The sequence below is a fragment of the Haliotis cracherodii genome, unplaced genomic scaffold, assembly GCF_022045235.1.
Source record: "Haliotis cracherodii isolate W230 unplaced genomic scaffold, xgHalCrac1.p SCAF_29, whole genome shotgun sequence".
Classification (NCBI taxonomy): Eukaryota; Metazoa; Mollusca; class Gastropoda; order Lepetellida; family Haliotidae; genus Haliotis; species Haliotis cracherodii.
The window spans coordinates 2,253,191-2,321,307 of NW_027266285.1; the positions used below are offsets into that span (position 1 = coordinate 2,253,191).

Below are 68,117 nucleotides of genomic sequence, written 5' to 3' on the forward strand. Positions count from 1 at the left end.
CATACATTCCTCTACCTCCAGTGTTACGAGTATACCTTTATCAATTCATTTCAGATTTCCAACTCAATTAAGAGCCATCCCGTCACGGTATGGCAATGATTGCGACACAGTGCTTGCATCCGTGGTTTATATTTGCATAAGGTCATGAACGCTTCTTAGAATGACAAAGATGCATCCTTTATCGCTTGTACAGAATAAAACAAACTGTTGACAGAGTCAGCTATGTTAATTCCATATGTCCAGAGGCTCTAAATATGCCTTACAAACTTAAAACCATAAGTCTGGCAAGATTCGGCAACTCTTCTAGAAAGAGGTATAACATGGGTGTAATGTACAAGCCTTTTATACATTTCGGTCAGTAGACAGTGAGATGAATCATATTGTATATGTTCTATGTGATACAGCATACTACCGTAAAGATATACGTTATTGCTACATGAATTAACGTATATCACCACAGATCTTACTGACTGTTTGTTTAATGTGCAAAAACAAAATGTGAACACATTCTAAATCACCTGTTTCGATTTGGCAACGTGATAGTTCGCGTGACGTCACCTATATTCGTGAGTTTGTTCCACGAAACAACTTCTTGTTGCATAATGGCTTAAATCAGCCTTGTATGGCTACAAAAGTGCATCTAGTTCATCTAAATGCATTGTATATTACTACATAGCCGTGACACGAAGTAAAATAACTTCTGTCACTGGTGGAGTGCAATTTCCCCACGTTCCACCGTCCGTATCCTCATGCGAGAGACTACTTCCGGTATGACGTCGCTTTGTTGACAGTTTGATCGGTTGTAGATTTTCTGATACGAGAGTGAAAGCCGGTTCGAGCCGAGATATGTTAGTTGACATTCAAGTATTTTATATTTATTGTACATCTTCCTAACTGAATGACAGGGTCAACTGCAGTATTTGGGTCCCCACTTCGGGGGTTTCCGTAAGGCAACCGCTGCCTTCGGCAGTTTCAGTACGGAAGCTGCCGAAGGCAGCTTCGCGTATATATAAGCGCGCACGCGCAAGCGTGCCGAAATCCGTTAGGAGGCATTTTTTTAGCAAAAAGGACCCCAAAAATGAGCTGGACGTGAAAAGGTCTCTAACTCCTCCCCTGTGGGGGTCGAGAGTTTTACGATAGAAAGTGAAGCCGAATTATTGTACTGTCAACTTCTTGTTGTTTGTGGGCGGGACATAAATGACGTAAGACGTCACGTGTCTGATCATGTGACTTTCCTTATATGGACTCGTTACTACGAAAGCAACTTCGCTCATAAATTGTAAATTCATATAGTGTGGCTTGTACAAATAAAACAGAGTCGACTTGGCGTACAGTGAAGACATCTTTGCATAGGTATTGGGCGAATGCGGGAATGTATGACAATTATTTTGTTGAAAACATTATCAGAAAAGAAATATTTCAGTTGTTCAATTGATCAGTTTCTAAGTTCACCGGCTGTGTTTACGTTTATTAAACTTACGAAGCAAACTGATCGTTTAAGAAAAGATGAAAAAGAAGCAGAAAAAGAAATTGAATCAGGTCCACATGGATCCACAGACTTAGGTCCTAGAATCTATATGACAGTCAAAACGAATTCAACGTTTCAAATGATTTGTTTGAATGAGAAAGTATCTATCGATGATCATTTTCCTATGAAAATTCACATGCTTTTATGAATGAAGTTATACCATATTGCGATTTATTTGAAGAAGGGGGATCCTCCCCCTTTACCCCCCGTATTTTTCTTTAAAAATGTCATAAAGGTGGGGTTGTACCTGCCTTGAACCCCGCTGTGTTGTCCGCCCAACAATGTATTGTTCAAGTAACAGAATGAACTTACCGTCGTGCGATTTATTTGAAAAAAGGGGGGTGTAACCCCACTTTACCTCCCATTTTTACTTTAATATTTCGACAAGGGGGGACAACCCCCCTTGTACCCCCCGTGTGTTATCTGTGTAAGAAAATACTGAACTGCAGACAGCGTTCGGTAGAAAAATGGCAACCGTAAATAACGAACTGCGCATGCGTGGAAACTTCCGTAAACACGTAAAAACGTTCCTTCCGAAGTGGGGACCCAAATACTGCAGTCTACCCGGAAAAGAATAATTATATTCTTGTAATTTAATAAATGTTATTGTGCAATTCTTAATTGTGAAATTATTCTTGAAAATTAAATAATTAAAACTGTGTGGTTGATGGTCTTGGGAGTGATCCACAATTCGCTACCCAAAGCTGTACCCCAATACCCACCCCAAGAATCGTTACAGTTTTATGGTGGCAGCGGTGGGATTCGTTGTGGATCTCATATATATAAATAAAGTAAGAATAATATTTCACAAATATTCCAAATTGAAAAGATTCCATAAGATAAAAGTTTTGTGACAATTTTTTTTTTAAAATGGAAAATAATTCATCCATCAATTCCCTGTCAAGGAGAGTGGATCATGTTAATGGTCCGGCTGGAAATTTACGCTCTCGCCAAGTGTCCAATATTTCGGAGCTAAGTTCTGGTGAAAATACTAGTACTCGGTTTCCAGATGTTGACTTTGGTCAACCTTCCAGACATGAATTGTCTGAGCAACTCAATGCTGTGAGTCCAGCAAATTCACCTGTTGTTAGTTCAGTAGGTAGGTTTCAAAATTATCTGCAGGTAACGAGACAACCAGAATATTCTGACCCTAGGGTCAGTGAATACTTGCCATCCAGGTCACACAATGAAGATCGTTTGCCAAATGTTCCTAATGTGTACCCTGAGAATCAGTTTTCACAGACTAGGTACCCAGTACTTGCTCCACCACCAATGGTGAGTTCAGACCAAAATCTAATTGGTCTCGTGTCACAATTGTCTAGTAGTGTGCTGGGTCTTGCACAAAGGATTGACACTCTGGACAGATACCCCCCAAGGGGAGATCATTCAATTGGAAGAATATCTCTCCAATTGACTAAATTTAATGGCCAAGATCATCGTGCTTTCGAAGCACAGTATAAGAATCTGGTTGCACAGTCATGCTGGGATAATACCCAGGCAGCCCAAATGTTGGGATGTGCTATGGAGGGTGTAGCTCAGCGGTTTTATGCAGGCCTTCCTGACCAGGAGTGACTGGATTACCAGTGGCTTTCACACACTCTGTGCAGGCGGTATGGAACAAGTCTTCCAGATGTTAAACGTGAAGAGTTGATGAGGCGAAGCCGTAAGTCCGGTGAGAAAATTGCCGACTTACGAGATGATCTCTGGCATCTTGCTCAAGGTGCATACCCTGATCTTCCTTATGAACTTCAGGAGAGGTTGGCTCTGGATGCACCGAAGAGGGCTGTGGATCAAGACTTGAGACTCCGGTTCATGGACCGAGGTGTACGTACCTTACAGGAGGCGGTGGATGTAGCTGAGCTGTACGAGTCAGTTGTAGGCAAACCTGGTCAACCGAGGTCGGTGCGGGCACTGAGTCCTTACCCTTCACAATGAAGGAGAGTTCATTTTGACTCAGAGTTGGATGAGAAATCTGTCAACCAGAGACTTACTACTCTGACCAGTCAGCTGGCTGATCTTCAAAAGACAGTAGAGAAGCTTGCATCAATGCAGGTACAGCCATCTCGCTCACAAAGTTGCATTGCTAGAGGAAGACCTGTTGAGAACAATAAGAGCAACACATTTCAGAAGAATGAGGGGCGACCTCAATCCTCTCAAAGTAGGAGAGAGCATTCCAATGGGCGTAGTTATTCGCGATCCCCTAGTGCTTCAAGGAGAGGAACCACTGCCTGTTTCACATGCGGTGAGAACAGTCATTGGGCTTCTGAGTGCCCTCAGAATTCCAAGACAAATAGTTGTCAGGGAAACGGTACCCCACCGACCTGGACTTAGGTCGGGCTTTGGTGGAGAGTTCTGAAATAGAAACCACAAATCCTAAGGAAGTGAGATCTAATAAAGCAAGTGGTCAGATGGAGGGAGAGATTTGTCTGGTTTCTGGTCAAGGGGAGATAACCCCTGATTCCTCCCTTAATCCATCTGACCCAGTCAAGGTGAAGGCAAATTTCCAGGCTTTTTTTAAAGTTAGATAAGGGACAATTAGTGAATGTCAAGGTTGGCAATATTTACTTCACTTTGCTTGTTGACACAGGTAGTCAGGTGACCTTAATTTCCCCAGCCGCAAGCAAGCACTTGCCGTTTTCAGTACGTGTCAACTCCATTGACATGGTTCTGGAGGCTGTTAATGGGAGCTTATTCCAAGCACATGGAATATTCAAAGCACCTGTTCACATTAGTGATTACATGAACCCCACTATGGAGGAATTCCTGGTTGCAGAGGTTGATAATTCCCATGATTGTGATGGCATTCTGGGTATAGATGTACTGGATAGACTGGAAGGTCTGATCGACATCCCTGGGTCAAGGATCCGGTTGATGGGCAGGTGGTTACCAACTGTGAGAGCTGAAACCACTGTCATCGTTGCAGATGATGTCTCTTTGCTGCCCCAGTCTGTATCTTTTATCCAAGTGAGCTTGCCTCAACTTCATCGGGAACGGTCCTCGATCCTGATAGAACCCTGCACATTCACACATGGTATAATCATGGGCAATTCAGTAGTCACAAATAGTAATAAGGCAGCTACAGTTAAGGTTATCAATGTTCTTGATACCAAATACACTTTAGCTAAGGGAAGAATTATTGGTCAGTGTCAGTGTGTCAATGTAGTACCAGATAGGCAAATAAAGAAAGTATCACGAGTTAATGTTAAAAACTCGAAGGTGCCTGATCATTTAACAGATTTATTTGATCGCAGTAAAACAAGCCTCAGCTCTGAGCAGCAGGATGAGCTGAGAGATCTCCTGTACTGATACAGAGATACATTCGCAAAAGATAATGATGATCTTGGTCGAACTAACCTTGTTAAACACCGCATCAATACTGGTGATGCGAGACCTATCAAACAGGCTCCACGTCGTCAGACGCTGGCGAGGCAAGAGGCGGAGGAGAAAGAAGTGGCTCGAATGTTAGAGCAAGGTGTAATCAGTCCCTCGAATATTCCTTGGGCTTCCCCGACAGTTCTTGTGCAACGCAAGGATGGCTGTTGGAGATATTGTTGTGATTTTAGGCTCGTAAATGAGGTTTCTCAGAAAGATTCCTACCCCCTACCTCGCATTGCAGACTGTATTGACAGTCTGGGTGGTGCCAAAATGTTTTGCACAATGGATTGCAAGCAGGATATTGGCAGGTAGAAATGGATCCTCGTGATTGAGAGAAAACAGCCTTTGTCACACGTTACGGACTGTTTGAGTGGAATGTCATGCCCTTCGGCCTATGTAACGCCCCAAGTGTGTTCGAGAGACTTATGGAAATGGTGCTTATAGGTCTCCAGTGGAATGAGTGTCTGTGTTTCCTGGATGACATCATTGTCTTCGGAACTACTTTCGAAGAAACAATGTTCCGGCTTCAATCAGTTTTCGACCGTCTGACCTCAGCTGGCCTGAAATTAAAGCCTAAAAAATGTCACCATTTTAAAGAGAGAGTTGATTTCTTAGGCCATGTTATTTCGGCTGATGGTGTTCACACCCAGCCAGAGAAAATAGAGGCAGTAAGATGTTGGCCTACCCCAAAGTCTCGAAAGGAGATACTACAGTTTTTGGGTCTGGCTAACTACTATCGGAAATTCATAAAAGATTTCTCTAAAATTGCCAGGCCACTGACCAAACTTACCAGTCCATTGGTTGATTTTCTTTGGACTAAGGAGACTGATCGAGCTTTCATCAGCCTGAAGGAAGCACTTACCTCAGCACCAGTTCTCGGGTTTCCAAGGCGTGAAGGTGAGATAACTGTTGACACAGATGCATCCGGTGAAGGTATAGGTGCAGTCCTGTCACAAAATCAAGATGGCAGAGAAGTCATTCTTGGCTACTACAGCAAAAGTCTCACACCGGCAGAAAAGAATTACTGTGTCACCCGTCGCAAATTGCTGGCAGTAGTAACTGCATGTCGCCATTGGCATCCATATGTCTTTGGTAGGCCTGTCACTATCAGAACTGACAACTCTGCAGTGGTCTGGGCAAAAAGAATTAAGAGGCCTGTCAACCAGATGGCTCACTGGCTACAAGAGCTAGGCAACTATGATTTGACCGAGGTACTGACGCACTAAGTCGCAGACCTCAGGCACCCTGTCCCCAGTGTACGAGGGAGAGTGGACCTTGCAGCATAGGGTTGGTAGAGTCGAATCCTAGTTGTTATGCCATCACCAGATCACAAACTGCCAAACAGGATAAAGATACCTCCTGCTCCAGCTCAAACCAATTGGGTAGAGTTGAGGAAAATTCCTTCAGTCCTGAGGAGATTCACGACCTGCAGCTTCAAGATCCCGATATCAGCCTAATATACAAGGCTAGAGATCAAAATACCCGACCTGAATGGGAAACTGTTTCAGGATATTCTGAGGCATGCAAAGCGCTGTGGGGTCAGTTTCATCGACTGTCGATAAGGCAGGGTGTCTTACACAGAAGATGGGAGAGTCAGGATGGAAAGGATTGGCATTGGCAGATAGTTGTACCATCCATCAAGCGGCGAATTATCCTCAAAGCATGTCATGACTCACCTTTGGGAGGCCATCTTGGGGTTTCCAAGACTTTTGCCAAGCTTGAACAGTCTTACTTCTGCATTGGTATGAAAACTGATGTGCATTGGCAGTGCATCAGTTGTGACAAGTGTGTTGCCAGGAAGAGTCCTAGGAAACAGAAAGCACCCATGAAAGAGTATACAACAGGCTCACCCATGGAGAGACTCACCACCGACATCATGGGCCCACTGGACTGTACCGCCAGTGGCAACAAGTACATTCTTGTTGTCACTGATTCATTCACTAAGTGAACCGAGGCCTATGCGATTACAAATATCGAGGCAAAAACAGTGGCAAAGAAGATTGTCGAGGAGTGGGTCTGTCGCTATGGTACCCCAGCTCTTATACATAGTGATGAAGGTAGACAGTATGAGGCTAACCTGTTCCAGGAACTATGTAAATTGCTGGGAGTTGTTAAAACTAGGACAACTTCTCTCCGACCACAGGCCCATGGCCAGGTCGAGCGGTTTAACCGAACATTAGCAGCCATGCTTAGCATTTATACTGAAGGGAGACCAAGGTCCTGGGACAAACATCTCCCCTTTGTAATGGCTGCTTATCGAAGATTAAAGCATGTGTCGACAGGTTATACACCAAACAGGTTGGTGCTCGGTAGGCAAGTGCGAATGCCTTACCATCTGGTCACAGGAAATCCTAACGAGAATCCTGTGATGAGAGATGACTATGTCGACGAGGTCAAACAACATTTTGAACAGACATTCTTCCGAAGTGTGAAAGAAACGATATGACCTGGGGAGCAAGGAATCACGACTTAAGGTCGGACAGCCAGTATGGTTGTTTAACCCCCACAAAGGCTCAAAACTGAGTTACAAATTCATTTCGAAGTGGTGTAAGGTTGGGTTGTCACTAAGCAAATTGATGACATCACATATCGTATTCAAAATGGTCCAAATAGATCCTCCAGGGTTGTTCATGTTGACCGGTTGTTACCGTACAACGGTAATGACCCACCAACATGGTGGACTCCTGAGTATAAAGATTGAGTGAATACCTCCCAGTGAGCCATCCTGAAACATTCAGAGATGAAAATTAGTTGCGTAAAAACACAAACAACTCAAATGCAGTTACAACCCAGGTAGCATGCCATCATCGGCCCTGCATCGGCCCAACGTCGGCTACACCATCGTCCCCAACGTCGGCAAACTGCATCGGGCCGATGAAGTTTTGCTCATCGGATTGACATCGGCACAACGCTGGCAAACGTCATCGGCCCAGCGTCGGCCCAGCGTCGGCAAACATCGTCGGGCCGATGAAGTTTTGCTCATCGAATCGACATTGGCCCAACGTCGGCAAACATCAACGGCCCTGCATCGGCAATGCACTGGCCCAGCATTGGCCCAGCGTCGGCAAACAATGTCGGGCCGATGAAGTTCTGCTCATCGGATCGACATCGGCCCAACGTCGTAAATAGTTATCTGGCCAGCCTCCGGCAACTGTTATGGAATCAGCATTGGATGGACATCGGCCCAACGTCGACAATAATTATCTGCGCAGCATCTGCCTTAATAGGCTGATGTCATCAGAAATCATAACTGACAACATCTCATCTTAATATTTCATGGAAATGATGCCACAATAGAACTTTTCCAAGTGTAGTGTTAGGGTACATAAAACTAAACATTTCTAAAAGCTGCAGCTAGCCGTGATGTTAAAGTTACAAAGATAAAAGGTAAAACTAAAAAATACTGAATTTTTAAAAAGATGATAATTTTTTATCATAGTTAATACTTTGAAAACCAAATGTAAGTAATACATATACAAATACTTCTAGCTGTACAAAACAATCTAAATGCTTACACTAGTTACAGTTCTATTTTTTATGTACCCTAATACATGTGTAGTTAACGTTAATACTTATAAATAAACACGAAGAGCAAAATAGAATAATAAACTTTATTATTAATTAATTATTATTTACAAGAAAACAGTGTTACTACCTGCAACAAGGCGGATGTGAAACATATATTCTCAAAACCTGTTTTAAAACACAGTCTAAACATATACCCGTCATATTGGCCTGCAAAATTTCATTTATATGGCTTCAAATTCGTTTGCGAGGCAAACTTTCCCCCCCTATATTTCATCAAGTTAAAATAGCATGAAGCAAACTCCATACAAAATAAGTTCTTATAACCATCTTCTGGAGTTTGTACCTAAGATAAGCACGGAAAGTTTCATTTATTAACTTCAGTAGTGTCCTAGAGAACCTGGTAGTATATGTACCAAGTTCAAAAACAAGGGTCATAACCCTGTGAAAAATATGTTGTCAACACAAACTTTTTGGATTTCTTTGTTCGGTTGCAATTCAGCACTTTTGTTTGCAGATTCTCTATCTACACCTTTGTTTTTCAGTACGCGTTTTCCTTGTGCCATTTCTAAGCCTTGCTCCTGGAACTCGAAGCCATTCTTTTACACAGGTCACCATGTACTTGTCAGTGGCTTGTAAGAGCCCAGCTACAGGCTTCCTCCTCAGCTTCTGTTTACAAATGATAGCAAAAAATGTCAGTGTGCATATTATAAGTCATTGCATGCACTCTCACAATTACAAGTAATGGACTTCACAAGTGTGTTAACATAATGGAATAATAGAATAAGTAATACCCTGTTCACATGCACCACCTTACATATGTGTGTATATTTTATTTTAAGTCTTGACACCTGTTAATAAATACAGGGTTCACTCAAGGGATTTTCTGCCATGGACCCTTTATGTGACAATTTCATATATTCCCTAGGTACACCCGCATTTGCCCATACAGGGCAGAAGGCCCCACCCTAGAATTATCGGAATCCCAGTAAGTAAATTGATGAGTTAATAATATGTGTAAATAAGTAAATTGAATTATGTGTAATTATATACGCAAATAACATATCAACTCCCAATATTGTATGGTAGGTCCCTAATCTGTTTCTTATGTCAATTAAAAAAGATTTTATAACTGACATATCACCCTATTAATTTAGCCCAATAAAAATCCCAAATAACCACATAACCCCCCTCCTCCAATCTTGCTGGAGAACAGTTTAAGGTGTGCAATCTCTCTTGTATGTCCATCAAAAGTAAGTCAGCATGAAATTTCATTTGGAAGATTACCATTGTAAGTGTCAGGGGCCCTTAATAGGGCAAACATGATATTAAATATATGCTTATAAATATTTCAAGCAGAAACATGTATCAGTTGGTTTGGTTTGTTGTTAAACGCCTCACTCAGCAATATTCCAGCTATATGACGGCGGTCTGTAAATAATCGAGTCTGGACAAGACAATCCAGTGATTAACATCATGAGCATCAATCCATGCAATTGGGATCGATGACATGCATCAACCAAGTCAGAGAGCCTCACCTCTCGATCCCATTAGTCGCCTCATACGACAAGCATAGTTGCCTTTTACGGCAAACATGGGTTGCTGAAGATATCTTCTACCCCGGATCTTCTATATGAATTGGAGTAAATTTCCCATACTTGATACATCTAAAGAATTCACTCACCAGTTCTCTCTCAGTTGCTCAATTTTGGAAAAGCTGCTAAGAGTTCATTCAGCTCATCCATGTTTGCCAATAGGCAATGGCTGAACATCTGATTTTCTTAAATAGAAATATAAGAATATTATATGTCAAGTTTGTGTAGCAGCAGTGAGCACTTAGCTATTATGGTGATGATGTTAAGAGGTTGAGGGGAATATTGCTCAAAACATAAAAGTAACATTTAAATAAAGCTTTGGCCATACACAGATATCAGGTCCTTTCCTTAAGTCATACATCGTATCTTGTATATTTGCACTTGTACATACAGTCCTTATCTGGAGCCATGTAGCAGAAATAATTTCCCAGGGGAAGTAGTTTCACGTTAATAGCCATAGCCATATCCATTGAAAAGCAGTGAGAAAATCCCCATATTGACATAATATTGAACAGATCCTGTGAAGTCTGGTTACCACAAAACAGATTTCATTTATTATATGATGCCAAAATATATGTAGATTACATCATGGTAAACTAAAACTGCAAATAAACGTTTATCATTAAAAGATCAGATAGAAAGGTATGTACATATTACAAACACTTGTATGCAAAAAATAGCAGGAAAGTATTGGGGACAAGTAATTTTATGCAGTTTCATTGCTTGTAAACATAGGCAAAGGGATAATGATAAACTGAAATAATATATCTTTAGTTAGAATAAATCATATTTGAAACAAGGCTGTGGGTGTTTTTCTACAATGGATAATGTCCTGAAAAATCTGTACTGAAGTATCTTCCTTAAAGGGGCACTGATCTAACGCAATTCCCCGGGACTGGTTGTTGTCTTTGTTATTGTTTTTTCCCAGTGAGTACCCGGATGTATAGCAGAAATCTAGACTAGTTCGCGACCTCCACTGCGCCATGCGTAAGCGCATTAGTCACTTTTATGGGTAGTAATAAGGACGTATGGTCACATTGATCAACAAAATGAAATACAGTTTTCAAGATAATAAGGAAATGTAGGTATCTTTGTGGGTAGCATCGGTAATGGTGACGAAGTTTTGATAAGTCACTTGCTTGGTAATGTTGCGATTTTCGTTTATACTATTTCGACTTGCAACACAAAGTAAATATTTCACCTGAGCATTGCTTTTTTTATAGTGTGTATATTTTTTTACTGTAAAAATGTGTAACAAATTTATTAAACGTCTAAATATTCAGTTATTTTACAAAGTAACTGAAAAACATTTCCATCTGTATTATTATGATAACGAATTCCAAACATTTTGATGTTTAATGTCATCACCAAGAGACTGAAAATGTTACGTTGAAAAGTATATTTCTATGTTGTTTGGCTTCTTATCCTACATAATAATCTGTTGTGATGTTTGTAGGCCCTTTTGATCGTCTTAATCAATCTGGACAGATTTTTCAGTCAAAATGACTGAAATATTTATACATTTTATAAATTGCCTGAGAGAATCATATTTTACAAATTTACGGTAATTTATGCACGCTTACAAAGGAAAAGACCTGTGAAAACAACGTCTATCGCGCATTGAAGAATTTACCAACCAAGACGTAGAGAAACAAGAACGAATCGGTTCAAATGACGGAAAACAAATGCAAATACTATAATTACAACCTACCAAATTTATGTGTATAAATTTTAGGCAGCTTCCTTGTTCGAGGAATGTATCCGTGACTATCCACACAAAGGAACAATATCCCACTCGTCTGCAGCTGTACAAAGAAACTTATTCGATGTCACGTGTTTCTGTAACAATCAAATATTTTAAAAGATATATATCGTTTCGGGATATTATAACCCGTGTTCGTTTCTCAACTGATCACTTGGATTGTTTCAGGTGTTTCACATAGGTGTCAAGTCTCAAGGGTCGGCTGAGAAAGCCCACGTGACAACTATTTTCATAAAGTCCACGGTTCCTATAAAATCCAATGAGTGATTGATAACAATGAACAATCAATCAACGTATTATCAGTTAACCCTTTGAACAAAGTATGTTGTTTTTACATCGGCACTTCACGCCATGATATGAGTGTATTCCCTTTGTTTTAGTAAACCTAGACATGTAAACACTCACTTTTGACATATCCACTGTGCAAGATAACAGTAATTAATCAATCAACCTAATTTTCTGTTAATCCTTTGATGACTAGGAACGATCTGTTGATTTATTCAAAAAAGTAAATCAACTGATCATTCATCTCTTGCTGGGCTGCCACGTGCATATTACAAAATACACTTTTCACCTCACTTCAAACCTGGATTTAGATTGAATAATTACCCCAGACACAATAAATGCCAAATGGGAACCTTTGTCAGGTAATCTAAGTGATGCTACCACTAATTGTACCTGTAATAAATTCATTAACTGAGTATCAAGTGAATGACGACAAATACACAGGTGTAGGGTTATAAGAGAAAACGTGGATGACAACAAGGGAGTAGTAATCGTATTACCGACGCAATCCGAAATCCGAAAATGCTTTCACTGCATGGATACTTTTTTTAGTATAAAATATATCTGGGGTATTTCCAAATGACGGCATCCGATGAGCTCCGCCGTTCTTTTTGTCTGTTTGTTTAAGAAGTTTGCTGAAGAAATTAATTAACATGCGCCCTTTGTCGAAATCTTTATAGATCACAGTTAACCAATCAGTGTTTATGCAAAAATGCGTAAAACGAATATTGCCTCCAGCCTCCAAGTTTATATAGCAGTCTTGCAGACGGTAGCCCAGTCTCTGGTCACGCTCAGTTGCGTTGCGTATCATCCGGGTACTCACGGGGGGAAAAACAATAACAAAGGCAACAACCAGTCCGGGGAATTGCGTTAGATCAGTGCCCCTTTAAAGTTTTACCATTAATTTGAAATTTGATTAAATAAATGACATTCTAAATTGTTTTGGATTATATATTTAGCATCATACCTTTGAAATGGTACATTTAAAAAAAATTGATTCAGTATTTCATCAAAAATGTACATCATAAATTACTTAACTAGATAAGACTACCATACCCCCCCACCCCCCCCCCCCCCCCACAAACACACACACACACACACACACACACACCCTAAAAATCCATTCTGAAATAGCCATATCTCAAAACCTCAATGTTCGATACAGATACCATACATAGGTATAAGATTTCTGATCGATTATAGGCCTAGGTCTATGTAAGGTACCCAGCAGATCTTGATAAAATTGCCCACACCTGTAATGCGCAGTGATCCGTTTACTAAAAGAGCTGTCCTTTCATTTCGCCCATTATCCAGAAAAAGTTCAAAATTCGCAAGTAACGATGACATTAAAAAACATAAATTTTATTTTTTTTATTGCAACTTTTTGGTGATCGAAAACCAAACTCGGCAGAGAAGCTCCGTTCATCAATCAGTAGGAAACATTAGCTGGATCGCATGACATGCACACGCAATGCTGAAAGTTTCCGAAAGCCTCGTTATGAATTTCATGTTCACTGCTTTTTGCGCTGACAGCAATCACAAAATTGACTTGTAAATTCGAGTTTGTAAAAATCAATTTCCTAACCTCATCCATCCCCACACTTAACAAATACGCCTGTGCAGCGTTAGAAATTGGCACTAGTCCTGTAGTCCTGTCAAAACTGCCCAATAGTTAAAGTTTCATGAGGACGAGTAGAAATTTGCCATTTTTAAGGGTTTTGCTATATGTTACCATTATAAGGACTAGTGGACTAAAAATGTTAGTTTCTACCCCTGCTGTGACAATGACAAATAAAGCAATGTACATTCAAAAATACTTATGTAAGTAAATGTTTGGCTATTCATTTGCTTGCCGCTGTAATACTCTCACCCCGAGATTGCGACTCGTTGGTTGAACATCGCTGAATCTACATGGAAATAAAACATATCTTGTCATGTTTTGTATTTGCCCTTGTCCCCGCGTTTTGCTAGAAATATGTATATGGTGTTTAAAAAATATAAATAGAGAATCTAGTGAGGATGCAGTGTCACGACATATTCCACGGATTTTGACACTGACGTAGAATTGACAGGAGTTTGTTTCTCGAACCTCCAAAACACACAGGCCTTGATTTCTCTACCCACGTTGACACTTATGAATGTACACTGTTTCTCGTTTAATCGTAAGGTTTGAAAATGAAATCAACACCTCGTAAATACAGTAATGAAGTAAACACTTACCGCAAAATAGATTTTCCCTCAGCCCTCCACGCATCATCCTTTCGTCGTCTGCTTGAAAAGACGCGCGTGAGTAACAGCGCCCTCTATAACAAGAGTAGCTTCCCTTGGAAACATGTTGTGAAAACGTTGGACCAACGTAACATAACCGCTCGCGATATTCCAAACTTTTGCCAATATCATGTAATTTGCTGAATGAATTGTAAGATGTGACGAATCCCGTCTGTATCTTCTCTGTCTGTTGTTTATGTGCAGCCAAAATGGTCAGTGAATGTGCTTGATCTATTTAATTTAAAAATTAAAAATAAAGTTAATATTTTGAGTTCGAATAGAATTATTGTATTATTCGTAAATATACTTGATCTATTATTGTCACATTGTAATCGACAAATGTGTTTTTTCTTTTATGTTATCATAACAAGATCAATTCATATATCAGGTTCAATGTCAGTGCCAGTCACCAGCATTGGCCTGACAGCGGACTGCTGCAGTTTGCCGATGCCGATATTGCCGGCGGTTGCCGATGCAAAGCCAACGTCGGCCCGATGTAGGTGTGCTAGCCGGGAATAGCCTATGCCAAGGTGTAAACATTGATGAGATATGGTATGTACTGTTAATTGGTTCTTATTGATTATTTATCCTGAATGCTATCTGGATTTAAAATTTGGGCGTATTGGACGCTTTCCGGTAGATATTCCAGAGAATGACAATTTAGAACGCATGAGACATAATGTCATATTTTACCAAATGGTAGATGTTGGATCAACTGTTAGTATTAACGAGACTTATATGACATGTTATTGTTGTAATAACATAGGAAATGGATATCTCTGATTTACACATAAGCCAAGTATATCGAAATGTAAACATTCATAATTAACTTAATAAATTCAGGCTTATAAATTCTCCCAGGGCTACCAATTTTCCAGACGAGGATATTCTTGACCTTAGTGATGAGGATATGAGCTTTGATCAAGATGCTCCGTCTCAGTCGCCAACATCCCTTTCAGGAGTGGAATGGAATGCCAGGCATGCCCTGACAAGATGTTTGTAAATGTACAGGCTTTTGACAGGCACTGGTTAATGCGCCATACTCAGCACCTGACTACATTCTTCTGCCCCGTAAGGGAGTGCCAATTAGTTTATAACAGGTTCGCTGACCTGACCCGTCACTATGGTGTGGTGCACGCCGGACGTAAAGGGAATCCGGCCAACCCCATGCAGGTCTGCAGAAGAGCTCGGACAAAGGTGATGGTGAATAGATGCTTTGTCGACCCAGGCAATCTTGTTTTTCCAACTAGCTCAGCAAAGAAGAGCGCAACGAAGAACGTAACTGGGAAGAAGATACGATCACAGGTTACCTAGGTACCTGCAACCGTGAAACCTGGAGACCATATACCCAAAGCTGAGCATAAGTTCAGCACTGCAGAGGCAGTTCCGGCCACAGAGCCGAGATCCAACCAGATGGCAGACCAGTCCATGCAGTGGGAGGTGGCTTATGACAGGGCCCAACTGGATATTCAGATGCTCAGGCAGGAAGTCGAGTATCTGCAACGACGTCTGGCCAAAACAACACCCTCATGGCCTACTGCGGCTGACATCCTGCGGTCATGACCAGCTCTGGACATCTTCATCAATTCTGGCAGTTCTTCACATGGCCAAAGACCAGAGGTTCATGGAACAGCTGAACCTGCGACATCAAGCTGATACGTATATCCTGAGCATGCAGAAGTGAGACAGTGTATCTGTTGAACTCTGGGATTGTCTCTCAGATTGTGATATTGGACTTGTAAAATGTTTTATTCTTCTGTATTTTAATTCATGGATGTTCTTGTGGAAATGTAAGTGAATGAGTAAGTATACTAGTATGTAACAGGTATATACTAAAAATTATGTTTCACTATGTCAAATAGGAAAGGTATTAGACGAATATTCCGTGATATTATATTGTTGTGTAATATCAATTGTATTAGACACATATCCACTATCATTAGATTGTTGTTTAACTCGCGGTCGAGTTACATTTTAAAACGGGGAATATTGTAATGTACAAGCCTTTTGTACATTTCGGTCAGTAGACAGTGAGATGAATCATATTGTATATGTTCTATGTGATACAGTCTGCTCTGGCTTAAATTTTCTTGGGGTCACTTGGACCCCTTCATCATAAAATTAGGGGTCCCAAACAAAAATGGAGGGGTCCAGTTTATGGCATTATAACATAACATTAACAACAGAACACAGTGATTGTGAAAAATAAGAAATCTTTTCGCAACTGCAAAATATCAACAAACAGGCAAAGTGAGAGAAAGGTTCACATCAGGGCACATCCTGCTGTCATAACCAAGAGGTTTACATTAAGGGACAAACAATTTCTTAAAAGGGACATTTGCTATTAATGAATATTATAACACAAAATTATCCATGTTAATATCTAACTTCGTATATGAAAAGGCAGTACACGGGTCAGCCATTGGTAAGGGGTCATTGTGACAGACATTTGTGAATGTTTTTACCGAGATCTACAAATGATTTGAAGTTATGGATTCAGTTAAGTTCAATAGCTGTTCTGATGCTACTGTACTGAGTATTGAGTTCATGTTGTAACTGTGACAATGATCAATGAGTCATAAAATATAATTGGCATATCGAACGTTTTTTTAGTAAGAGTATGTTCAGGATCCAGCATTTCCTTGATAAATCAAGTCAACATGTTTCAGGTGCTATAAATGTTTAAACATGTCAGTAACACCAAAAACGGTCCTGGCAAAATGTGTTTTGCAATTCTTAATATGACTCACAAGATATTGAATTATTATCAGCTTGATAAGTCTGTGGTAGAATAACTAAATATTCAGAGTCCGCTAAATAAAAACAATGCTTACATCATTGTACATTCAAGTGTTCGCATTCATTCTTTATCATATACAGTATAGCGGTATTGATAAATCTCGTAATCCACACAACCTGTCGACTGTTTACTTATGCAAATCTAAGCACGATATATTTCATCGCATGATCGAATACAGGACTCGTTGCGGTATGTCACGGCTACTTGTACACACGTTAACTTTTTTTTATGACAGTTCCTGGGATGTTTTTGAAGTGGAATTACCCCTTCCTCCATTCAAAATTGATTAGAAAAAGAACCCATTTGTTCAAACGAAGTCCCTTGACCAAACCTCCGTCGTATGCAAAATTCAAAACAGGAAGTGATATACCATATAATCCACACAGCCTTACTCACCACCCAGCAAACAATTCTACGTTGTGACAACGTTGTGACAACGTTGACTTTTCGTTGCTACAACGTTGTGATGTAACGTTGTCACAACGTCAATCTGTAGACTCCCAGAATGGTTGCTACAACGTTGTGCGTATACCAAAATACAACCAAATCAAGACGTTGTCACAACATCCATTTTTTACGTTGCTACAACGTTGTGATGTAACGTTGTCACAACGTCAATCTGTAGACTCCCAGAATGGTTGCTACAACGTTGTGCGTATACCAAAATACAACCAAATCAAGACGTTGTCACAACATCCATTTTTTACGTTGCTACAACGTTCATCCCAAACGTCGCGACAACGTAGGTATCGCATACATATGGCGACGCTACAGACTTTGCAGCACGTTGTTGCAATGTCCGTGTCTTATTCCTCAATACCTCCCAGGCAGCCTGAAATGTTTGTACCAATCTAGTTAAGACATCAGGTACCAAGCAATACATTCTGCAAACTGAATTCACTTTAACCATATCCGTGAAACAGCAAGTCAATGAAATGCACTCTTTTGGCAGAGTTTGAAATACGGCCAAGATAAAAATCTAAATGTTTTAAATTACATGATTGTACAATTTGGTTATATATTTATTTTCCCAAACAGTTTTTAAGGCTATGTGCAAATTGTTCACAAATGTTTCAACACAATTAAAAGATATTTGATTTCCCCACGAATTTGCAAATTAAAAAACCATCAAACAATAAGCCTTGCACAAATTGAAACATTTAAATTTTCTTGGCCTTACCCCATACATTCAGCATTTAGAGCAACACTGTGACAAACAGAATAGTCTATGCATCTGATGTCCTAAGATCCATTTCCCAGCAACGAAATGACAATAGAATTCTGGTTGAGGTGACCTTTATTTATTTATTAAATGACAAGTCAGAACTTGGGATGAGTGGCTGAGGAGCCTTTTCAGTCCTCAAATGAAAAGTCACAGGGATGATCTTCAACTGTATCCATAGTCTCTCCTTAAGCCTTGGTAACTGAATAAAAAATGACACAAATGTTATAAAATGGCAAGGCAAGGGACATATTTCTGACATAACAAAATAATGGTTGCATTCCCCAAATAATATTTTGATGTCTGATGTCAGTCTTTAAACAGTTAAACACTGCTGAAAGTGCGAAGGCGCTGACAGTAATGCCATGATACTCTTGGATCATACATAAGCAGAAAAGCTTTTAGCACTGAATCATTGGTGTAACTTTATACCCCCGCCCTTTAGACTTTTGGTATAATTAAATAAGAATCATCTAAATTTTAATTCTTGAAGATGTTTGTATATATTATTGCATCATACATACCTTTCTGTCAGTGATGTACTTTAAACAAATATGCTCCCACAATACTGTTTTCTCCACCTAAAAGAAAAACAGAAACCACAAAGTATCACATTTTTAAATAAACCAGTACTGTATAGATAAATCACATTTACTTAGAGTATGATGTAACTAGTGGTAGTATTGGCAAATAGTTTTATCAGTCAACAGATCAACTGTAGTTATTCAAACGCAGTCACTTTACCTCTCTGCTGTACATCACAAACTAGTGATTCAAGTGAATATGTTGGCCAAGTTTCTAAAACCTTATTTGAAAAATATATACATAAATGAAAAATATATATTGCCAAATAAAATAAATAGTTCCCATATTTGAAGCATGAATGTTGAATATGAATTATGAATAGAAGTGTTAACACTTTGGGGTATTTATCCTAATTAAAATTGTGATTATTTTTTTTAATACTAACCTTAATATTTTCCATATTAATATGCCAGGATAATGGCCAACATTCCTCAGTTTTGCCCCTTTACTACTTCGCCAATAGATGGCGCCAAACGCTACGGTCCTGCGCGTACTTCCAGTATATTATGCGGTTCATAGATATTTGCACGACCAACAACTATAACGAAGTACTTACGATGCCTTCGACGTGCTGCTGTGTCCCGGGATGCTGCAATCGAGGTGGTTTGTCGTTTCCGAGAGAACCCATGTTGCAGAAACGATGGTTGATTGCTGTTCGGAGGAGCGACGAATCAAACCAAGGCAAGATGTGGAAACCGTCACCTCACAGTGTTGTGTGTCATTCTCACTTCAGACCGTCTGATTTCATTGCTATAACTAGTTATGGTAAGATATTTGGGTAACTTGTTATGTTTCTATTCGTTGGCAGATTTAATTAACGTGCATGCCAATTATATTTGTTATATTTTCTTGCATTGAAACTACGAAGAGGGTTTTACGTGACTCAGAAATGTGTATCCAGTATGCAGAAATGTGAAGAATGGACGCAGACAAAATAGAATATGTTCCGTCCCGCGGGACACACGTATTTCCACAGATAGTTTGATTTTGTCATTGAGTTAAATTGAGTAAAGATTCTTAAAACTTCGAAGTGTGGGATTTTTTTCACAATAATTTTAGTTCAGAGTAGGCGAGTAAATTGAAGTATTGGCTAATTCTAATGAAATCCCGGTTATGTGTGTTTGCATGTGAACCTATGAGTATATTTCATTGTTTTTTTTAAACCCAGATAGAAATAATGTGTCATTTTTGCCTTACTATAGTAGCCATTTTTTTGCCAGTCAGTGCTCATGGTGATGTATAGGTTTGACCCTCATATATTTCATGCAAGGGCCTTTGAAATCAATTACTGGGGATCTAGTGCATACCCAGTTAATTGAGGTAAAACCCTGTTTACCACCATTATATTCCTGTTTATGAAGTTATTGATGTTTGACCATAACCCATCTTAGTTTTCTTCTTTAATTTGTTGAATTGATGTTTACCAGGAATGTCAACACATATTTGACGTTTTTGCCTTTAATGCATCATGTTACATTTTCCTGCAGGTGCTTGTTTTCCACAGAGATGAGGCACAGATGATTCAAGAATACAGGTTCATGTTTGTTCACTTTTGATATGTATTTGTCAGAACAGTGTCATGTGTACGTGTTAAACTTGAAGACACTTCTCTGTATCAGGCATTATATGTATGTAATGTTGAGACTATATCAGCTAAATTGTCAGCTAATTTATATCATAATTTTCCTTAATTTAAAAGTTTGTTTACTTTTCTAATGTATTGATGTGTATCACTATTATGTTCATAATGTGACAAAACATAGCGTGCCCATAGAAATTGTTTTCTTTCCCTGCAAATTAACTTAAATCTAATCATAAAAAGTTATCTCACAACTGGTAGTCAAAAGATTGCACAATATCTGTTTGGAAAATAATAATCTACTGCTGTTTTTCCCAGGGTGTACACCTCTGAGGAAACAGAGAAAACCAGATGCTGTACCATCAATCTTCCCCTGGACTGAATCAGCCAACGCACTTGAGGCCGATGGAGGCTTAAAGGGCAAGTTCACACGGAAATGAACCTTTTTTTCTTGTACTTTTTCCACATTAAAAGTGTTAACATAGAAGTGTCATAGACAAAAATATAAAAACATCATATTTAATTAACATATTTTTTGCACTAAAACGATTTATATTTTTCACATTTACCAAGTGTTCTATTTCCATAACAAAAACACCATGGCTTATGTCCCTTGCAATATGACGTCATTGGTGCCAATTGATAAACATTATGACGTCATCATGCTTTGTTAGAGCCGCTTCACGTGGTGTAGGTACAGTTTTGTGATTCTAGCATCTCAGATGCCAGCCAGAATTGTGTTATGCTGAGTCACCACTGCGCCGCAGTGTGTCGTAGACCATGTTGTTTTACCGCAAACTGGTCCTTGATATCTTTTGCGTTGAGAATAGACAGGGACCTAGTTGAATTGGCACCAATTACGTCATAATCTAAGGGGGATAACTCAGGCCTATTTCGCTCGTAAAACGAAGGCCTCATAACGGCATATCACTTTCACACTATTGTGAGCTTCCTACTTTCACTGTGAAAAAAAATGAGTGTATATTTTCAAACACAGATACTAACTACTTCTAAAATTGCGTTTTGTTTAGAAAAAGAAAGAAAGTGATTTTTGCGTGTACACTTCCCCTTTAAGGAAATCCCGCATTGAAAGGCCTGAGAACAAAAAGAGGACATTTAAAGCAATGGATACAGATTGTGATATTGAATGTGATATCAGTGAGGTAGCTGGGGAGGAAATAATTGACAATGTTGAGTTTGATGACATGAATACCGACCTAAACATTTGTTCTGCAGATAGTGCAGAGGTTGAATATGAAAGTACATCAGCTCAGACAGACAAATTTCCAATGCTTTCAATACAAAGTATTATGTTTAATGCTGCAGCAATTTTGTTTTATACAGGACTGTCAAACTATACAGACTTCACCTTTGTACTTGCAAGTTTGGGTCCGTGTGCATATCACCTAAATTATTTGTACAGCAAAGTTGACAGTATAACTATCAGTGTGGAAAATCAATTGCTTTTAACACTTATGAAACTGCGCCGACATAAGACTAACTTTGAACTTGGTCTTCATTTTGGAATTTCAGAGAAAACTGTATTAAATGTATGGATCACCTGGGTAAATTTTATGTATAGACAGTGGAGTGAGCTTGATAACTGGCCAGAACGAGACTTAGTGCACTATTTTTGTCCTTCTGATTTCAAATCCAAATTTCCATCCACACGAATTATCATTCTTCTCAAAGAAAAACCGTATGTCTGGCAAGACTGTTATGCTTGATAGGAAAATATCAAGCAAAAGAGTTCACATTGAACGTATTATTGGTCTGGCAAAAACATTCAAAATACTTACTGAACCTCTTAACAGTTCAGAAACCAAATTAGCCACAGAAATAACCACTGTTTGCTTCATGCTTTGTTCTTTCAAGAAGTGCATTGTTCCCTCTACTTGCTAATCATATTGGTTAGAAAGTCATTAAAAATATCTTTCATTCCAGTCGGACGTTAGTCAGACGTAGGGTATGGAGATTTGTTTCTAATTTCTTTCAAAAGGGCCTGTTATTTGCGTTTGCTACATGATTAAAATTAATTGTTGCTAAATATTCATGAGGATAAAGTTAAATGTAACATGTTATAGATTATGTATCATGTTGAGACTAGAATGGGAAACTGTGGTCAAAAAGCAAGTTTGAAGCAAACTTACCATTTATGCAGCCACAAACAATCAGAGCTTATGATAATATAATGCTAAACTTCCTGTTCAGTGTGGTGTTAAACCCATCTCACTTGCTGAATTTGTTTTAAATTTATGACATCAGTAACATGAATTTAAGAATGTTGACAGTATTGTGCGTATTGTTACATTTTGCGTACTGTTACATTATCCCCTGCCACAAAGTGGGAGAGACACATTACTTGTCCGAGCATAATTCGGAAACTGTTTCATATGTTATTATGAAACTTTGCACATGTATCAAACACAAGTCGAACTGGTGCCTTTTCCTGTTTTCCATGGCAGCAATTTGGATTAAACCCAAATACTGGTTGCTTTTATTTCACAAACTTAAAATCTGTATAAGTTGAAGTGTATATTTCTGGATCATATATCCATCCTTCAGTAGATACATGTTTACTGAGAAACAAATTGTAATTAATTGTCCTAAGTTGGGAGGACCATGTTTAAATCTGTTACTTTGTGCATTGTGGCTGTAATGAGGACAACATTCTAATGCGTCCCATGGCTGTGTATTCTTGTTTCATATGATACCGGCAGCAGCTAGACCGGTCCAGATATCTGGCACATCTTAGTGTTGTTGCTTCAGCTCTCTCAGATGTTATAAAAGGCAATCATGACAAGCAAGAAGTCAATGACAATGTTTTTTTATCATTCCCTCAAACAGTTCAGCTGCAGATAATAATCACATGACAGTTGTAATTCTTCAGATACAGAGCTGAAGGAGTATGCTTCAAGCAGTGATGATATTTATGAGTATGGACACTGAATTGTGATTATGTATTGCACTGTAGCTTCATCTATATTTAAATATTGTGATTATCCAACTATTTAACTACTGGAGTAATTAACAGATGGTTGCCATCGTCACAAAGTGAGTTAAAAGTTAATGTCACATCAATACTATTTCAGCCATATAGCGACGAGACCAAGTTGATGTACACAATTTACTCATGAATGCAAAGGTATATTTAAAAACAATTTTAAATACACATTTGGACATAACAATATAATTTATACAGTTTTAAAACATGGGTTATAGGCCACCAGAAACCAAAGCTAGGCCACCTCGCCGGGGATCATGGGGACTTACAGCACCTCTGCTTCCTGCACGATACACCAGCAGGATTTATGTCATTAATAAGCCACTGGTGGTTGTGCTCAATACTAGCCAGTCAGCAATGAGCTGGCTTAAAACACTGGTTGAGGATAGTTACATTGATTATGATAGGATTATGTGTCACACGGTGGGGGTGACTTCAACCTCCTGGACAGAGCCTTCATTAATGTCAGTTGATTATAGCATCACATCAAATTTGAAAACAGGCAATTAATGATTCACATACATATTTAGATTAATTTTTTTTACAGACCATTTATTCTTTGAAGTAGTTGATAATGAGGTGCCTGGTCATATAGTACTGTAACAGTAAGTACTAACTGTGACATCAGAGATTGTATTTATTTAGACTAGTGAATGCATCCATGTATGGGACCAGTGTGTATGTTGTGATATTTAGATTATCCAACTATTAACTACTGGAGTGATTAAAAGATGGTTGCCATTGTCACATAGTACTGTAACAGTAAGTACTAAATGTCTTAATAGACATCTGAGATTGTCATGGTTGTATTTATTTACACAAGTGAGTTCAACCTGGTTTTGTCTGATGCAACTCTTTTCATGTCAACATGCATCTGTTGAAATTTCATCCTTAAATGGAACCCTGCAAGTTTTTTCATAACTTATTGTTTGTGAATGTCCATATATGCAGTATATAATATGTTCAGCATAAAACATTGAGACTACAATTCTGTCGTTCTTGTTTATAGGGCTCATGACCATTGACACATGAGTTTCAGCATCTGAAATTTACCAGGAATATCTGTCATAATCTCTGAAATAGAATTTGTCAAGAAGTGCCTTTTTGAAAAAGGTGTCATAAAATGCCACAAGTTTTTCAACCATAGATTCAATGAAATGATCATCTCGGGATACAGTAAAATATTTCAAATCCTTCATCGTGTATACAATAATAATGCACTGTTTTCTACCAGTACAGTAGAGCTGCCCTTGCACTTGAAAGAAATATGGCTTGCTTTTGTCAAGGGTAAGTTTTCCCTCAGATACCTTCAAATAGGGAACAGTTATCTCTGAGATTAGACGGTCTTTAGATGCAAATGGACATTTCACTTCAATGGTAGTATCATCACCGAGAAGTGAATCTGGTGAAGCTGCGAGAAATGGATGAACATCTGACACAAACATGCCACATGGTGAGGTTTTGAAACCACTTGACCTTTCAAAAGCTTTTATTGCCACCTTTTCATATTTTCTGCCATGTCTAGGTGGTGGACTTTGAATGTCCTCGAAAGGCTTAGTCATTGATCTAGCAAGTTTATGAAAATCAGTTTTGTCTGTTGCCAAACAAATTTTTCCAAAATTGGAAGAAGAAATTCTCTTTGTGTGTTCAGTTTTCCATTCCTCGCTCTTAGACTGTTTACGGGTTATTATTTCAAGGTTGGTTTTATCCATATCTGATATTTCTGATATATTCTGGGATTTCAGGTATTGGTCAGCTAAAGATAACTTAAGATAATCATGATCATGATTAACAGCAAATGGATTTGCTGGAGGAAACATTTGAGAAACTGGAAATGTATTGACACTAGGGTGGTTTAACCAAACATTGCGAAAAAAGTCAGGGTAATTTGGCACTTTGCGATACTGAACTGGTCGTGGGTCAAATATAACATTCAGTTCACTGTTGCATAAATCAAGGTCAGTCGCCTTTATGGGACTGCCTTTATAGGGTTTACTTTTATGAAAGGTTTGCAATCTTTGAGTACATGTTTCTTCAGTTAAAACATCGCCAGTTGTTGAAAACTTGTGCATAGCATTATATTATAACACTGCACAAATATGTTTGCAATGTCCTGATGGACCCTGGCCTGCAGCACACTCACACTGCCCCTCCACAACGGAACCATCGTCATCAATTGCAATATCGACTTTGTAAGTCACATGCTTCTTCATTTCAGCACGGCACTCAGACTTCAGGAAACACATGTTACCTGGTTTTGAATACCGAACAAAAATTCAAAAACCTACTAGTGTACAGATTTTTTTAACTTGAACCAAGTTTCTTCTGAAAAGGCTGTAAGTAATAATTTATAGCTTCATATGCTAAAAAAGGAAGATGACTGTCACCATTTACATCCCTATAAGTTTCGACTGGGGGCAGTGTCATTTCGAACTCGGCTTCAAGTTTTGTTTCTTTCCCAAAATTGCAGTTTCGGTCATAGCTCTCGAGTCTGAAAAACATTTGAAATAAACAACTGTAAAAGAAAGAACCTGATTGAAAAAAACGACTGTAAAATATATGGACTATTAAATTATTTTTGGAGTACACAAATGTCATAGTGTCCATTTTGTCAAAAAGTACAATTATTTTAAGAACAGATCCCTGTAACTCCAAAGTCAACAAATCAGTATTTCTGTCAGTAAGGAAGCTTAAGCCATCTCTGCATTATCAGTACTAAAACAGTAATAATATCTTTACTTGTATTTCAGTAATTGTATATAATTTTTTGTTAGAAAACAAACAACATATAATAATATGGATATTAATGTTAACACAAGAATAAGACATTGTGTCACAAAATATAAATACATGCAGTGAATAAGGATTCTCGATGTGTTTGCCTTCGACCGGAATCGAACCGATGTCTAACGATTACTCTGTTAGACTACCATTCAAAAGCTTCATTACATCTAATTTTAATATTAGAAATAAAAACGCTGTTATGCACATCAAAGTTTGGACCCATCATACTTGTGAAGAAATAATAAATGTGTGAACCTTTCACACTTGTGGATGAAATAATAAATGTGTGAAACCTTTCACACTTGTGAAGAAATAATAAATGTGTGAAACCTTTCACACTTGTGGATGAAATGATAAATGTGTGAAACCTTTCACACTTGTGGATGAAATAATAAATGTGTGAACCTTTCACACTTGAGGATGAAATAAATGTTCTAGGTGAAAAGATACAGGGAGATCACATCACAGTACATAAGGTCACCTTTTTATGTCAAATTGTGTGGAAACTTCTTGACTAAATATTTCAGAGCATGTTCAAAAGGAAATTTCTAGTTGTGAATTTGAAATGCTAATTACATAATATTTGCAGTATTTGACTGACACTTGGGTGTCATAAAACAAGTAGTAAGAAACTTAATTTAGCAAGTGTAAAAAAGTAATGTGTATCATGCATGAAAACTTGATGCACCAGTGCACCAATGTATCGTTTCAGTCCTAATTAAAAATGTTAATTAAAATGCGATGCAGTCCTTAGACCGCTTCCAAAATAGTATCTGCTTAAATTCACTATGTATATTTATATGTATCGAAGAACGATGTATTATTGAATAATTGCCCAAATAATTATAGAATCTATGAAACCGGAAGTTATCCCAACCTCATGTAAAAGGGTGTTATATTGTGTACACTGCCAGTGAGTCATTAATTCGAAGAATAAATTATTGTGACTGACATTTACCTTCCGTACAAGATCCGTGGTTACCGCTCTATCCCTTGTCAGTGCATCGCAAAGCGTCCTTAAACGGGGGCATTTTGTTTACGTGAACGAAAACTGAAGCACTTATGTTGTCGGCATTATCGCCTCGATGCTTACGTTATTTGTTAAGCGATCTCAGTTGTCTAAACTAAACATTTGTTCTACCAATGACGATGATACCAATATTGCACTGTGTAATGTGACAAAATGGGGAATAATTACTGTTACAATCTTATAAAATAAATGCTCAGTAAGAAATGCCGAGGAATAGCAATATTAGAAACTTACCGTTCTATCAGATCAATTTTTCGTCCTGACACTCGAGCACCTCGTGCTTTGAGCTGAGTCTTCAGTTCGGGCAACTTCCAGCTTCCGTAATTCATGATAGAAATAGGCCTTCAAGTACTACCGGCTGTTTACAGAAAAGCAAGTGGGTCAATGTCGACTGAAGTTTTTATATTCCCGCGGATACAACGATGAATGTGGGACCGTAACTACCGCAGCGCCGCCAAGCGGGCAAGGGGGCGCAACTCCAGGAATGTTTGCCATTATATAGAATCTATGTTGTAATATTTACAAAGATAGATCTAGAAAACATGGGAAAATTAACAAAATGCAATAGCTTATACAATACCAGACGAAGTTGAAACAGCTCAGTAAATATTTATTTAAATTTATTTGTTACTACGTCTATTAACATAATACAGTTTAATATCGTTATATATAATTCTGTAGACCTAGTATGGTAGCCTATACGTGGCAACATATGGAGATCGAAAACCGAACGAATAGGGTTGCTATCAATTCCATTGTATTTTTCATTGGTGCACATTGGCTACACCTATCTCACCTTAATAATCAACAAACGATGACCAACTCACTGACAATATATGGTGATATTTTACTTTTAACTATCGACTAGCTTATCATCACCAATATGACAATACCGCAAACACCCCGTTATAGCGCGCGACGAGAGACTCGTTTTACTATTGCTCGTTTTCATTAGAAGGGAGTCGGACATATATCTAGTTATCGGAAAATGATGAATTGATTCTTTTTTTGCAAATAATAAAATTACACCATGATAAGAGCCTTGCTAAAATAAAATGTATAGTCAGCACCAACAACCTGATGGTCCACATTTAGGCTACTTCAGTCTGTGCTAATCAGGCCTTTTCGGAAACAACAAGTATGTTTCTATCTCTTCCCGAAAATACAACTTTTCATAACATCATTGAGCGCATTAAGACTAAGGCTATAACTAGTAGCCTACAGAGAGTCGATCTGAAAATACTTCCATTGTTTTGATTCCCTCTCTTCGCTGTATAAGAGAAATCTACTAAACCTTTCCCATGTCCTGAATGAGCCACATTGTTTCACAAAAATCAAAGTCCGAGGGATTAGTACAAGTAAACTTTGAATAGTAATGATTTCCGAAATAACACGGAAGAAATGGCGATAACTGTCAGTGGTCAGTAGGCGATGCAAAAGTTAGGCCTATTTACAGACCTACACGTTTACGATCGAAACCCGAACATAATATGACGGCCACAAAACGCCGCCAGACTGAATTCTGGTCAAACATATCTACTGCTTGCCCTTGGTAATTACCCTTGGTATCCATAAAATAATAACATGGGAAAATGTCTTGGGCCTCCTTCGCCTCTATATACATTATGTTCTGTGTATCAAATATTAATATCGTCACTGACGCTCAGTGAAAGTGACCGGCAAACTTCATTCTAAACCCTGCCACTGCTGAATAATACGATACATTTAATCATTTGACGATCCGCCTGTACAGAAACATATCAACAAGCGGAGGCTGCTTCTCAAAAATTAACTTACCTCATCCGAATTCACAGATCATCTGTCCAGTTCCAGTTGCTGCACAATCTCTTGGTTGTAGACTTCTTAGTGAGCTTGAACTAAGATGGCTGGTGACAACAAATCTTCCGCGACAATGTGACGTCATTCTGACGTCACTTCACGAGGCAACAGGCTGAACTTTTCCGCAGTCGCTCTCACGCCGCAAAAAATGGGCGCAATTGTTTTTAACTGTAATATTGCTTGTGACAACATTTAGTAGACAGATAACTTCGTTATAGATATATATCTTTAAAAAGAATAAAACTAAGAGATGGTAGGTCTACAAGTGGTTTCCTAAACATCATTTACAAAAAGTGTTGTAATGTCCAAAGCACAACGTTATCACAACGTTAATTTACAACGTTGTTGTTACGTTGTGGAGTAACGTTGTCATAGAGATACGCAATTACGTTCTGGAAATTTTAGTATTAAGAGATGAAAATTTAAATGCCGAATATATAGAAAGGTAATGCATTACTGCCTTGGTATTCTGACAAATTCATGTTGATTTTGATAAAGCAGTTCTATTCCTTTATGACTATCGAGAAGCAAACTCTATAACGTTTCACCGACGTTTCAGAAACGTAGCTACAAAACGTTGTGTGATGTCCAATGCACAACGTTTTCACAACGTAAATGTGCAACGTTGTTATAACGTTGTGAAATAACGTTGCACGTTGACGTTATAACAACGTTGTGACAACGTAATATCACGACGTTACCAATCCACAACCTTTCCACAACGTTGTGACAACGTCGTGTGTTAGCTGGGCAATGACAGGTACTTTGTTTACCGAACTCGGTAAAGAAAATCAGCATCAATCAATCCAATTAACAACAAACATTTTGTGAATCACATATTTAATAAGTTTGTAAGCGTGCCCCACTACGATCCATTATAAATTAACTACCGCGATAACATAGCGTATCATCCTACACGGTCGCTCGATTTCGCGGGTCACTGTTACCACGTTCTGAAGTATACCCTTGATGTGCCTTGACACAAGGTCAGGATATTTTCGACCAATCAGCAAGCTAAATTAATTACGACTATATCCGACTTGCTTAATATGTGGCACCTGATTGGCTGAAGCAAAGCTACGGACCATACCGAAAATTAATACATGCAAAACCGACAATAGATATAGGTCAAGCAACCGGTTTGGGTATTTGTCATAAAAAATGAGAGAATAATGAAACTGGTTTGGTTTAGCAAACGGAAGTGTGAATCAACATGCTTCGCTGTCTTGTTTGGCAACAAATACCTTTACGCAAAGACGTACGTCTTTGATTTACGATAACAGTGTCAATTCGATATGAAATTAATATAGCCCCAGTCACTGCGTCCACGAGACCCACACATGTTACGCAGGTGCGTTCAAACTTATTTTTGTGCGTCCAAGACGCAAAAACGCGCTCTTCAGCCAACACTGGATATACGTTATTGCTACATGAATTAACGTATATCACCACAGATCTTACTGACTGTTTGTTTAATGTGCAAAAACAAAATGTGAACACATTCTAAATCACCTGTTTCGATTTGGCAACGTGATAGTTCGCGTGACGTCACCTATATTCGTGAGTCTGTTCCACGAAACTACTTCTTGTTGCATAATGGCTTAAATCAGCCTTGTATGGCTACAAAAGTGCATCTAGTCCATCTAAATGCATTGTATATTACTACATAGCCGTGACACGAAGTAAAATAACCTCTGTCACTGGTGGAGTGCAATTTCCCCACGTTCCACCGACCGTATCCTCGTGCGAGAGACTACTTCCGGTATGACGTCGCTTTGTTGACAGTTTGATCGGTTGTAGATTTTCTGATACGAGTGTGAAAGCCGGTTCGAGCCGAGATATGTGAGTTGACATTCAAGTATTTTATATTTATTGTACATCTTCCTACTGAATTAATTACTGAAAAGAATAATTATATTCTTGTAATTTAATAAATGTTATTGTGCAATTCGTAATTGTGAAATTATTCTTGAAAATTAAATAATTAGAACTGTGTGGTTGCTGGTCTTGGGAGTGATCCCCAATTCGCTACCCAAAGCCAGAACCGTTACAATGGGTATTGACGATCTTTCGACGTAACGGGAGATAACCTAGACCATCATCTGCAAATACCTGTGCTAATTTACAATCAATTATAGACAGGATCAAGCAAGACGTCGAACTGACTTTCCTGCTGATACCAACAAAGACAGTGTTTGTATCTCATCCCAGTGATAGGCCTCTGTCAACAGCAATGTCTTTGCTTGAATTCTTTACTTGTTAATGAACAGATTGTTGCCATGTTTGAGCATGTTGTCGGTGTCGATGGCTGTATGCGAAACGAAAACATTGCCATCCTTTACAAAAAAATGTTTATTATTTATTCCATGGTGTTTTCAAACGGAAGAAAAATATCAATATCTAAGAGAGTGTCATAGTGTTGAAAAGGTTTGGGGAGAGGGGAGGTGACCGATTTTGCTCTTCTTCAAATACATTATTATGTGGAACGAATTTGATGATGGATTAACAAATACAGAATTCCATTGCTAGTCATATGATTTAATAAGATAGTCATATATTTTATTTCTAGCACATACCGGTTGTATATGAACACACGAAACAGTCGGAACAGCAATGAAGACAATTAGGAATTTTGATAAGAGTGCATGTCATCCATGATTGTGACGTATGTTTTTTTTGTGCTTTTTTATGATTTTTATACATACGCTTCGTCGGTTTTGACAGTACCGATACACGTTAAGCAACTGGTGTTTCATACGTTTTCTAAACCATGTTAAATGGGTTAATGAGGACAGATACTCGCACGATATGCAACTTCATTAAGATGTTTTCAATACGAAACAAAATATTGTTTGACCATGTTTCGTTTGTTTTCAGTTCCTGTCGTATCCATGTTGGTTCAAGGGCTACTCTTCTGCCTAGCATATTCGTTGCTATGGGGCTGGGTCACATCAGGTATGTAGAAGGACACAAACGAATTGTTATTTTTACCAACTCTTTAACAATACGTTTTGCCAGATGACTTGGCGTTGTTTGAAGAAACATGTATTTTAGATGAAACATGGTTTCTGTTACAATAGAACACGCGAACTTCTAGCTGCATTTATGAAACCGCCTTTACGTTCACGTTTGACACAACGATTATTTTGTATTTGTATGGTAAACTAATTCAAGTTATGACTAGTTCTGCATGCACGATACTTGCGCGCTACCTAGAGTATATGTTCATCTCCGTCTGTTGGCAGGGGTAGCAGGACAATGTCTGTGCTCTATAGTTTCACTAACACATCTGATCTGCATCATTATTGGCTTTTCTTCCACATTTAAACGGATGGCTAATATATTGATTGCATACTTCAAAGGCGGCGTCGCCAACTCATCCGCTTGAGTTCTTAGTTCCTCCCCGCACAGCACGTTTGTATTCCAATCGCATACAAAGGGGTAAGAAAATCAAAGACGCCGTTGTGTGTTGTCTGTAGTGGTAGATACATCATTGTATAACATTACCAAACCTTATTTTATGAGATAAACATAATGAATTTCAAATCGTTTTCTTTCAGCATCTTCTTTCAAGAGGGTATGCTATTTCAGAAGCTGGTGCCGAGAAGTTCTTGTGCCGGCGGGCAGATTCTACATAAAGGACATTGACGCTAGACTGTGTTCACATATCATTTATTATTCCGTTGAAATCAACACAGAATCCCTTGACCTTCTTCCTTCTGGTTTCGAGGTAGGGGAAAATGGGACAGTGGGATATTATGTACAGTTTAATAACTTGAAGAAAGACCATCCTGGCCTGGTCACTTTGCTGTCAGTCCTGGGTGAAACAAATAGTGGATTCGGTGAAGTTGTTGAGACAATGGAAAGGATGCGGAAGTTTGCGAATAACTGTGTGGCGTTTCTGAGACTATGGGACTTCGATGGGCTGGACGTCTTTTGGGAGTACCCTGGGGAACCCCCCGAAACTAAAACTAATTTTACAATGCTGTTATTGGTAGGTTTACTAAGCATAAGTGATTTGTCTCCAAATTATCCCAACCTATCAAAACCAACTGCCTGTTGTTCACGTTAACACATAACGACATCCATCGCTATGGCCCTATTGTTTCTGGAGGGAGCTGTCTTAAGCATCAGAATGACGATATCAGTTTATGATGAGATATTGGATTAGTAGATGAGATATTGGTAGATTAGAATTCGCTGTCAACTATTATGATAAATAGGCTAAAATTCAGTGGTAAGGCTCAGTTCATGATCAAATTCTACTCAGCAGCGATATCTTACAAACACGCATATATCTACTTCTGAAGTGTAAAGCCTTCTGTGTAAGATTGATAGGTTACAACACGCTAAATTAAACTATGTAGCTGAATGATCAATCTATGTGTCCATAGAACCAAGAAAAGAGATTGGAATATCTCTCTATATTTAGGTTTGACACAGGGTTAAACATGCATCTGTTATGGAAATTGAAACTAGATTTCACATATGTTTGCATAGATGTGGCTGAGAGTATGAATTCAACCATGCTTTGTTTCTATGGTTTCTGAAAGGAACTCCGGACTGCCTTCGAAAAAGAGGCAGAGGAGACAGGCAGAAAGATGTTGCTGCTGTCAATGGCCGCCTCTGTGGACGTCGACGTGATGAATGCTGGTTATGAGGTACAGAGGATTTCGAGGTCAGTGTCGCTATAAATCCCCGTCTCTGCACTATGTGCCTTATGAAACACACTGATGAACGTTGTCGTGTTCTAGTATTGCCACCATTTAAATAGTGTGCAATTATATGTCTTCCTAAAACTCGAATCGTATTGATTTAGGAATACTTCCAAGTTGTAATTCTCGGACAATCTACCTACCTGAAAAAGTCGAGACGTGATCTTTTCTTCATCCCTGTCTGACGGCTTCGGGGCACTCCATGACCCATTTCTGATCTCTGTCTACATAATTATACAACCTCTTTACAAGGACAATACTGCGGGGTAATCGATTAGTTAATATGGCACATGTCAGAAATATTCACGCCATAAAATGCCACCTGCCTCCAAACTTAAAGTCAAACAACACAGCTTTGCAAAGATCATTTCCCTGTGGGTATTGTTGGTGTTAGTGATAGTGTTCGCGACCTTTGGGTGGAGGGGATATTACTATGTTAAACGCTCAAGACCTGTATGACTTTGGGCTATCGTCCCACATTAATCTGACACGCGGTACAATAACTATAATGTTGCGATACTTCAGACACTTTGATTTCTTCATTGGTTCGACGATTATTGTAGTTGGCCAAATTTTCTGTAACAACGTCCAGAAAATGGAATGTTCTGGATAAACAAGGTCCATGTACATCAAGATTAAACGTAAACATTTTTTACAGCCTTGTTGACGTCATCAACATAATGGCGTTTAACTTCCAGCATATCTGGCACCACGTCTTGAGCTTCAACGCCCCGCTCTACTCACGGAAAGGGGACGACCTTAATGTGGTAAGTTCGTTGTGTAGAGTTGCGCCCCTTAGGTGTGTCAGAAACCTCTATGACCCGCATCGCTTTGGGCCTTCCTACCCCATCAAGCTGGCACGCCGTGATATAAATAAGCTACTGTTCGTGGTGATATTAAACCAAAGTTACCCACACTTAATGTGGTGATTTCATCCAAGACCCATCAATTAGAGCTAGTTCATAACTGATTAGAAATGAAAGGGGGATAGATGCAGGCAAGTTATATAACCTAATTACATTCCGATGACTATTTTCACATGCGAGACAATGAATAGGAAAAAACTAAATTCATGAATTGATTAAGTTGTTGGTATGTATAATTTCTCATGAAGATCTAAAAACCGCACAGATCTAAAAGAAATTCTAACGTGGCGCAACGTGAACCACATGTCTTGTTTCTCAACACTTTGTTCATGTTGGGGTGCTGTTGTCTAACTATTTCTCAATATATGATTTGTAATATATCGGTAGGCCCATTTCTGGTGTCCCCCGCCGTGATATTGCTGGAATATTGCTAAAAGCGGCGTAAAACCATACTCACTCACTCACTAAAGAACGGTAGTCCGAAAGAGTGGCATGTAGGTTTCATAAACACTTCGTAACGGAACGCACTTCCACATAACTGAAATCGGAAACGATAACAAAAGAGATTATAAAATGTTTCAAGATTGAACATATCTTTCCATTCTGTTCATGGGCATTGTTAAGAGTATCAGTTAATGTTGTAGCTACAGAACGCTTGACAATCGGTTAATGTCTTTATTTTAAAAATAAACGACCACGATTCTATTATTTCTTATATGAGATACCAACATCATGTACAGCCTTTTAACCCTCTGGATGCCGAGTTTTTTTTCTGACGCACATTTTCCTAAGATCGGAAAAGTGAAGGTTGTGCGAGAATTGCGCTCACGCGGCACTGGATCTACCTCTAGCTATAAAATTACGCAGAGGTGGGAATAATAAATTTCTTATTTGATGGTGTAAATTTAACTGTAAATATCAAACCGTTTTTTAAAAAAGACACTCCTAAGTGTTGTCCGAGAATTTATTCTGCGTTGAAAAACAGTAAATTTCTCCGCTTTTTATCGTACACCGATAAAAGTACTGTGCGACAATTTTTAAGAAGCTTTACGGAAACTGTGAGCGAACAAAATACTGCCTAATATCTGAACGACATAACTACATATCAAATGGAGTTATATGCGTATGTATAACGACATACATTCAATTCCAAAATAGCATGCCGTAAATGACGAAAACTGATTTTTCTCTATGACGTCAAAAGGTGACAGAGAGGTTACACACGTACAAAGAAAAGGGGGCATAACTCCGCTATGCTTAGCTCTACTTTGTTGTAACTCAGGGTCACTTGGTGAGAATTAGCTGTGAGAACGGACAAAATATTTTCGTGATGTTTTGTTCAGGAGGAACCAAACTATTCCAACACAAATATCGATATTGAAACTATACACATTTAGTTATAAAATATACCCAGAAGAAATGATGAAATCGTACTTCATAAAAAGGAGGTAATAGAGAAATGGATGGCCTTATCTAAGCTATAACTTAGTCCTTACATTCCAACATTCTCCTGATTGTGTAAGTGTAATTTGACTAATGTTGCATCATTATTAATGGAGCACAAGCCTTATCACCAAAATTAATGAAATACCCTAAAAATAACACGATTCCTTTTGACGTCATGGCTGGTTTTATGTCTTTGATAACGTCGGAAAAAGACGACACTGGTATATTTGATTAATATATATCTCCCCTAATTTTCGTTCATGGTATGGAAAATCTCGATGTGTGGAACGGACTTTGACGCTTTTTCGACACAACATAAAATGACTGCTCTCACCAAGTAAATAATGTCTTGAATATGTTGTCAACGTGCATGTTGACGGGGAATTAGCTCTTGGGGGAATAAAGGACAAAATCGACATCACTGTCCCGGAACGCTTTATGCACAACATGTAAACAATAAACAACAATTGCACAATGAGCGGAATACCTGCTCTGACAACACAAACACAGCAATGAGCAGACTTTCCAGCTCAGGCGTACAAGAGGTGAACGGAGCTCCAGCTCACCTCAGGGCGTTTCCTACGAGCAGCATATCCTGATCGAGGTCGTCCCTATGCCAGCACTCGGAATACCAAGCCTGACTAACACCCTAGTAACTGTGTAATGGTAGCACATATATAGTAATGAACAACAATGGACAGACAAAGAGACAACGACGTTGCTTTGGACATATGGGCGTGATTAACAAACACAGTTCATGGGATGATCAATTAGGGCAATAAATACTATAAAAGCAGTAGTTAAAGGGAAGTGATATGGTAGTCCAGGCTGACTGACAGTCAAAATACAATGAAATGTTGGTGAGGATTAACAACGGGGATTAGCGCCTAAAACGTAATGGCAATTAAGTTAAGGAGACATGGCTACAGGGTAAATTGCCCTTGAAGTCAAATGTACTGCAGACAATGGTAGTCATAAATCAGTCGCTATGACAATGTAAACAATTAGATAGTTTATCGTGTATCTTAATTGGACAAGACACGCACCTGTTTGGCATCAGCTTACGTAATGAAATTCCCAAAAGAATATTTCAAAACAACCAAAATTATATTCAATATTGGACATATATTTGTTCATGATTATGTTATTTTTTCTTACGCAATAAAAGATGCAAAGAAAGCTCTTTTGGTATAGAATTATCAGGATAATCGTATACGTGTGAACCAACGGGGTACCTGGCATGGGTTATATCTTTATACATTTTAAAATTCCTGGAGAAATAAAGTAAACTGTTTACTATCCTGTGATCACAATATTGAAAAAAAATTGTAACCATTGATCATATAATGCAAAACGAGAGGAATAATTCGTAAATTGTTTGTGACTAACGCGCACCTGGCGAATCGTTAGATATCACTGTTCTCTGTATCCAACGACATAAAAGACAAATTCAAGACCAAGACATTTCAGGAATGTGTGCATATATTTACCGAAAAATATTATCCATTTTGTTAAAGTAATATATTCAGTTTTAGTTATAAAATAAAATGAAACGGCTATTCATGGACATTGGTTATATGAACTTATAATATTGACTTATTACACATCCCAAGAAATACGTACATGCTGCAGGTACATTTACACTTCATCTTGTAACACTTGTCCAAAGGAAAGAAATATGTAGTCGACACTATAAACCTATCACATTGTTATGTAAACAATGTTCAGACAAACAGGAGATTATCAAAGGTTCGTTCATACATGTTGTGGCCTATATGTACGTATGATTTCATTTTGAACATTGACAAATATCCAAAGTGAAATTAATTGTGTGATTTTTTTTTATAAAAGACATGCAAAATATACATCATAACTGAGACTGTAAACAGCATGATACAGTGATCGTGTGCACTCTCATTCAAGGACCTTCACCTCAAAGAAATTACCAAATATGTACAACAATGTTGACGTATGACATCACTACCTGTGACCCACTTTTACAAAATGGCGTGTACACTTTCAACAGTACGCGGGATTGTACGAGGGGACTTTCGTTGATTCAGGGATCGTATAAACATAGATGTGACATGTAAGTAATCAGAAACATTCTGACAATCTATGTACTGTTATTTGTTATCATAATTTTCATTGAAACAAACGGAAAGAGTCAGAAATTCCGATAAATGCCGTTGTTGTTGTGCGTGATTTTGCGTCAGTCATGGCGTCAACCAGAACGGTAACTTTGACACCCCTGTTGAAAATATCAAATCATTGCAATGCATCTATTTGAAATTCCCTATTCTTCCTACGATTCTCTTCCCATGCATATTCTGAAAATGTTGAGCCAATATCTTGAACGAATAGACGAATGGATAGCTCAAAATAGGAGAATATGCTACACTGTGTAAAATCTGAATTTTGCTTTGTTAACATTTCAACCATGTGCAGTTTTTCGAGCACAGTCTTCGTTTTCACACCTTAAGTATTTTGCTTAATTTCATCTAGCCACTTTGTATTGGTGACAAAGACCACTGGTCATTTGATTCTAAAATGTATGAGGAATTCAAGGATGTAGGTATCGCAGATAAGTTTGAAATATACTTGATGTTACATAACCGGTGCACCTGAAACGTGATTTTGTAAACACTATCCAATATGGCGGAAAGTTCACTTCGGCGTTCGTGTTTTCGTTTTTTCCAAAACATTCTAAACGATTCTAGGGTAATCGGAGACGCTTTGGAATGATCATTGGTGATTTCATAAAAGACAGATACCCGTGATCACTAATATGCTATTTTTGAAATTCATTTCTCCGAGTAAATATGCGAAATTTAGATTTCAAAACATGCTGTAAATAACGCCGTGAGTGGTGATTTAGTAATGTGTAAAAAATGGCGACATTTACGATGTACCTAATTTTCAGAGGTCATGTTCAGTACTTTTGCTTGGCCTAAAATGCCAGTGGATGATATCACAGAACAGGGAATTTCACACTTTATTCAAAACTGTAAAGTGTAGTTGTGTGGGTGATGTATTTTGAATTTTATTCGACTTCAAAGTGAGGGCTGTAGAGGAGGGACATATATGTCCCTCTAGCATCCAGGGGGTTAGGATGTTGATAAAATTTACAAGCTTTAAAAATATTTACCCAAATTTTAATAATGAGGACTCCCTAAATAGAATCACGAATTTTGGATGTGATCGTTCGGCCACTGCGTTTATCTGCTGGCTTAGGTACATGTATGGGGAATAGCTCACTAAACACTTCCCTCTCCAAAATAACGTCCTCCAATATTTGACGTCATCAAGTTGTGAGCGCATATTCGAATCTCCAGAAATGACGTCATGATAGATCAATGTTTTATTGTGAAATAAACCACGCTTCGTTCTTCATTGTTATTTGCGATTTATATTTATCGCGTATCCATCTTATATTTGTAGTTACAGAATGCTTGCATATCAGTTAGTATTTTCTATTTGTAGTTACAGAATGCTTGAGTATCAGATAATGTTTTCTGTTCGTATTTACAGATTCTTGAGTCAGTGTCAGCTAATGTCTTCTGTTCTTAGTTAAAGAATGCTTCAGTATCAGGTAATGTTCTCCATGTGGAGTTATAGAATGGTTGACTATCAGTTTCTGTTCTTTGAAACAAATACCAAGAAGTAAGCCAACTACACAAAATTGTGAATTTGTAAGCAATGAAATATATTATACTCAGCAGTCTATGTCATTCAGTACAGTCATGTTTATTGACACATTATAGGAACGGGCTGTTGGCACCTGGATCGAACGAGGAGCCCAGCGTGAGAAGATAGTTGTTGGAATAGCCGCCTATGGAGCTTCGTTTATCATTGCCAATGAAACGAGTGTCGGAGCCTATGCGTCGGGACTGGGAGAATATAGCCCCTACAGACTTATGCATGGGAAGGTGGCGTTCTATGAGGTAACGCGTGATATGTATCTGTCTGTTACATCAGTAATAATTCATTAGTTATTGTGTCTCACAACAGCCGTGTCGCGCCGTTACAATAATTGAGCTATCATGTCCACACCACGATCTCTCGGATTGTACATCGATCTTTCTATACATGTTTGGTCTTGCATGTTCAGGATGCCAACGGTGTGGCAGGCTATGCTCACCTTTTCGCGAATACCTGGTATCGCTATTGAAAACAAAACATAACAATGTAGAATTAAACTTTGATATTCCGTCGTCTATTCTTTGAAGATTATATATACGACCAGACAGTAACTCGATTAGTTTCAAGTTTTAGGTTTCTGGTGAAGCCAAGTAAATTTTCACAAATACCTAAAATGTCCCCTCTTTTCAATATAGGTGTGTGAGATGCTCGAAAAGGGAGAAGCTAGATACGTCTGGGACGACCTTCGCAAAGTGCCATACGCCTACACCATCGAAACCTGGGTCGGATATGATGACGAGAAAAGTGTTGCCATCAAGGCGAGTATTTACCTCCTACTCTTTTCACGATATTATCGCACTTTCTCTGCCTGGACTACAAATAGTTATGCAAAACTTGTAATTTCGACGCGGTGTTCATCGTTTCACGAATCGGTAGCTACAAAACGGTGGGTACGGTCACTAAAATATTTCACAAACGTCTATTGTGGGAGATTATTGTATTAGTGAGGAGACACGGGTTTGACTTCGCATGACTTCACAAAGGACGAGACGGCTTATTGACTATCTGTTACATCACTGTAGCTCGCCAGGAATACCCGCGAATTAAACTGTTGGTAAATACTTGACGGTTAACAACACACCCTGTTCCGATGTTACATGTGAATGATGACAGCCACCAAGCCCAAGGAACTCATATCTGATTCTCCTAGAGTGTATCAAATGTACACAAATAAATTTCACAAATGCATAGGATAACTGACATCAAAGCGTCAAAAGTGAGCAAACCCACAATTACGAAGCATAATCTGCATTATTCATTATTTACATAAATTAATGTGTTTTAACCCTCAGATAATAAGCTTCGTCCTATTAATACTAACATAAGTAAGTTCCCTCTGAATTAACATAGTATCGTCGGTAAATATGAATTCAACTGTGTCAAGGTCAGGGCATGACAACGATACTTGTTGGCCAATATGATAAGATTAACACCAAGTTATTGTACTTATACATCTCCTTCAAATTCAGCTTGGATCAAGCATTCGCTCATGTACAAATTAGCTTTTCGTATAACTCTAAAACCAGCCTTTTGATTCTGTTAAATATACATTTGATTCTGTTTAAAATTAATCAAAAACATTCAAATATTGAGATTTAAAAAATAAATTTTACTCACATTATTATGGACACATCTGATTTCTGAAATATCGTTATGAAAGTTGGATTTCTAAAATTATGCAGATCAAGTGGTTTCCATGAGTACTTATCATACCTCGCTTTTTCCCATGGAGCCGTACACGCCCTTCTTAAACCGAGCTGAGAACTGAACTTCGAATCTTCTTTTAACAAATAAAGAACTTGACCGTGACTGGTGACCATGTTGTAGTATCTGACAGGTAAGCCAATCCGGCCTTCTTTACTGTGCTTCAATACCTCATCCCCGGGCCTCGTTTTAAAGACGTACTATGTCCCTTTACTGGGCAGCATCTCATAATGAATACATCAGTCGTACAATCAGTTTTACTTTACAGGTCTTCCAAATTCGCCTGAAAATGCTTGTATCGTCCGTGATTGTGTTTATTCAGTTGGAGATAAATTAAATTATTGAGGTCTAATTTTTTCTCTTTCACAAAACATATGATCGTAGATTCGAATCCCGTTTCGCCCTTCACCATTGTCGTAACTGGACCGGGTGGTTGCTGACTTCGTTGATGCATGTCATCGTATCTCAATTACGTAACGCTTAATCGAGTTTACCTGCATGTATGCTAATACATAAGAGTGAAAACAAGCCATTCCGCCGATAAAAAATATTTTTAGAGTGATGACAGAAATTGCAAAGGGGGCTTATCAAGAATTTTGCTAACGATAAACGACATCTTCGGATCTCTTGGTTACAATCCGGGTTAAAATCGGATTAAAATCGGTTATTTTTAGAAGTGAACGTGGCCGGTTTGTTCTCACATTGCCAAAGTCTTAATGTTGTTTTAGTAACGGATTAGGATTAGGCTGGATTATAGTCTGTACTAGTCTGTTCTTGCTATGGTCACCTGGTGAGTAGTAGTAGTAGTAGTAGTAGTATAGGTGATGGGGGTTCTGGACCACTTCCACTGGAGCCGGATTCATATACCTATACTGCTACTACAGGTAGCATTTTTTATGTGTAAATGACTATGCGATTCAACGATAGTCATAAGATTAAGTTAAATTGACTCTAGCTCACCAATACCTGGGTCCAATCATTGCTTTAGATGAGTCTAAATGGTAATAAAAATATTCTTCATTATTTTTATCGATAAAGCGATATTCAACATTTTTATTAAGTTCTTCGTTCATTTTACTAGTAGACCAGACTATATAACTACACTCTTTTTGTAAATTGATAAGAAACAATTGATTACCGTATTTGGTTGGTTTGACATCACTGATATAATAAAAACCTTGTGGTAATTCTCTCCATTTAATAGTTTTTTCCATTATTATATATTTATGTAAGCATTTGTCTAAATGTAACCACACGATAGTAAGCAATTTATTTTTAATCTCCAACCAGTTCTTTGGTTTTGGCACGGAATAATTGACGCGCTTGTTGCCTCCCCTGTTCTATGAACTTTTTTTTCTCGTCTTCTCTAATACCACTGGTCTTACGAGATTTTGATCGAATCTCCTGCTTCATTTCATTGTATTTTGAGAGTTCCGACAGCACTAAACGAAACTCATCCTCGGATATCTTACAATCGGCCACTGCTGTCGAAATATGATCCTCAATGCTGTTCAACTTTGCTTCGGTGAGTATCCGAATACTATCGTGTTTTAATGCTTTCTTTTGCAACCTACGAGAAATGAATTTTATCGCTATTCCTGTCAGTCCCGAGACTCCGGCGGTTATTTCCATGCCGAGCACGATAGGCGCGGCGATTAAAGTTGATAGTAAACCGACACCGGCTACACCGAGTCCCATGCCAGCCACTACAAGAGCGGTGTCAACTCCAACCAGAGCATTCACGGCTCTGCGATACTTTTTATACAATCCAAGTCTCAACTCCCTATCCTTTTCTATTCGATGTTTTATGTCGCTTGTTTGATGTAATCGAAATCCATCAACAGTTTCCATCTTTTCATCGAGCGCTGGATATAAACTCATAGTGTATATTACGAATATATAATAGTCTTTAATTGGTCTTGCTTAAATGTTTTGATAGCATACATCAACCTTATCAAATGTATATTATACGGCAAGAATATCTTAGTAAGAGAAATTCTGTCACTTTTAATATTTTGAACCCCCTCGAGGGTTGTAACGGGTGATGCTCCGACATGAATAATACTGCAACGTTGACGCTCGTGTTTCTTGAGTCATTTAATCGATAGACCTGGTAATATTTCGAAGGCATCTACCGGTGCATCTCCGAACAAGACTTCAATAATAAGCGTAGAAATATTAGGTATTGCACTCAAGTTCTGTTTAATATCATCAAATTCTGTAACCAAATTTAAACTAACATTTTGGATTGCCGGACGACTATATAACATATGACCTGGTTTTTCTGGCAGGGGAGTAAGGGTGCAACGATCCACCGATATTCCGATGCATCGCGATACTTGACCCACGATACGATATACGATAAACGTAGGCCCATTTATCGATACGTCACGATACGGAACGCAAATCTCAAATACAGCGTTTCCTCGCTATTGTGCCTTTCAATAAATCGCTAACTTGGTTATAGCGCGCGGTAACGCATGGCTCCCAGAAACGTACTTACAATTTTAATAAGCTCAGTTTTTACACCGACAGATGTTTTTCCCCATCTCAAAAAACATTATCAGCTGATCCCCGCAAGCACATAACAATGGAAATACCTGTCAGCAAATCCGAACTGAAGCACGCAATTCAATACCATTATCATACTATCTTGTTATTAAAACGTGTTCATTGTATATCTGGACTTGTGTTTGTAATATATTTTAATAATTTTTTTTCCAAATTTCATTTAATATTGTTTTCATTAAGTTATGTGAAATCGTGTGTGAAGAGATACAGCAACCACATTCAGATTACCGCTTTTGACGCATTGAAACGAACTTCAGTTGCTATAGAATGGATACATATATTAAAAATGCCATACTTTGACTCGTTAAAAGTCATATTTGTGGCAATTTGGCTAATATATGTCAACATGAACGTTTTCGCAATCGAAATACATGTAGCACGGGAAGTGCCTAGGGTGACTGGTCAAATTGTTCCATGCGTAAAAATATCCTGCAACAGCAATCACCAGTACCAAAATGCTACACTTGTGGTTCTTATAATTTTAAATATATATATAATAAAAGCTGCAACTAAGGTAACACGCTATTGGAATATATTATTCCTGATAAAACAATAATTTCGGATACAATTTCTTCGACCATTGCATGAAAATTCTTTGACGTTGTATCACTGGTGGAGCACATTAATTATTTTCTGGTGTTTGAACTTTGAATTGTTTTTAAGGAAAGTTAGAGAAAGTTCCACTTTGAAGCTGAACAACTTCAGTAGTCTTGTTATTATAAAACAATTTTGACTATTCCAAAATCATGAAAGGTGCAATCTTGACATGCTTAAGTCTTGTTTTTTTATCATGGCGTATCGAGATACGTATCGTATCGTGAGCAGAATATCGAGATGCGTATCGTATCGTGACCTTCCTGTATCGTTGCAGCCCTACAGGGGAGTGACTAACACACTTTTTCGTTTTGACGGGATATAGGCCGCGAGTACGATGCCACTATTTATTATCTTAGTTAAATTATGTCCCTTACCCATCATCGCATAAGGTGGGGTAATGACAATATTCAGTAGCCACTTGATGTTTGCTTCGACCATAGTCCATTTATTCTCACTGTTGTAAATAATATTGTACGGAGTGGTTTTAAGGAGTCTACTAACGTCGACATCGCTTAAATCTTCTAGATTACCCGTGAATGTAACTTCTTTCCGCTTGTATACATTATCGTGTAAGTGTAAAGCGTATAACTTACCATTGATACCGGGTTTACCGAATCCTTCCGTGTCTCCGAGATCGGAAAGCGCAATTGTATTACATTGTCTTATCGTTCCAGGGCCTGATGCATCAACCATTATTTATAATATGGAGTGTTACACTTAAGTATCCTATATAGACAGGTTGGTGTTTTACATCTAATACAGACATTTTAAGGCCTGAAATAATACCCCGCTTTAATTTTTTATATTGTAATGTTGAGAAAGATTCCGTTTTACCGCTATTGTATTTTTCATCTTTGACCGGAACTCTTCTGAGTAGAGTTGAAGGACTTTCTTGTTGAATATTATCTGTTGTACTGATTTCATCAAGATGGATGCACAACTCTTTATAGGGAACTAAATCGGGTAAATAGAGTCCCTGATCTGATGTCTTGATTACTGTTATTTCTCCTCCCCATCCAAGTGTGTATGCTAAGTTACTGTAAAGCTTTACATCCTTTTTTCCAGCGTTTAAAATCTGTAACCCATTTGACTCATTTTGTGTTAGACTAATTCCATTAGGCTTAAAAAATTCATCATTGAGTGAGCATACGCTGTAATACCCATCAGGTATAATGTGTTTTTGACCATTTATTTCTGTCTCATTATTATAACCTCTCGTAGCATTTATATTGGTCCACCGTGGGTAATATGTTACATCGCATAGAGCTACTTCGAGTTGTCCATCCGAGTTATCGATAGTACGAAGCAGTTGAATAGACTGACTATTTGTTATTCCCAGGAGTGTAACATACATATCAAATATACAATGATACTATATCATAACTTTAATATGGAATCAACCATTATTTATAATATGGAGTGTTACACTTAAGTATCCTATATGTACAGGTTGGTGTTTTACATCTAATACAGAAATTTTGAGGCCTGAAATAATACCACGCTTTAATTTTTTATATTGTAATGTTGAGAAAGATTCCGTTCTACCACTATTATATTTTTCATTTTTCACTGGAACAGATCTGAGCAGAGTTGAAGGACTTTCTTGATGAATATTATCCGTCGTACTGATTTGATCAAGATGGATGAACAACTCTTTATAGGGAACTAAATCAGGTAATTTAACCTCCTGATCTGGTAACTTGCGTATTGTACCAACTAAGCGTGTAAATCCAAGTGTAGGTGATCGGTCCAATAAAATTATATTTGGGTCTTCATGGTCGAATTTCACTGTCCCAGTCGCCTCATTTTGTGTGAGACTAATTCTATTAGGCTTAAAAATTTCATCTTTGAGTGAGCTTACGCTGTAATACCCATCAGGTATAGTAATGGATTTGATATTACCACGTGAGGTTACTAGAGCTATCCTATTATTATCTTTTGCAGTATTTATATTGGTCCACCGTTGGTAATACGTTACATCGCATAGAGCTACTTCGAGTTGTCCATCCGAGTTATCGATAGTTTGAAGCAGTTCAATAGACTGGCCATTTGTTATTCCCGGGAGTGTAACATACATATTAAATATACAATGATACTATATCATAACTTAAATTTGAAATCGAGATACATTACTAATCAATCGATTATAGTAACTGCCTCTGGTGCTGAATTTTTCGTTAAATTCCACGATATCTTTGAAAAATACAGTTTCCTGGCAACTAACGATAAAATGGTGAACGATTGGTTTCACAATCCGATGCAATTTTGGCAGAATCAGTTAAACTTTGCCGTATGGTGTGCCACAACGGGATGTGGCGTATCTGTTAATGCCCCAGGATTTAAACTATATAAGTCTGTTATATTATTTCACGTGTACTATCAGATTAGACGTATACTTAAAGAAATTAATGCTCCATTACCGCTGGATCCAGCATGGAATCACGCAAATAATATTTATGATAAGAGGGCCTTCGAACGTATTTGTAATGAATTTAATGTTTCTACGAGTAAAGATTGGCGCATTAAAGGACCTAGCCATGGTCTAGGTATTCCGTACTCTGGACAAAGAACTATTAAAGATAAAAGCGATTATTTAATTAAAGAGGGTGTGATCCCTTCAAGCTTTGCTCTCTCGGATAAACAGTTTAGAGCAGATCGTATGAACTTTGAGAGTGGCATTCCTTATATTATAACAAAGTTTGTGCATCCAAACGATACAACAGACGCTTGGAATGAATTTCTTAATGATAAAACGGAAAATAATTTTACTAACCCAGGATTTGAAAGAGTTAATGAATCGATAAGAACTTATGTATGGGCAATTCTCGGTGCACAATCGCAAACACGAACGTCCATAATCGGTACTGGGACAGCGTTCGATGCGCAAAAACAGTTTGTCGCAAACGTGGAGGACGCCATTAATTCACCAGTTGACATACCATCGTCTATAAAGCGTTTTCAAGATACATTACAGTACGCTCAATCCAAAGTGGACTACGTTTATGCACCGGGACTATACATGTCTCCGAGTAATATGGAACTTAAGATCGGTCAAGTGATAGGCTATAATAATAAAATTGTTATCGCTACCGATCAACAAAAACCATGTATAAATTCAGATATGAACGTCGAATTAATAACGCAAACGATCACGGGCGAAAAGGGAATAGTAAAGCCACAAACACCAACTATCGCTCAAACATCTACTGATGCACAAGTGTCACCGCATATTGCGGCTAAAAATCAACAACATATCGATGAAAAAACAGCGCTTGTAGTGGGTGGAGTCTCGGTTGGCTTACTCATGATTTGGCTAAATAGTCTTTAGCGAATACGTACAACAGCCCTGCAATTGCTACGATCAACCCCCACAAGTTTTGACTAAGCCAAGTGGTGGTCTTAGCTAATAAATTCAATAGCCAGGAAACAACACTCCCTATAATACCGGGAAGTGCGTCCGCGGCTTTCTCAGCTAGCTTTCCCAGTGCTGAACTTAATGCTTTTAAATGCTTTTTTATCCACTCTTTTATACCGTTTTTATCGTTAGGGGGTGATCCGCCGCTACCACCTGTTAACGAGAGAGTCAAAGTCGATATAATAAATCCCAATGCGGTTAAAATACTGGCAATTGTTATTCCCTGTTCTCTGAACAATGTTTTAATTTTATCGGCCAGTGTAGTATCATCGTTGAGGACTTGATCGATAGTTTCTCGAATACGACTGATTTGCGAACGAAGTGCCTTTCTATTACTGGAAGCTGCTTCGAGGCGGGCCAATCTTTCCTCTTCTAGGTTACGCAATCTTTCAGCAACGCGGCGTCTACTGAATTCATCGCCCGCCTGTTCGAGTTTTGTTTTCTCTTGAGCTATATGTTTGTCGATTTCGGATAGCTTGGCTATATTATTTATCAGTTCTCCCCGCATAGTTCGCATTGCCTTGTCAAGACCTCGTAATTCCCTAATACTGAACTCCGATACCTGTAACATGGAATTATCGTAATAGGTATCTAAGATTTCTCCGAGTCCGTCCGAGGCCACCATCGAGGGTGCTTCCAAATCATCTGTATTAACGAGTTCTTTCCTCATAGTCTGAAGAGCCTGAGTAGTCTTCGCGGGAAGTTTTTCTCGTCCGTATTCTACAAAACCTAATTTATCACGAACAAACCCGCGGCTATGTCTGCCGGCTATAGTAGACAAGGCTAGGGGCTTACGAGTACTATAATGCATAAGCTCAATATGCGGAGAGTCACGTACTCGCAATGTTCCTTTACTATCTAGCATAAACTTTGAATAGTCCCGACCTATTGGGATAACATAATTTTTATCTTCTTTTAATGCATCGTAATAATCATCAACGGCTGATTGTAAAAGGGCATCATTTACGGTTGGGTTCATAAAGCTGGTTTCATCAGTACCCTCTTCGATGGTACTAGTATCAGTTATGTTATCTAGATCAAAGTCATTATGTTCAAAATTAGTCATTTTTATATTAAACATAGGGTACATGTTTTCAATATAACAATGTCTTCGCAATACGGACGCAAGTTAAACCCACAACGTAGACTTCGAGATCAATTAGGGGTCAAAGCAATTCGTCAGTCTGTAACTATAACTAATAACCCTAGTACCATCGATCAGAATCAAACGCTTCTGGTTCGCTTTCCTAATCTCGGCGCACACGATGTGTTAGTTCCGGGAACTGTCCGACTAGCATTTACGATTGTTTTGAATTCTACCGACGTTAACAGGGAGCCGGTTCAGAACTTAGGTCGTGCTATCGTTAAGAAAATCGCTATTAAAATTAGCGGTAATGAGATTTTGAGTATCGACGATAGCGATGTATACTATTGTTACATGGATCTCTGGAGAACGGATAAAGAGCGGGAAAACTTACAGTACCAAGGTATTTGTAATAAGAACACATTGAGACTGCGCGTAGGTGCTGAAAATGGTGTTGATACCAACGAAAAAGATAAGGCCGTTGCCGACGCATTAGGTAACAGATTCTATGTTCCCCTAGACTTTGAATTACTAGATTCCCACATGCCCTTTTATCAAGCATCCCTAGGAGATAGGTTAGAATACGAACTCACTTTTAACGACTACGGTAGAGTAATCAGATCCGCTGAAGATGCTTGCTATTCCATTGACAATATCTCGCTCGAGTACGATATGATAACGGATCCCGAATTAGCCAGACAAATTCGTAACCAGTATTCGGGAAGTTTAGCTATTTTGTACGATCGCGTGCTGCGACATCGAAAGATCACGAGGGACAAAAAAGATACGATGTGGAATATCAATCTAAACGTCCCCACGAGGTCGTTGAAGGGTATTTTAATGTTGTTCGAGGACCCCTCCGATGCGTTTAAAAGAAATACCGAGAAGTTCTACAATCCCAAGATTACAAAAGTAGAATTGACTATCGAGGGCGTTCCTAATCAACTATATAGCCAAGGAATGCTAGCGTATCACCAGTGGGATGAGATTAAAAAACTTCCTTCTATAAAACGCTCTCCGGAAGTAAACGCGGTCGTGAAAGATCTGTCTCTCGGGAGTGTATCGATGGGTGAATACCTCACCTCGAAGTACGCGCTATGGCTCGACATGCGAACAACGGACGATGACCAATTACACGGCAGTGGGAGGAGAATAGAAAATGCTAATGAGGGTGTCACCATACAGATAACGAAGCTCGGGGAATCAGCTGGTAAATTAAACATATATTTGTACGTGATTATGGATGCGCAACTTAATATAAAAAATGGGAGATTCGTGCAAGCAATCTATTGATAATCTTTTACCTAAAGATCCGCACTGCGCTATCATATGCGGGCAAACGGGCTGCGGAAAAACAGCTTTTATTCTAGATATTTTACAAAGTCATTATCGGGACTTTTTCGATCATATTATTATTCTGTGCCCGACTATAAGCGTTAATAAAACATACCTATCGAGAGATTGGGTAATGAATGACGACGGGGTACACAGAGTCGATCCGGGCGATCGTTTACAAGACTGTCTCCGAGTATGTCATGAAAAATACAAAGGAGAATCAACCCGTTTCGTAATAGATGACTGCAGCACGAGTAAAGAATTAACAAAAAAGAAAGATATGCTTTCGTATTTAGCATTTTCCGGAAGGCATACTCAACATAGCGTTTGGGTACTTACTCAAAAATACAACTCTGTCCTGAAAGATCTCAGAGAGCAGACCAAATGGGTAGCGCTCTTTCATTGCAAAGATCGAGATTCATTCGAGGAATGTTTACGCGAAAATGATGTCATTTATACCAAGGGTGAACGTGACAAAGTCAGAAAAGTGTTAGCAGCAACGAAGCACTGTAAACTCGTATTAAAAACCGATCAACCAGCTGCTTATGCAATTGCTTAGCAAAATGTAGCAAAAATTTAGCAAAATGTAGCAAAAATGTAGCAAATTATAGCAAAATGTAGCAAAATGTAGCAAATTGAACATTAGCGGTTAATATTACATAAAATGTGGTTCGAAATCCTCATTCTTTCGCAACAGTTCATTATTACGGGATGTATTGGATATGTCATATTCCGTTATGTTAGACTTAAATATCTCCTTAGGTATTACATTATGGAATGCGACGAACTCATCGAACAAATGCTCAAAGAATCTGATGTAGATAAATCTTTAGATAAACATAGAGAAAGACTCGCGGCTTTGGTAGCCGGTGGAAAATGTTCCCAATATTTGGGAGAAAATTATACCATCGAAAAAATTGATAACATGACCGACGAAGAGATTAAAAAACTGTATGCGCGTTATGAGTCTAGACTGGGAGCTACCATGACTATAGGGTCGTCTATATTACAACTATACACAGTCGTAGCTAGTACGTTTCTCCCCATCCCGGCAGAACATCGCATGTATTTATGCGAATCTCTAGAGAAAGACCCATTCATCGAACATGCTATAAGCTCAGTGAGCTGTGAGTTTTATCATAGATTCGGAATGTTCTTAGCTCCGTTCACCACAGCTTTAATAACGGCTAGGTATTGTCAATTTAAACATACGTGCCCACTTAATAATAATGGAGACACAACAGGTGACACCACAACAGATTGCGCAACCACAACAGATTGCGGAAACGCAACAACAGATTGCGGAAACAGAACCACATGTGAATGAGGAACCACAAGTGAATGAGAAAACACAAAAACAAGCTAGAGTTACTAAGAACCCCCAAAAAATAGCTGCTGGAAGAAAGGGAGGGCTGGCGCGCAAAGCAAAATTAATAAATAATTCAAATCCGATTAAAACATGGGCACTAGTAGGAGTTGCTGGTATAGCGGCTGTATGGTTCTTTTATAAGACCGGAGAAGAGAAAACGTCACCCCCGCCGCAACAACAAGTTCAATTAGAGGTTAGTCCTCATATAATGCTATAAGAAGCATGACTACTCCAGTTACAGACGGTAAAATGTTGGTAAACGCGACGTATCATTCAGCGGTGGTCACCGGCTTGGCCATTGGCTATGCCCGTATGGCTAAAATGATTACTAAAGCCACACCTCCCAAGCTAGATTTTAATGGATTTGATATAGGTATGATGGTTCTGGATATAGGATTAGCAATGGCAACGAAAGAATATGCTCATCAAACAAGGACTTATCCCGGAAGACATAATGAAGTAATTAAACATTTGAATATTTATATTCATATGGCATCAATTGCGATGATGGTCGGTGGAGCTGTTGTTAATGCTCTAGCTTTTTCGGGGAGTAATTATTTATTTTCCAGTCTGAGGGAATCAAACGCTAAAGAAGTTGAAGAGGAGCGTAAACGACATAATAAAGCATTAGAACAATACCAAGCAGCTCAGTTACAATATACGCAGCAGAGAATGAAGAGATTAGACTTTATTCATGAACAACTGATTAAGGAAGGACATTCAATTCAAACGTTTAAGGATGTCGAATCTGCCATGCACGAATACTTCCTCGTTTATGGGAAAAAAATCGACCCAATACCGAGACCAACAATGAGTCAGTTTTATACACCCTCAGAGGCTCAGAAAGACCGAGAGGTCACATTTGTGATTATGGGATTGACTGCTCTATTGATTTTCAGCTATACCCTAGTGTAGATGTGATTTGCATTTAGACAAATGATATGATAGATGTATATACCATGAATAACTGCAAGTTTACACTCATGGGGAAGACGACTCTATGTAACCGCCGCTGTGTTGAAATTTACTGCGGTATACACAATTATTACATCAAGCGTGGACACATAAACTATAAGTGTTCTGAATGCGGGATAGGGGTCAAAGGTCGTTATTGTTTATGTAAGAAACACGGTGCTGATAGGGTCAGGAATCAGATTATTTATTCTAGGAAGAGAGATTACATCAATGAGAGGAATAGGTTGGGGAGAATACGTATTTAGATATATGAAAACAACCAATTAGACATTTGTTTCATTTTGCATATACCATTCAACCACTATGGTTTTTGTCAGAGAGTTGAAGACTATGGCAAAGCAACGTGGTCTACGTGGATAATCTCGTATGAGAAAAGCTGAATTGATTACCTTACTCGGTTTGGAACCATCCCTGACTGTTAGAGAACTCAAAGTTCGAGCGAGAAACAGTGGGCTGAGAGGTTATTCTCAAATGAGAAGAGCTGAATTGATCGCTTTACTAGATAATAATCAACAAGAACAAGACGAGGATGATAATAATCAACAACAACAAGAATTAATATTTGTACCCACATCCGCCGGCGTTGGTAAATATCTAAGAGGTTGGAAGATGGATATTAATTCCAACATGGATGTTAACGATATTAAGCCCATCATATCGAGTAAAATTAACGAGGAATTAGATGATTTACAAAGTATAAAATACCAGCTGACGATTAAAATGTCATTGAGTAAAAGTAACGCAGACGATAGCGTCGAATATACCGAACCATATTTCCGTAGCAATCAAGAAGTTATAACCGAATCCGATACTATAGACGCATCATTAGATACATCAATTCAGAGGATACAGGAAACTTTAGAACGCTGGACTAATAGAGGTTCGGGTTGGGGTGTGGATAGAATCGATAGTTTATATTTAGATATAGCGAATTATATGCCCTTCAAAGGTGGATCTTATATAGATTTACCCCCGTATTATAAGAAGAAAAAAGCCATAATTAACGTAAAAAATAAATCCGATGATTGTTTAAGAATGATGATAAGATCTGCATTGTTCCCCGTAGACAAGCATCCGGATAGACCTTCTAGCTATCCCCAAAACGATGGACTCAACTTCGATGGTATAGACGAACCTACACCAATATCACAAATTGATAAGGTGGAAAAGCAAAATAATTTAGCTATAAATGTTTTCGGACATTCTAAAGGAATTGTTGTACACAGGATAAGCTCCGCTCCGGAACATATTCCCAGAATCAATTCATTTCTAATCGAAAAAGATGGTAAATATCATTGTACATGGATAAAGAGTTTAAACAGGGTGCTATACGATCAAACAAAACATAAGGAAAAGAAATATTTCTGCGAAAGATGCCTGCATGGGTACAGCAGACAAGATCTATTAGAAGCGCATAAAGAAGACTATAGAGGTGTTGGACAGAATGCTATCAGGATCGATATGCCTAAAGAGGGAAAAAATATATTAAAATTTGAACATTATTGTAATCAAATGCCAGTACCGTACGTAATTTACGCCGACTTCGAAGCGCTTATCAAACCCATAGAAAATACCAACCACGATAATAATGCGTACAAAACTCAAGAACATATTCCTTGTGGGTTTGGATATATAGTTGTAAGGTATGATGGGAAAACAAACACTCCGGTGATTTACAGAGGTCCCGATGCAGCGGGAAAGTTCCTAGAATATCTACAAAATGAAGAGAGAATAATCAGGGAAAATTTATCGTGTAAGAAACCCATGCGTATGACGATAGATGATTGGAGGGCCCACAAGAAGTCAACGAGTTGTCACGTTTGTAATAAACCCCTGGATGGGGATTCCGTAAGAGATCATTGTCACGTCACGGGTAATTATCGGGGAGCCGCTCATAACGAGTGTAACTTGAAACTAAAAATGAATGCACAAACAATACCCATCCCCGTTGTGTTTCATAACCTTAGAGGATACGATTCACATCTCATTATGCAAGCTATCTCAAAGACCGACGGCGGTTTAACGTGCATTCCTAACAATATGGAAAAATACATTTCGTTCTCGTTGACTAAACCTATACATTATAGGGACAAGGATGGGAAATCTAGAATAAAGCAAAGTAATGGGCTTAGATTCATAGACTCCGTACAGTTTCTGTTATCTTCCCTGGACAATTTAGCTAAAGCGAACAATCCCGATGACTTCGCTATAACAAATCAATATACCGATAAGATAACTCGTCATTTGCTGCTGAGAAAAGGTGTATATCCTTACGAATATATGGATGATTGGTCTAGATTCGAAGAAACTGAATTACCACCCCTTGAATCATTCTATAGTAACTTAACAGAATCTAGAATAACAGATGCCGATTATGAACACGCTCTGACGGTCTGGGATAAATTAGGTTGTAAGAATTTAGGCGATTATCACGATCTGTACTTAAAAACCGATGTACTGTTACTCGCCGATATATTCGAGATATTTAGAAAGACGTGTTTAAAACAATACGGCTTGGACCCGGCATGGTACTATTCCAGTCCCGGACTATCGTGGGATGCATTGTTGAAGAAGACCGGCGTAGAACTAAAATTACTCACAGATTACGATATGCACTTGTTTATTGAGAAAGGATTAAGAGGGGGTATATCGATGGCAGCGAAAAGGTATTCTAAGGCTAATAATAAACCATAACAGTTATCCGCTAGCTCCCGAAAGATTAATGGTTAATAAAGACTGGATGTCGGAATATCAACACTCCTTGATGGGTAATAGTAGGTTAGCTAATGTAGAAAAACTCGTACCAAATTTGATGGATAAGACAAAATATATAGTTCACTACAGAAATCTCCAGTTATATCTATCGTTAGGTATGAAACTTAAGAAAATACACAGAGTTCTAAAGTTTGATCAAAGCCCTTGGATGGAGCCCTATATAAGGCTGAACTCAGATTTAAGAAAGATAGCCACCAGCGATTTCGAAAAAAATCTGTATAAGCTCATGAATAACTCGGTATTTGGTAAAACTATGGAGAATCTAAGGAAGCGTGTTGATGTTAAATTAGTCAGATCTAATGAGGAAGAAAGACTCAGGAAACTTATAGCCAGTCCGGCTTTTAACAGAAGCAAGATATTCGATAACGACTTAGCCGCGTTGCATATGCAAAAGAGTAATATAAAATTCAACAGACCGGTGTACGTCGGTATGAGTATTCTCGACTTGTCAAAACACTTAATGTATGACTTTTATTACAACGAACTTAAGAAGCAATACGGTGATAGATGCGAGGTGTCATATACCGACACAGATTCTTTGTTGATGGAAATACAAACCGAGGATGTGTATAAAGATATGGCAGAAAAAATAGATATGTACGACACGAGCGATTACCCTAAAGATAATCCACTGCACAGTGTTGTAAATAAAAAGGTGTTAGGTAAGATGAAGGATGAATGTGCTGGGACTCCTATAGCGGAGTATGTGGGATTAAGACCTAAGATGTATTCTATAAAAAAGTCTGATCATGGAGAGATAAGAAAAGCCAAGGGTGTTAAGAAGTATGTTGTAAAAAAGCATATCAAACACGAACAGTATAAAGAATCATTATTCAACGGTAGAACGTTCAAACACGAGATGAACTCTTTAAGAAGTTACGATCATAGGATATATGGATTAAGAATGAACAAGACATCATTATCCCCCTTAGATACAAAGAGATGGATTGATAATGATGGTGTAACTACCTATGCTTATGGTTATGGTGGTAATACTGTACCGTCGGGAACTATGAACAACTCTTCTCGTACAAATGCCCTACCCGGTCCATCTTGAAGATAATAAAGAATAGGCTCTCCTTCTTTCGTAACCAATCGACTAATGTTATACGTCTTAAGGGACCATATGGGCCTCCTTCGAGTTCACCGGGCTGGTATAAATATCTTACCCTTACTCTATCCGGAAGTTTTTGTTCTTTGCCTCTCCTCGGTGCTGAAGATTCGGAAATCACGGATTTCATTTTAATAGCATCGGATGGTTTCTTCCCTATTAATCTCGTTACTTCATTATTCAGCGCTGATACAACGGCTGATAATCGTGTCACCCATTCGGTTGATCTCAATCGCTCGGATTTCATTTCGATCCCATACTGATAGCCAAACAAACGTTCCGCTAATGTCCTGTTAAATCTTTCGACGATAGCTTGACTGCGGTGGGCCTCTCTTTCACCACGGACGATTTTGACGTCGTGCTTTGTTAAGAGTTTAGTTACCGATCCCATAAACTCGCGACCGGGATCTACTTGAAATAGCTTAGGCCATTTTAGTGGTCCGCGTTTATATATGCGGCTCAGTGCATTAGCTACTTCTGTTGAATCTTTCGAGGTTAATGGCTCAGCCTCTTTGTATCGACTAGCCACATCCACTACTGTTAAAGCGTATTTATACGTTTTGCGTTTTACCTTATCGTGGGGAAGAAACAAGAGGTCAGCCTGATGAACTTCATTCGTCGTAGAAATATCAAACTTCTTTCTCGGTATATAACGCGGTGCCGGTAAATATATTTGCCACAACGCTTGTTTCTTTAACCAATCCTTGGCCACATCTTTAGATACCTTAGCCGCGGTGGCTAATTTTTTTATTGCTCCTACACCTTTCCAATATCCTCGTGGGCTATAGTAAATTTTATTCATTATTAATTAATATTGATGTTTCGTTTAATACAACTCATGACTATCGTTGAATCGCATAGTCATTTACACATAAAAAATGCTACCTGTAGTAGCAGTATAGGTATATGAATCCAACTCCAGTGGAAGTGAGCCAGAACCCCCATTACCTATACTACTGTAGTAGTAGTAGCAGTAGTAGTAGTAGTAGTAGTACTAGTAGTGGATTATAGTCTGTACTAGTCTGTTCTTGCTATGGTCACCTGGTGAGTAGTAGTAGTAGTAGTAGTAGTGGATTATAGTCTGTACTAGTCTGTTCTTGCTATGGTCACCTGGTGAGCAGTAGTAGTAGTAGTAGTAGTATGAATCCAACTCCAGTGGAAGTGAGCCAGAACCCCCATTACCTATACTACTGTAGTAGTAGTAGCAGTAGTAGTAGTAGTAGTAGTACTAGTAGTGGATTATAGTCTGTACTAGTCTGTTCTTGCTATGGTCACCTGGTGAGCAGTAGTAGTAGTAGTAGTAGTAGTAGTAGTAGTAGTAAAATATTTTGATTGAAATGGTGATTGAGAGAGTGATGTCAAACTAGCAATAGGCTATTTATGCGTGTTATTGCCATTCATGTTCATTGCAATTATGCCGAATGCATGGTTTGGTGATTTTTAAATTAGAACACTAAGGTTAGGCAAGGTGAGAACACCTCGTGCTGGTAAAGTACGTACGCTGCACACGCTGCTACTTATAACCTATAGTCACCCGACTGCCAATCACCGGATTGTGACCTGGTGATCCCAAACTCAATCATGACAATTATCGGGAGAAAAATAAATATTTCTTGAAAAGTGGACTTTGCAAAATTTGTCATTACTGTAAGCAATGTTTCTTACCTGCAGAATGGCTTGTTTTCACGTATCTTCGTCAGTTATTTGCAAAATTTCGTTATTCTATTTCAAGTGGCGGGGACAAAAGTCGCCGCGTACTACACGCATAGAGCGCTAGGAATCTATTCTCAACAGGAATCCTCCCAACGGGTCCTTTGTTATACTACTGCTGGTCGTAGCTTCGAATGACACACAGGTTCCCCCGATTATGAACCTTGGCCTGTCAGTATCATTGTGCTCGCGGGTTTCAACAAAGTAGAAAATATGTCGTGTCCATTTTCGGTGCATTTTACTGACACACTGTGGTATAGTTGATACACGTTTAACCCAACAACTGACTTCCGTAGCGTATCTCACTGAAATACTTTGTAATATTTACAGACCGAATGGGCGATTCAGAATAACATGGGCGGTGTGATGCTGTGGTGCCTTGACTTGGATGACTTCAAAGGAACTTTTTGCAAAAAGGGAAGATATCCACTACTTAGGTCAATTGTAAAAACAGTTGCTAGATACTTTGATGACATCACTGTCTCGACAACCAGAACAACCACAACAGCGCCCCCTACAACGACCTCAACTTCAACGACGACGACGACAACACCTACCCCTGCTACTACCACTACGGCAACAACCACACCAACGACATCTCCAACGCAAACGACAACGGTTGCCAAGACCATGCCAAGTAACAGCGGCAACGATGTCCTCAAAACAACACGACGACCTCACACCTTCACTGACGGTCGGGACGTTAACGATCCTGGCGTCAACAACAACCATGGCGATCCAGGCGTCAACAACAACCATGACGACAGTGGCGAAAGCGACAACATCGTTAATGATCACGTGGGGAAAGGGGAGGAGGGTGATACAGGAGGGAATGCTATTGGAGATGTTGTTGTTGAAAACGAAGCAGCTAGTGGCGACGTGGCTGCGAAGAAGACTATGGCGATAACTGCAGGGAGTGGTAGCATAAGTGACTGTATTTGGTATAGATTTGCTTTTTTCATTACAGTTTTCTTTAAAATTGTATGGTAAAGGTAACAGTGGTATATTTTCAAATAAAATATTTTGTATGGAAATTAGCTGTGTTACGTCCCCGTTTATCAAATTCTAAGTTTGATGGTTTTCCCCCGGAGAAGAACAAAATACGGTTTTTGATGGTAGCCTCTTGGACTAAATTGCCCATATATAAGGTGCAAACGTGTCCTTTTTCATAGTCACCACGACATTGATGACTTCGGCAGGTCAGGACATTGTCTTTCTCGAACATCTCCTGTCATGGCAACAGTACACTTATTCGTGTAATGTTTGGAACTTGTATTTCCGGTTGTTGCAGACTCTCTTCTTTTTCTTTGGAGGTTGGCACCGATTTTGTTTCTAGGATTGTCAGCACCATACCCGCGACGTGGGTGTCACCAAGCTGGTATACGTCTGAGACCTGCATCACTTTGGTCTTTTCTCCCACATCAAGCTGACATGCCGTGATATAACTTAAATACTGTTCAGTGCGGCGTTAAACCCAACTCACGCTTGAGCTCGGTAAGGTCATGGATGACTGATTATTGTACTTCTTCTGTCCGCACCATACCCTGCTCATGGATTTCACTGAACTGCTTAAACACGAAAGCCTAGTTATGCCCCTTTGGTAGCTTTTTTAAAATCGAAATTTGACCTTATTTCAATCATTTGTTTATTTCCTCGTAATTTGGAGTATTTTCTTGTTATTTCGATTATATTTTCGTAATTTCAATTATTTTCCCGTTACTTCGATCTTTTTCTCATATTTTAGATTATTTTCCCGCTATTCTAATCATTTCCTCGTTGCTTTTATTTTTCTTGTTATTTCGATTAATCGAAACAATCGAGTTTTTTCTTGTTACATGTATTTCAATTATTTTTTTCGTAATTTCGATTATTTTCTCGTTATTTCAAGTTTATCTGAAAAAATACTCAAGTTAATTCAATTATTTTCTCGTAATGTCGCAGGTTTTTTATATGATCTGGAAATTACGAGAGAAAAATTGGAAATAACGGGACATTTCCATACAGGTAAACATAAAATTATGCTACCAAATTGGCACCATTAGTCTCTCGTATTACATCTTGGCTTACTTCAGGCTCTACACCCTGATTAAGTTGTACTCGACAAATATTCACACAGAGCTGTACTCACGAATCACTGTATCCTTACACTTATATCGCCTGTTGTTCGCGAAACGGTTGAGCAGTCACTGCTCTGTCTTTGCTTATATGCCCGTGATTATTACACTGAAAACCCTAGAAACATGCTGCAACCTTCCTGATCTTTGGAAAATATCATCATTCTCTCTGGAAGTTGAGGAGGATGACAAATCTTGGGTCACTGTAGTAGATGTATCATTGAGTCACCGATGAACGAATGTAGCTCATAAAACGAATAAGAGATCGGTAATTGGTATATTCTCGGTACCTGTGATTTCACGGTGATGCTCAACGCTACCTTTGTTATTCTGTTCTGTTATTAGATAACTATACATACGAAAAGCATTACATTATCTAACGTTGAGGCACGACTCGCTAAACCGTTTCGCACCCGGTGTCATCACTGATTATTCTCTTGCTATGACTTTTTACATTTACTCATTTGACAGCCAATTTCTTCCCAACGAGGCCAATAATTACAATACTTCAGCATGTTAAGGATTCATGCATGGCCTTGTACCTAATGCTTCCACTTCAACCACTGTCGCAAATGCATGAGATCTGAAGAATGTATTGTATATATCGTTACATTAATTTACCCTAGAAATAATATCAATGATTAAAACAAACAAGTAAAATTTTATTCGTACAACACACCAAGGAATATTTTTTAACATTTATAGCAATTTATGATTTCATAATTGATCCAGAACATATTTAAATTGTTTCACTACACCAGATTTACTGTTGAACACCAACTAGGAACACAAATGACAGGCAGAGAAAGCAAATTAATATTAAATAAATAAATTTCACAAATGTAAAAACTACAATTTAGTTCATAATTTCGAATTCTCATTCTGGGAAGCTTTAGTCCCCGAGAGATGTGTTTCCTTGGTGTCACCGGCGGAAGAGGATGCTGTAGGTTTGGCAGATTTGTGGATCGCCAACTTCTTGCAGGAATAGCAGACCACGCGTTTCAGGGTCGATGCGAATTTCTCACTCAGGACGAAGTACAATACGAAATTCCAAGCAGAATTAGTTGCTTCTGCCAGCTGACCGAATGCGCTGACAAGGTAAAATACATTCTTTTCAAACCCTCGGAGATTGTATTCCGGATACATCATCACGAACATCTGATGGAGGCAGGCAGGGATGTTGAATGTGACGTATGATATACAGATTGTAAGCATCATCCTAGTCACTTTGGCCAACTTTTCATCCTTGGCCGATGAGGCAGCCTTTTGGAAGGCACTTGCTCTCCTCAATGTAATGATGATGGTGACTGATGTTGTGAAAATAAAGATAACCGGAATGAATCGAAAGACAACGGTGAGAAAGATATTCAAGTACCAATTCAATACTACAATGTTCATTGTGTAGAACTCGGTTAACGAAACGTAAGCCATTGGAGCCTTAGTTTTGGGGTTGGTTGTCCAGTTGAGCTGCATTGTAAAGAACGTGGGGGTAATCAGAGACACTGTCAGGACGATTAATACAAGTACCATGATCCATACTCTCTTGGATGTAAACCAAAGCCTCACTTTCATCGGTCTGGTCACCGCTATACACCGTTCTATAGATATCAGCATTGTGATGACCCCTGTAAAACGACTGAAGATAATACTGATGACCTTCATCTGGGGTAGAGTTATCATGTAGTAGTTCATTCCAAGAAGAGCGTCGAATTTCCCGAGAATACATTCAACCCTACGAATGCCACTAGTGAGCAGGTTCCCTGTGTCGGATATGGTCAGGACAAACAGGAAGATGTTAGTTGAATCCTTGAGTCCCTGAATCACCAGGACGATGCAGCTCAAGATGTTACCCGTCGTTCCGAGTATTGTGAGAGCTGGAAGTATCCCGCAGTAAACGATGTCCTCCACCATATCTTTAGTAGCTTTGTCTACCATTGGTTCCAGCTGAGACTGGAACAGTGCGTTCAGGTTTCCCTTGGTAGTGCTCTCGGTCCAGTTTGACGGAAAGGTTGTGTTATTCATCCTGGAGTCTGTTTGAAAAGAAGCATTCCTTTAAGATGACATTGTGAAAATCTCATAACAAATTATTTCTAAATTGTATAATTGCTTATCTGGGCCCACTTGCACAAAGCGATCTTAGCGCTAAGATGATCGTAACTCCCATGCTTTAACATAGGGTTACAATAGTTGTAGCGCTAAGATCGCTTTGTGCAAGTGGGCCCTGGAATTATAAGGTCCATGGATTAATCTCAATAAACTGCAGACGAAGGCCGTTGGTTTGAATCCCAGTTTCGTTTTCATAATACACTCTACCACGAATTTGGAAATTATTCCATTCCGACTGATTAATGAGAGGTATCAAGTGACAATTACCACCTCCAATTGACGATTTGACATCCGCGTCACCACGCAATAATAATAATAATAATCCAGTTGTCATACATATACAGACAAGTACTCCCTTTCTCGGTTATGGTAGGTACGCATTTTTAAATAATTATATGTACAATTATAGTTTACAAAATGCAGAGTTATGGTTATTCCAATGTTCAAAATATTCGTGGCAATACATTTTAGGCAGACAGTACGATAGGAATTGACTACGAGAGTGTATTTAAAGTTTTGGGGCACAAAGCGAGCCTTTCTAGACTCGATTGTGACTCGATTTAGAGTACATGTATCTCCAAACTTTGTTTACTGTCCATCAACGATGTTACTTTAAGTTAGATCGACAATCCACTCAAAGCGCTTTACCTAACTCATGCCGCATTACATACTTCTTTTATATAAGAGCACAGAGTTTATAATATTTTGGAGATGAACATACTGTTTTCAATGTAGACCTAGGTTACCTGGGTATTTAGCATTTTCGCGTTTGGTGAAAATAATCATTTTTCTTCTTCTTTTTTTTTTTTTTTTTTGGGGGGGGGGGGGGGTATAAATTTATAGGTAACCTCACTTTACATTGTAAGAACAGTATGTTTATCTCCTAAATGTACCGAAGTCGTACTCATTGTCCTCTGGCGTTGACGTTAAATATCTGATTCTGTACCATTCGTGTTATTCCCAGGTGCTTCCCAGGGAATGTGGAAGTACTCCGTCAGTTTACGTCATTTCAAGACTACAGTCACGTGGAAAACGTATGAACGTCAAATTGTGTCGTTCATATACTTATGAACGCCAATTTCGCACTCATGTTACCGAACTCTCCTCCAATGAAAAAGTCATTTATCGTGTAAACTTCACATTAAACAATGATGTGATATTATCTGCAGCACTATCCACGGCCTTCGGTCCACATACGAAATAAGCACTCAAGTAATTATATCCAATAAGCCTTTTAGAGTACAAAGGAAATGCAGTGTAAATTGTCGAAACCGGACCACATACCGTACCACATTTACGGTCTCGAAAATACTTTGATTCATAATATTTAAAACCCTATCTTGATTTCCTAATTATTATCTGCTACTATTGTCTCATTAATCAGGTCCTAAACCGGTTCAAACAGATTACATTGAAACACAGTATTTGGTCATTATGTTGCCTGGTCTTCAGCAACCCATGCTTGTCGTAAGAGGCGACTAACGGGATCGGGTGATCAGGCTCGCTGACTTGGTTGATGCATGTCATCGTATCCTAATTGTGTGGATCGATGCTCATAATGTTAAACCAATGGATTGTCTGGTCCAGACTCGATTATCTATAGACGGCCAACATATAGCTGGAATATTGCTGAGTGCGGCGTTAAACAACAAACAAACAAAACATTATGTTGCCTAAAGCTCAGTTATCCCTTGCAATAAACATTTCAATACCACGCGTGATCTTCAGCTTAGTTTTTGCCCGTGTGGATAGAAATAGAATCATAAAATATCGCGATTTTTAATTAACGAAAATAGCTGCATGTGTGTTAAGATATCTGCATGTGTGTTAATACGTATAAAGTGAAAACAGGCCATTCCGGCGATAAAGAATATCACTTAGAGAAATGACAAAAATTAAAAAGAGCGCTTTTTAAGAAATATCCATTTTGCTAGAGATAAACACCATCACTGAGGTTTAATCACGTGGCAGTGAGGTTATATTTAGCAGTGTGTGCTGCCTACGTCGCTTTGCAGCACGAACTGAATAAAAAGAACTTGCAGATGTTGTATTTAAAGCGCCATTGACCTCGTTCTAGATGCACACACTGCTAAATATAACCGCTTGCGTATCATTACCCAGATTGTTACCACGTCATCAGTCCTAATGCATATCGCCAGCAAAATGGTTATCTTTTTAATACTTTGCAGTTTTTGTCATTACTGTTAGTAATGGCTTGTTTTCACTTTACACTTTAACACACGCGCAGCTATCTTCGTTCATTAATAATCACGATCTTTCTTGATTCTTTTTCAAGTGGCGAGGATTATATGATAACCCAGTTATAATCGGAACAAAACTGGCACGTATCCCTGCACATCGCTGGGACGCTAGCGTCTCCAAGGCATCACACTGTCGATAAAGTGATACACATCGTACCATATCTTGATAGCAAACGGAATGAAACTTTATTAAGAATAATTATTATAACTGAAATCGGAGACATTCGCTTCGATGTAAGGATATATAATTGTTTCTCGTTTTACGCTGCAGTCGGCAATATTTCAGTTATGTCACGGCGGCCTGAACACAAGAGTCAGGCCAGACAAAAGCAGTGGTTGATATCATGAGCAATGTCTAATGTTGTCGAAGTACGGAAACTGTTTGTTGGGCACGCCAGAAACCTATGATTGTGGGTTCGAATCCCGGTTCGCCCCGATTATGTTTCTAGGTTTATCAGCACCATACCCGTGCTCGTGGGTTTCACCGAAGTGGTAAACGTCTGAGACCTGCATCACTTCGGGCTTTCCTCCCACATTAAGCTGACACGCCGTGATATAAATGGAATACTGTTAAAAGCGGCGTTAAACCCAACTCACTCACTCTAACCCTTGTAGGTTTGGAACTACTGACATGAGTACTGCTAAATTACGTGAAAAAACCCACTTTTCGAACTACTGAGACCCAAGGTGAATCTTTACCACGACCCCTTAAGAAGATTAGCTTTGTTCAAAGATGTATTCAAATAGTATTTTTAAATGGCTCCTGAAAATCTATTCAGTTATCATGCTGATACATATAACTTAACCTAAACGTCTGGTGGTGCTGTGAGTTAAAACATGCTTGAATTGAAACAAAATCTCACTCCTATGTACACATCCAATAACTTACACAACAACTCAGAAAATATTGTGTTAATTTCTTAAAGTATAAAAAAACTGTGGGCCAATCTTAACATGCTTTTACACAGACGTACCTGTAGATGCAGCCTGGTTCAACGGGAGTCGAGAATACTACACGGCAACTGACAGGGACACAGGAATACTTGGAAACTGAAGTACATTTATGTATGATGAAGTGTGAAATTAATTAATTAAGTGTGACCAAACTGCTAATAACATTGGCACCTGTAGGCTAGAACACTGAGCATAATTGTACGCCTGTTTGGTGTGATGATTCGACATCCCGGTTAGCTAGTTTCCTCGACGTGTGTCTCAGAAACATTGCATCACATCAAGGCACCTTCACCAACACAAAGAGCTGATCATGACCAGGTTGGTGAGTTTGTTTCACCCTGCAGGTGCAGATATGAACGTTGATTAATCATTATATGTCGGAAAGGGAAGACAACCATTAGTCGAGACGTGTTAATTAAACCTGGAGTATAATCATGTGGATTACTCGTGTATGCACCTGTATGCTGTGTTTCTTCTTCTCGGTCTGTGTAGTAATATTAGCCAATTATAGTGACCATATTTTCAGTTGTTTACGGATTTCAAGAAAAGGTGGTGATGCTCTCATGTTTAATCAGTATATTTGAGTGCATACCAACATGCATTTCAACGCAATAACAGTTAAATACGAAAGTATACTCTCACTACTCCTTACCATTGTATACGATTTCAAATAATGACCCGCACACGCACACACAAACGCACACGCGCACGCATGTACACTTGCATGTCACATGCTATCAAACTCGTTAATATTGGAACATAATACGCATGTGTTGCTAAAATTCATGTACAGAGGGGGATCAGTTTGACGACTTTTTTAAATAAGGCACATTAAACAACATCCATTCTTCAATCGTTACATCATGTTGATCTAGAACACGGCCTAGGTGGGGAGACACAAACAGCTATCACACAAAAACGTTTTACACGAAGCTATACATAACAAATCTTTAGAAAACGTTCATCTTGGTCATATTTATAACTACAGAGTATAAACTATGTGTTATTTTAACACATAAGAGTGAGTAAGTTTGGTTTTACGCCGCTTTTAGCAATATTCCAGCAATATCACAATATTGCTGAGTGCGGCGTTAAACAAAAACAAACAACAAAAACAGAGGTCGTGCTGGCATGTTTCTCTAATATCGACGCCTCGATTTTTTCGAACTACGGATAATTCGATTTATTTTCGATGGTTCGGGTGAAGCAAGATACACCGTATACTTTTATTATATTGAAACACTAATTGTAATACTACCACCAGCCTGAATCTGTACAATTGGAAATTCGCGGTTTGTTTATGTTATGAAAGGTCTTTGACGAAACTAAATTTATCTACCGTTTATATCGTCTTATTGAACTTTTCATCAATCTTCAGCCTTCAATTTATTCCTGCTGCCGGTGAGACCACAGTCCTGAAGTATTGGAAGGAGCTGCCAGTAGTAGAGGGCGTACATTCTCAGAGATATACACACAAAACTTAAAGACCTCATGGATGTTCTAAAATTCATGGCATGAGAAACACTAATATCGGATGGGTGACGCAGACGTATGGAACATGTTAAACAGTTTACAGATAGTTGACATTGTTGGTGACTGACTGTAGTTACTTCGTCATTCCGGATCTGTATGACACTCAACCTCATCCCATGTGACATTTAGAAGGTGTGATGAACAAAGCTCTTATAGAGCAACAACTTCTTTACTACAATTGAGGCGACATTTCGGCGTATATTATAACACTTCCGTCATGTGACATGTTTATCCATAAGAACTAGTTTACTTAAGCTCATGCGAGTTATTAAACTACTGTTATTAAGCCTCCGACAAACAGCACCTAAAATCTAATTTGAAAAGGCCTAATTTTGAATAACATGCTCTAGAAGTATCATAATGTTCTGCAGTCTGCTGTTACATCAATATCGCTGAATAAATGCCCAAAGTACACGAGATATTAGCTTTGTCACACCATATCACAAGATATAGACAATCTCCAGTAACACAACGGCGGCTTTGGCATTTACTAAAAAATGTTGTTTAAGATTCCAAATATGTTACCATACTTCATTTTATTTGTTTTTAACAAACGTAAACAATCGACAGTCGCCACCTCAAATCACGGAAGT

At 38.6% G+C, this 68,117-nt stretch overlaps 3 protein-coding genes, 1 long non-coding RNA gene and 1 pseudogene across 5 annotated transcripts; 2 read left to right on the forward strand and 3 right to left on the reverse strand.

Annotated features, from left to right (window-relative positions):
• Window positions 1–18,386: 18,386 nt before the first annotated feature.
• Window positions 18,387–29,381, reverse strand: LOC139473477 (uncharacterized). Its single transcript, XR_011653953.1, has 3 exons — window positions 29,140–29,381; window positions 18,885–18,941; window positions 18,387–18,562 (listed from the first exon to the last, which is right to left on the reverse strand). It is a non-coding gene; the product is annotated as an uncharacterized lncRNA (long non-coding RNA).
• LOC139473476 (uncharacterized) lies at window positions 21,475–24,483 on the forward strand. The gene has a single exon (XM_071256073.1). The coding sequence runs from the start codon at window positions 21,649–21,651 to the stop codon at window positions 22,249–22,251; it is 603 nt and encodes a 200-aa protein (XP_071112174.1). The 5' UTR covers window positions 21,475–21,648; the 3' UTR covers window positions 22,252–24,483.
• Window positions 24,533–27,776, reverse strand: LOC139473475 (uncharacterized; annotated as a pseudogene).
• A 1,010-nt stretch (window positions 29,382–30,391) lies between the features above and the next one.
• Window positions 30,392–59,582, forward strand: LOC139473499 (chitinase-3-like protein 2). Of its 2 annotated transcripts, none has more exons than XM_071256119.1 (8): window positions 30,392–30,532; window positions 32,059–32,136; window positions 32,742–33,175; window positions 33,735–33,859; window positions 34,555–34,663; window positions 39,973–40,152; window positions 40,546–40,668; window positions 58,887–59,582. In XM_071256119.1, exons 2-8 carry the CDS (start codon window positions 32,073–32,075, stop codon window positions 59,544–59,546), a joined length of 1,695 nt encoding a protein of 564 aa, XP_071112220.1. In that variant the 5' UTR covers window positions 30,392–30,532; window positions 32,059–32,072; the 3' UTR covers window positions 59,547–59,582. The 2 variants fall into 2 exon arrangements, with proteins under 2 accessions (XP_071112220.1, XP_071112221.1); XM_071256120.1 differs by having other exon boundaries at window positions 32,742–32,911.
• A 1,949-nt stretch (window positions 59,583–61,531) lies between these two features.
• Window positions 61,532–62,692, reverse strand: LOC139473505 (probable G-protein coupled receptor B0563.6). The gene has a single exon (XM_071256124.1). The coding sequence runs from the start codon at window positions 62,690–62,692 to the stop codon at window positions 61,532–61,534; it is 1,161 nt and encodes a 386-aa protein (XP_071112225.1).
• Window positions 62,693–68,117: the final 5,425 nt, after the last annotated feature.

What these genes read in the sequence shown, in the direction of transcription:
- LOC139473476 (XM_071256073.1), top strand. Translation starts at nt 21,649, where the DNA reads ATGGATACAGATTGTGATATTGAATGTGATATCAGTGAGGTAGCTGGG.
- LOC139473505 (XM_071256124.1), bottom strand. Translation starts at nt 62,692, where the DNA reads ATGAATAACACAACCTTTCCGTCAAACTGGACCGAGAGCACTACCAAG.
- LOC139473499 (XM_071256119.1), top strand. Translation starts at nt 32,073, where the DNA reads ATGTTGGTTCAAGGGCTACTCTTCTGCCTAGCATATTCGTTGCTATGG. An exon ending in ATTTTACAATGCTGTTATTG is followed by an intron (nt 33,176 to 33,734) that starts GTAGGTTTACTA and finishes GGTTTCTGAAAG; the next exon opens with GAACTCCGGACTGCCTTCGA. An exon ending in GGAAGGTGGCGTTCTATGAG is followed by an intron (nt 40,153 to 40,545) that starts GTAACGCGTGAT and finishes TTTTCAATATAG; the next exon opens with GTGTGTGAGATGCTCGAAAA.